At 54.8% G+C, this 71508-nt stretch overlaps 1 long non-coding RNA gene across 1 annotated transcript; it reads right to left on the bottom strand.

The window, feature by feature from the left end:
* Positions 1-20057: 20057 nt before the first annotated feature.
* Positions 20058-25692, bottom strand: LOC113927629. Its single transcript, XR_003521687.2, has 3 exons — positions 25552-25692; positions 20995-21156; positions 20058-20830 (listed from the first exon to the last, which is right to left on the bottom strand). It is a non-coding gene; the product is annotated as an uncharacterized LOC113927629 (long non-coding RNA).
* Between the last annotated feature and the right edge of the window lie 45816 nt (positions 25693-71508).

Here is a 71508-nt window from a genome sequence, read left to right as displayed (position 1 = left end):
TCCCAGCATCATTTCTTATTATAAAACAGACACACCGAAACATTTATCATTTATGTTTCTGTGTGAGTGTGCCTTGCAGTGGCATCAAATGCATTCACAGCATTGTGTGGCCATCACCACTGTCTTTACCTAAAACCATTTCCTCGTCCCCCCAAACACTCTGTCCTCTTTAAACTCTGACCCCTACCCTCTCGTCTATCTTCCGTCTCGGTGATTTGCTGCTCCTGGCACCTCATGCATGCGCGGTCCTTCCGTGTCTGTTTATGCTGGTGAGCGCCATGTTTTCAAGGCCCACCCATGTGGTTCCGTCTCTTCCTTCCTTTTATGGCTGAATACCGTGTTGCGCTGCATGTCGCGGTCATGTTTCGTTCACCTGGTCACCTGTGGATGGACCTGGGTTTTGTCCATCTTTTGGCTCTTGTGAAGAACGCTGTGGTGAACACACGTGTGCGAGCCCCTGTGCGCGTCCTTGTGCTCAGGTGTTCTGGGCGTAACAGGGAAGAGGGATTCCCGGGAAATAGAGTAATTCTGTGTCCAACTTTTTCAGGAGCAACAGGCTGTTTTCTGCAGCACCCACATGGTCTTGCCTCCCTGCCGCGTGAAGCCTCCAATTTCCCCAACACTTGTTTCCTCTTAAAACAGGCACACTGGCCGTCCTGGTGGGCGTGCAGCCGAGTGTCACTGGGGCTTCATCTGCGGTGCCCTGGTGACTAATGATGTGGAACATTTTTTGTGTGCTTGTTGGCCCTTTGTCTTCTTTGGAGAAATGTCTCTTCAAGTCCTTTTCCCATTTTTTGATTTTTTTGTTTGTTTTGTCGAGTTGTAAGGAGCTCTTTTTTTTTTTTTTAAGATTTTATTTATTTATTCGAGAGAGAGAGAATGAGAAATAGCACGAGAGGGAAGAGGGTCAGAGGGAGAGGCAGACTCCCTGCTGAGCAGGGAGCCCGACATGGGACTCGATCCCGGGACTCCAGGATCATGACCTGAGCCGAAGGCAGTCGCTTAACCAACTGAGCCACCCAGGCGCCCTTGTAAGGAGCTCTTTATATATTCTGGATAGTAATCCCTTATCAAATACATGATTTGTAGAAATTTTCTCCCATTTTGTAGGTTGTCTCTTTGCTTTCTTGGTGTCCTTTGATGCCCAGAAGTGATTACTTTTTTTTTTAAGATTTTATTTATTTGACAGAGGGCGAGCGAGAGTACAAGCAGGGGGAGGGGCAGAAGCAGAGGGAGAAGCAGACTCCCTGCTGAGCAGGGAGCCCGATGTCGGACTTGATCCCAGGACCCTGAGATCATGACCTGAGCCGAAGGCAGACGCTTATTTCACAGTCTCTCAGACCTTCCCTACGATTACTTTACTTGGAGAGAACCCGTGTTTGACTCTGCCAACGTTGCCCGCTCTCTTCCCTAGGATTCTCCATGTCACTTGGAACGTTGATGGAGGGCTTATCTGCAATGGGATTTCTCCGTTTCCTGCCTTGGGCGTTGTCAGGCCAGGAAGTTCTGGGGTCCGTGGCTGCCTCCTCCCAGGACCCCCTGCCCCCGGCCTGGCCCCCAGGCACAAGGACATTGGAGATTTCTGTTCTGTGGCCTCCCCACCTTGACTGGAACTAAGGACATTTGTCGCCTGGTTTGTGTGGCTAAGCCAGCCCATGGGGAGCGTCTTCTACCCCCAAGGGCCTCAGCAACAGAGCCTATCCCGTCCAGAGCCTCTCCTTCCCAGTGGTGGCACATTTCCTCTGTGGTTTCTCAGGTGGAAATTTCTGGAAGGGAGAGACTTCCTGGCCTGTCCCTGTCCATCCGTTTCTCTCCTCAGTGGATCTTCGGTCACTCGGGTTATAAAAGCTCTCATTTCCTTAGGAATCTTTCTCCACGCTTCATTTCTTTGCTTCTTGTGGAGCGATTCCATCCTGTGATGTTGTGATTTATAAGAAGTATGTATTTAGTCTCTGTGTTGAGAGTGACAAAGGTGTCTTGTTGTGTTAAGGAGGCGACTTTTGGAAAGCCCCTAAGGGGGGGGGCATGTTGTCAGGGGAACCAATCACATGATCAGAGTACCACCCCCTGACCTTGGGGGGAGGGGAGGGGGCTGGAGGTAGGGTTCAATCGCCAATGGTCAATGAGTTCGTCCATCAGGCCTATGTAATTAAGCCTCCATGAAAATCCACAAATCCGGGGTTTGGAGAGCTTCTGGTCTGCACACATGTGGGGATTTGGTGAGAGTGGTGCCCCTGGAGAGGGTGTGGACGCTCCTTCCTCATACCTGCCCACCGCGTGTCTCCCGTCTGGCTGTTCTGAGTCGTGTTCTTTCATAAGGAACCAGCAGCTTCTCTGAGTTCTGTGAGCCGCTGTAGCAAACTGAACCCAAGAAGAAGGTTGTGAGGACTTCTGATCTATAGTTGATGGGGTCAGAAACACAGGTGGCCCCCGGCACTTGAGATTGGCATCTCCAATGGGGGACAGTCCACGGGGATGGAGACCCTAACCTGTGGGCCTGACTCTATCCAGGTACATGGTGTCAGAACTGAGTTGAGTTGTGGGGCCCCCAGCTAGTGTCTGGGAACTTCCCCCACTCTGGAATGGCATGCAGAACCTAAATACCTAGCTTTCCTGTTGGGGCAGCCATGTGGCGGCTCATGGGGATTCTGAAAATCACTCCTTTTCCTTCTGAGTTTCTCCGTGGGCTGACAACATTCTACCATCATACATTCATTCCTGCAGCCAGCGGTTTATGCATCTGAGGTCATTCTTCAAATGTGGCGAACCCTGAAAGATTGCTCGCCATGCCGCGAGTGCGCCTCTCACGCACACACTTGGGTCCTGTGAGTGCCTCGAGGTAAGGAGCCCGCCGACAGGGCCGGAGGACAGCAGATTTGCTGATCTGGTGGCCACCCGCCGCTCGAGCCTCATCTGAATCAGGATGAGCTGTCTGCACAAAACACACACCAGATTTTGAAGACATATGTGAAAAAAGAGTGAAATATCTCATTAATAATCATTTTATATTGATGGCACGTTGAAATGACAAAATTCTGGATGTACTGGTTTCATGAAGTATACTGCTAAAATTGATTTCCCTGTTTCCCTTTCTTTTCTGCCAGGGCTCTCACTGTGTCTGTTGGAGAGAGCTGGTCTGGAGCGTGAAGCTCCCTGCACAGCGGTTGCGACAGGCTGGGAGACAGAGCTGGACAGAAGGCGTCCCCAAGTCTGCAGGGTCCGAGGGAGTGCTCCAGGAAAACTCAGCTCCCTCGCCGGCTGGCCGTCTGTCCATCCGTCCTCCCAGCAGGCTGTGCCCCTGCTTCTTGAGGAGAGGGCTCGTGTCAGGGTGCTGAGCCGTGTTAGTGGGACACCCGCCGCCGCTGGAGTCTGCTGCCGGTCACAAGCAGCAGGCCTTCTCTCCTCTGCTGTTACTGACTCTGGTCCACATCAGTTGCATGAACACTGCAGATAATTAGACTCTGGTTTTCCTCCTCTCTTTCATGGTGTGCTGGCCACGAGACACGACATTTCCCCCGTTTCCAAGGTAAGGGAGAAGCGTCCTCCCTCCTGGCGACGCCGTGGTCATTAGGGACCCAGGAGAGCATTTCCTGCAGGGCATTAATCCCGGGGCCTCCGGTCCTGTTATGATTTACTCACTGGATAGTTGAAAGGCCCAGATTCAAAGGGGCAGCTCGAACCTTTGCCCCCTGGGAACAAAGGCGGGAGATTAGCTCCGTGTTATCAATCAGCATTGTCAGGGACGGAATAGAAAGCCTTCACCTGTGGAAGCCTTCGTTAGCGCCTCCAAAGGGAATCAAAGGTCACTCCTGGCCACGGTTTTGTCTAAGGCCCCAAATGGGTAGCACTGAATTACCTTCAAAAACGGCCTCAAAGAACCGGAGATGGAGCACGGATTAGTGTCTTAATCTAGCGGCAGAGGCCTGTAGTTAGGGTCTGGGGACGGGTAGGTAGCATTGTCTGGGGCTGCGCCTGGCATGTGGCTGGGGGCTGAGGGTGGGCTTTGTGCCTCTGGACACAGATCCTTTGGCGGCTTTGGGGGCGGTCTCCCAGAGCTTTGCCAGCTGACGTAGTGGGACAATGAGATTTGTCAAGAGGCAAATGAGTGAAATCTGGGGCTCGGACCTCGGGCGCCCCACTCTGGCATTCCCGGAGGGGAGCAACAGGGGTTGAGCACGAGCCTGAGGCCTGGCAAGGACCCTCAGATGTCCGTATGCTCTCTGGTCCATCTGCTCCCCTCCCCATGCTCAGAGCCACCCCAGGGTCTGCTTAGACCAATGGCAGGAGGGGAGGCTGGCCCATCATCGGGGCTCAAGCTCTGGTTTCCATCACACGACCTAGGACAAATCCCTCTGCCTGTGGGGCCTCAATCTGCTTCCCTCAGGCCTCAGGTCGTTCCTAGAATGCCGGTGTGCGCGTGTGCACATGGTGGGCCTGCTGTCACAAATGGCAACTTTCTGGGTGGGATAGGCCTGGAGGGACCCGCGGTGGCTGTTGGCCGCCACCTGCCAAGGTTCTGTCATTTGCCACGTGGAGTGCTTGGGGCTATGTGCAGAGCTCCACCTCGGGAGCATCTCCCGGGCCCTGCGTCCTGCCTGCCCGCATCGCGGAACAGCCTCTCTCGAGCGCCCCGCAGGCGGTGTCCCCGCGGACGTCAGTGGCCACAGCTGCCCCTCCTTAGTCTTTGTTCAGACCCCACCCCATCCCTGCTGGCCTGTCCCGTGCCCTCATTTTCTGTAGCGGCCCCTACCCCTACAGATCCCTGTTCACGTTTTCAGAACAAATACTGTGGCCCTGAGAGCATTGCTGCAATTTTCAATCAAGAATTTTGGAAGCATCTTCACAAACATGAACTCTGAGCAATGCTTTCTTAATCTCCTTCTTAACCCAGTCCATGTGGGGGGGGGGTGGCAGTGGGGCAGCTTCCCTCAATCCTTGGCAAAAGCTACTCTGCAGGCTGACGGCACAATGACTCGCTTTGGAGCCAGCTCCAAATGCAGGAGGGTAGGAGAGGCAGGCTGGCGGTCAGGCGCCACACTGATGCCTTCTGGGAAGACGAGTGGAAAGGGGCTCCCGGGCCTGTGGGCCGTCACCTGGGCACGGCAGCCACCAGCTCCCCTCCGTCTGTCTGTCCGTCTGCAAGGACAGTTGTCACTTAGCACCACTAAGTGCCATCAGGTGCTCCCAGGGGCTGTGCCAGGGGCCATGTGGGCCTGCCCGGAGCCGGGCTGGGATGAAGCAGGGAGGGCTCCCCTAGCTCAGCTGCACCTGCAGAGGCTGGTGGCTCTCTGCCTGCCTGCCCAGAGCTGACACTCGACCATGGAACCGAGGGCTCCATTCTGGGCGTCCTCCCAGCTCTGGGCCTCGGATGCCGCATTCTGAATCCGCGCTCTGTGGCTCATGCCCACGCAGTGCACTCCAGGCTGTGGTCCTGTGCTGCTATGCCCTCCCTGAAGCCAGCGCGGGTGTGTGGTGGTGCAGGGTACGGACCCTGGAGGATCCTGGTCAGCTGACCCTCTGGTGATGCTGTCGCCCACCACGATTACAGCTGAACATGAGAGTGGGGCATGAATTCTGATTGTTTTCACTAATGGCAAAGACTGTGCATCTCTCCGGTTATATGATTTCCCACAGACAGACTCGTCCCCAGGGATATGCCTTCGCAAGCCGGTAATTCAGGATAGAAGTCCAGATTGCATGCTCGGAACAGAGCAAGGCCCCTGACTTTGACTGTCAGCGCCATGCGGGAGCGAAACGCAGAGTCCTGTTCTTCAACGTGAGCTCTATGGGGGCTTTATGTCTAGAAAATGACTGTTAGGGGCCCCATGTCCTGACAGGCACCACAGGCAGCTCCAGGCCTGTCAAGAATGTGGGGTGGTTTCTAGAGCCTGCCTGGCTGGCCGCAGGAGAGCCTGAGGCCTCGCTGGTGACCGGCATCCCCCCTCGCTGGGCTGGAGAATGCGGAGCATGTGCACACATGTGTCCCCGACCTTCTTACTCAGCTATGCAAAGCAAATGTACGAGCGTTTTTGGCCTTTGTTTCTCCAGGAGAGGGACTTCAAATATTGGGGTTCCTCCTTTGAGGAATCTGACTTGCGCATCATCAGCTATTGCTCAGATCAAATAAATCTGTTGTGATTCTGCAGCACACAAGAGTTCTCAGGGACCCGGGAGCCACTGGCCAGCGTGCGGTGGGTTGGACCTGGATTCCTGCACATGCGGCCAATCAGACCCATCACGGAGTGCACAGTCCTTTTTGCACCTGCCACCAGAAGTTGCCAACTAAAGTGTTCTGGCCATTTATATGGCTCCTCATAAGGAACATGAAGCGTGTGAGAAAGCACATTACCTTCGGGGACATAATCAAATAGTAAGATCCTTCCAACCTAAGAATGTCTGAGAACGTGGGCAAATGTGAAAAAGTGTAAGCAGGAGGTTGGAAAACGCTGGTCATAGCCAGTTTTCCCGTGGAGAGTTTATTAGCTAACTTTATGGCTGGCCTCTCTGTGCACTCGCATCGTGTTGTTTATGGGGTGGGCTGGCATGCACATTCTGGGGTTGAAGACGTAGGTTTTTCCCTGAATCTGCACCTGGTTGAGAGGACGTTGGCACCTCCCTTAGGCCCTATTTCTGCTCCAAGAATTAAATGATGAAAGCAGGTCCGACCAGGTCCCTGGGATCCAGGTGGCCCCAGAGCCCAGAACACCTCTAAGGCTGAGCCCACCCCTTCTGAGGAGCAGCCCAGTTCAGCCTTCACGGTTCACAATTAACGGACACGATCAGACGAATCACTGGCGTCCACCTGTTTGCAGCACACATGTGGGCAGGTGGCTTGGGGCACATCAAGAAGCTGATGGGGGCAATGGCACGGGGCCCTTGGCGCTGCTGACGGGCCAAGGCAGAAACTATGTAACTGGAGAAAGTTTCACACTCCGGTCTGGCGCCCCTGGCACGGCCTCTGTCCCGTTAGAACAGTGAGTTGAACACGCACACCAGACAGCACGGGCTCCGGAAGCGGCGCTGGGATGGCATGTGGGCGGGGCCGGGCTGCAGAGCCAGGCAGACAGGTGCCTCCGGGAAAGTGCCCCTGGTGATAAGGTTGCTGGGTTTCTGCTCCTCCTAAGACAGAGCCTCAGTGGCTGAGGGAAGGGAAGAGGGTCTCCCAGTGGACAGCCTTGGGGGGCAGAGCCTGGGAGGGGCTGCGGGATCCCATATAATCAGTCCCCCTACCTTCTTCCCAGGCTCGAGTCAGGCTGTGGTCCTTACACAGCAGCTGCCAGCCCTCTTAGTCGGCCTCCTCCTCTGTTCCCTTCCTAGTTTGCTAGGGAGATTGTCTTCCCACCGGCCCCTCACGTTGTAGCCAGGGGCAATTTAATCCTGGTGCACATCAGAACCACTGGGTGTTCCCAGACCTCTGCATCCAGACCCTGCTTCCAGAAGCTGATTTAAATGACCTGACCCAAAACCATAAGATACCTAGGAATAATCCAAACCAAAGAGGGAAAGAAAACTATAGAACACTCATGAAAGAAATTGAGGAAGACACAAAGAAATGGAAAACCAGTCCATTGTTTGGATTGGAAGAACAAATATTGTCAAAATGTCAATGCTACCTAGAGCAATCTACACATTCAATGCAATCCCCATCAAAATACCATCCACTTTTTTCAAAGAAATGGAACAAATAATCCTAAAATTTGTATGAAACCAGAAAAGACCCCAAATAGCCAGAGGAATGTTGAAAAAGCAAAGCAAAGCTGGTGGCATCACAATTCCGGACTTCCAGCTCTATTACAAAGCTGTCATCATCAAGACAGTATGGTACTGGCACAAAAACAGACACATAGATCAGCGGAATGGAATAGAGAGCCCAGAAATGGACCCTCAACTCTATGGTCAACTCATCTTTGACAAAGAAGGAAAGAATGTCCAATGGCAAAAAGACAGTCTCTTCAACAAATGGTGTTGGGAAAACTGGACAGCCACATGCAGAAGAATGAAACTGGACCATTTCCTTACACCACACACAAAGATAAACTCAAAATGGATGAAACATCTCAATGTGAGACAGGAATCCATCAAAATCTTAGAGGAGAACACAGGCAGCAACCTCTGTAACCCTGTCTGCAGCAACTTCTTGCTAGACACATCTCCAAAGGTAAGGGAAGCAAGGGCAAAAATGAACTATTGAGACTTCAACAAGATAAAAAGCTTTTGCACAGCAAAGGAAACAGTCGACAAGACCAAAAGACAACTGACAGAATGGGAGAAGATATTTGCAAATGACACATCAAATAAAGGGCTAGTATCCAAAATCTATAAAGAACTCATCAAACTCAACATCCAAAAAACAAATGATCCAATCAAGAAATGGGCAGAAGACATGAACAGACATTTTCCCAAAGAAGACATCCAAATGGCCAACAGACACATGAAAAAGTACTCCACATCGCTCGGCTTCAGGGAAATCCAAGTCAAAACCTCAATGAGATACGATCTCACGCCAGTCAGAATGGCTAAAATGAACAAGTCAGGAAACGACAGATGTTGGAGGGGATGTGGAGAACGGGGAGCCCTCCTACACTGTTGGTGGGAATGCAAGTTGGTGCGGCCACTCTGGAAAACAGTATGCAGGTTCCTCAAAAAGTTGAATGTGGAGCTACCCTATGACCCAGCAATTGCACTCCTGGGTATTTACCCCAAAGATAACAGATGTAGTGAAAAGAAGGGGCACTTGCACCCCAATGTTCATAGCAGCAATGTCCGCAAGAGCCAAACTGTGGAAAGAGCCGAGATGCCCTTCAACAGACGAATGGATAAAGAAGATGTGGTCCATATATACGATGGGATATCACTCAGCCATCGGAAAGGATGAATACCCACCATTTGCATCGACATGGATGGGACTGGAGGGGTTATGCCGAGTGAAATAAGTCAGTCAGAGAAAGACAATTATCATGTGGTCTCACTCATGTGTGGAACATAAGGAACAGGGCAGAGGATCATGGGGAAGGGAGGGGAAACTGGGACAAAATCGGAGAGGGAGACAAACCACATGAGACTCTGGACCCTGGGACACGCACCGAGGGTGGCTGGAGGGGGGGTGGGGGATGGGGTAACTGGGGGGTGGGCAGGAAGAAGGGCACGGGACGTGATGAGCACTGGGTGTTCTATGCAGATGATGAATCACTAATAATACACTATATGTCAATTAATTGAATTTAAATTAACAAAATGAAAAAGAAATAAATGACCTGACCTCATCTGAGGCTGTGGCATTGGTGGTCCTTGTTTTGTTTTGACACCAGAGCCTTTAAAAATGTCACCCGTGACTCTCCTGTGAAGCCGCAGTTACAGCTGCTGATGGGCAGGCGTGTGGCCCGTTGGGTCTGGTTCTCAGGACCCACAGGTCTCACAGGTTCAGAACCCAGGTTCTCACAGCTGCGTGAGGCCCGCAGAAGACACCGCCACCCGGGTCCCGAGTTCTCGGCTGAGGAGAAGAGGGCCCACCCCCGTCAGGCCGCATCCCTGTGGTGACTCTGAGTCCAGCCCCTGCTCGGCCGCCTGGACTTGCCCTGGACCCCAGTGCACTTCTGCTTCCTGCTCCCACGCGGCTCCCGCGACAGCATCCAGGACTTTCCTCCCCACCGAACATCTCCTCAGGGGCTTCGTCCTTAGGAAAGAAGGGGGAGCAGCCTCTGTGGGTTTCCTGGGGCCTCATGTGGCCTCTGCACACGAGCTGTGGGTGGGGATCATGGTCAGGAGACCGTGGGCAGGAGAGGGCCACCCAGGGTGAGTGCAGGGAGCAGGCCAGGCCACCAGCGGGGTTTGCACAAGGATCTGGAAATCTGGGTTCCAGTGTGAAATCTCCTGATGTTAACATACACTTTTTTCCAGAGAAACAGAGACCACATAAAACACATCTGCAGCCCAGATTAGGGTCGTGGGTCCAAATCTGCAGCTTGGCCTTACCCGCCTATCCCTGTCTTCTTCACGAACTCAGCACTATGTTTTCACACTCACTGTGCACCAGGCACTGTTGTTGGCTCTCGGAGTAAGTCTGGGGACAAGGTGGCCAAGGGCCCCGCTCCCCCAGCCTCACAATCAATCACAACCTCAGCCCGTTTCAGTGCCGTGAGCACAGTGGAAGGGGAGGCTGACGGTGGCGGGTGGCTGGCCCGCCATGAGAGGGGGCGGCAGGCAGCGGGGCCGACCTGGCCCACTCGCACGAGCCCCCCCACCGCCCGCGGGAACTGGCCAGATGCCTGAGGCGGGGGGTGGACGTGGGCAGCGCCCCGGAAGGCGCCTGAGGAAGCAACTCGCAGGGACAGAGTTGAGAATCACAGGGGACAGGAAGAGTGGCTGACCTGCAGGGCGTGGTGTCTGGAGGCACAGGGGTGACAGGCAGTGACCTGGCCTCGCGTCCTCCCGTGCAGGGCCCGTGTGAGCACTCAGGGCTCTCTCCCTCATGTAATTCAAATACAAACTGTTTTTTGGAGCAAGACACACTTTTAACTGTGACAAAATTAAAAAAAAAATCCTCCTGGGTCTTCTGATTGCAAAATTCTTGGTAAGTTTGTCCAAACCAAACTTTTCTTCATCATTCTATGCTGTTGATTTTCTGATACACCTGCTAAGCTGGTGTCTGAGCGCAAGCCCGGTGTACTCACTGGGCAGTTGGTTTCAGAACTGCTAGGTGGTCCCCTCCACTGGGACGGCGCCTTCCGGGGGGATGGCCTGTTAAAACAAGTATATTCGGCCCCCTGATGCCCCCCTGCCCGGCCCCTCCCCCAAACCACTCATTTGGCCTCTGGCTGCTTCACTCAAGGCTATAAAGTTCCAGGGATTCATCGTCCACCCCAGGCATCTAGACTCCAGCCCCGAGGGCCACCAGCCGGCCCAAGGATGCCAGGACCCCTGCGCCCTTGTTCCCCTGACTGGCTCCACCCAGGACACTGTCCTTTCCAGCTGTAGAGAAGCCCCCTTCTGTCCCAACGAGGCCGCCCTGGTCCCTACTACCTGTGTGTCTGTGGGCATCTGTGTAGTGTTCTGTTTGGTGTTTTTTTTAAAGGAACATATCTATTTATTAGCCATGCATCTTTGATGTTTGCCAAGGAAATTCTTAGGGACTTTAGCCAACCCCCAAACGTAGTGACCTCTGGGATTTCCTCAGAGACGTTGCATGGCCTCCCACCTCTTTGATTGCCCACCCACCACTAGTACTCTGACCGAGCTAAGCTATGCCTATTTATTTATAAGTGGTAACCATAAACAACTGTTCTAACATATCTACATTATATAGAAAAATGTAGAATTTTACATGGGACAAGATACAAAGTAAATACACATAAAGAAAGTCAATATTTTCTCTTACGTGCCGTGGGTTTTCTTGTGAGATCCCTGGAATTTAAACATATTTGGTAGAAATGCCAGGAGGTCACAGGGTGGGTCACAGGTCCTAATCTTGATCCCACCGGTGAAACCAAACCTGACTACACAAAATCTAGACGTTTCCAGGGTCTCCTAAGTCCTGGGACAAGATTCCGTAAATGCTGGGATTTGTGCATGTCAGTTTTTCTCATCCTGAGTTTGGCCCCCTGAGCATAGTTCCTCTAAGCGTGGTTCCCCTGAGTATGGACGCCCCCCAGCATGGTTCTCCCCTTAAGCATGGTCCCCCCATAAGCATGAACCCCCTCAGCATAGATCCCCATAAGCATGGACCCCATGGGCATGAACAGACTCTGAGCACGGACCCCCTGAGCATAGCTCCTCCTTGCCCATAAGCATCGTCCCCTTGAGCATGGACCCCCTTAGCATGGACCCACATGATCATGGATCCACCCTGAACATAGTTCCCCTGAGCATGAACACCCTCTGAGCGCAGATCCCCAGACATGGTCCCTCTCCATAAGCATGGTCCGCTTGAGCATGGACCCCCATAAGCGTGGACTCCCTGAACATGTTACCCCCTGAGCCCAGGCTTTTTGTTCTGCAAAAGAGCCTCTACTCTAGGTAGACAGTGAAAAGTTAAACTTGTAAATTGATTTATTAACTCCAGCAACTACATAGTCACACAAATTTACAAAGTGGCATAGACCAGACTCCAGCAGAAAAATTAACATGGAATAGGAAAAAATATTCTAATAAGGGGCAAATAAAGCAATGAGAAATATAGGGGGCAAACAAAACAAATAATAAAATAGTAAACATATCCAAACATATTAGTAATTAAAATAAATAGAAATAGCTTAAATATATTAATTTAAAAAGATGGATTATCAGATTGGATTTTTAAAAAAGACCCAGCTATCTTGCCTAGAGGAAGCCTCCTTTAAACATAATGATATACATGCAAACATCAACAAAAGGAAAGCTGCAGTGGGCCACACTGATATCAGACAAGTAGACTTCAGAGCGAGGAAACCATCGCTGAAGGAGGAGAGGACATAATGATAAATGGTCAATTTACCAATTTACAATCCTAAATGAGTACACATTTAAGCACATAAGATACATGAAATACAACCTGATAGGTCTTAAAAAAAGCAATGAGGAATCAGTGATTATAGATGGAGACTTTTTTATCAGTAATCGGTAGAACCAGCAAACAGAAGATGAGGGCCAGGAAGAGCAGAACAGCCTCAGCGGCGGCACCTCTCAGACGGGGATATGGTGCTGTACCACACAATAGCAGAGTAGATGTCTACTGTTCTCAGGTGTCCATGAAGTATCCACCAAATAAACCATCTGGGGTTATAAAAAACTGTGATAAATTTAGAAGAGCTGAAATCATACAAAAGATGTTTTTTGACCATAAAAAACTGAAGTGAAAATTAATAACAGAAAGATAGTCAGAGAACCTCTAACTACTTGAAAATGAAATGACACACTTAGATAATCCATAGGGCAAAGAAACCATTGCAAGGAAATTAGAAAATATTTTGAACTGTATGAAAATTGGACACAGGAAAACAATAGAGAAAATGAATAAATTCAAAACAGATTTTTTGAAAATATTAACAAAATCAGTAAACCTGTAGCCAGAATGACAAAGAAAAAAGAGAAAAGACAAATTATAATATCAGGAATAAAGGAGGGTGTGTGGTTACAGACCCACAGACGTTCAGATGACAGCAAGGGGCCCCGTGAACAGCGCCGCACACGTGCATCCGACCATGTAAATGGGACAGACCAATTCCTAAAAAGCCACAAACTGTTCAAACACACTCAAGAAGAAATAGAGAAACTGAATAGTCCTTCTATTGAGGAAACTGATTTTGTAGTTAGAAATCTTCTGAAACATGAGCAGGTGGTTTCATTGGCGAATTCTCTTTTCCGGCACAATGAATGTGTGTGGAGCATGTGCTGCGTGCGAGGCACAGATTTCTCGGACCAGCCGTATAGGGAAATGTGGTCATTCTTGCCAGCCCCTGATAGAGTTTTTTCTTTGCAATTTTAAAAATTTTCACCTTAAAATTTCCTTAGGCTGTGTGATGGAAGAGTAAGTGTCCGCCTATAGATGTTCATGTATTAATCCCCAGATCCTGTGGTTATGTTAATTTGCACAACAGGGGAAAGCTGATGGAGTTAATGTTGTCAATCAGCTGGCCTTAAAATAGGGAGATTATCCTGGACTATCTGGGTGGTGCAAGGCCGTCACGAGGGTCCTCAAATGTGGATGTGGGGCTGGGGCTCTGGGGGCTGGAACGTGAGGAAGGCTCGGCACTGGCTTTGGAGTTGGAGAAGGGGCCCGAGCCAAGCCCCGAGGGCAGCGTCCAGAAGCTGGAGAAGAAACACCGTGACCCACGGTTCTGGAGCCCAAAGCTGCCGGCACCAGATGTGAGCCTAGTGAGGCCCAGTTAGGACTTGTGGCTGCAGAACAAAGACGTGCCATTTGCTTTGTTTTCAGCCACTGAGTAGCTGTCACTTGTCCCAGCAGCAAGGGGATGCTGACACGGCATCTTGTGTTGGCTCGGGTTCTCCAGGTCTGGGCCTTGAGCCCCTTCCTTGGTGTCGCTCAGCTGTGATGAGAAACGCAGGGCCCCAGCCCGGGGCAGACTCGTGGGGTCAGTATTTCGAAGCCCAGGGCCCAGACAGGCAGGGTGGCCTTGCAGCTTCCCAAGGTTTCTGCCCCACCCTGGAGGAGGGGCGCGGCTGGGGGCCCGGGCAAGACCTGGGAGCTTTCCAGGCCAGTGTCTCTGGGCTCTGGAACCAATGACCCACGGCAGTTTTTGGTTCCTGCGAGATGATTAGAAAACCAACCTGGGTCTAGGGCCAGGCCATGGGCCGTGACCATCTCCATTGCTCACCCGCCCGCCTGTGTGAACGTGAGGTGCAGGCCTGCTCATGGGCCGGAGACACAGTCACCACAAAGCTTGTCTGCCTGCAAGAGGACATTCTCCCCTGCCCTGCAGTCACAGCCTGGGTGGGTCCCCTGTGGCAGCTCGCGGAGACGGAGTGCCAGTCACGTCCCAGATGCCCCCGGGTCCCACCTGGGCCCCCTGGCCCCTGCTGCCTTCCCTCTTGTGTGCCTCAGATGCAGGGCTGATGGGGTGCAGAGCCTTGCTGCCAGATGGAGGGACCAATTACCACTCCATCCCCTCGGGGAGAGCCTATCAGATGTATTCTGGGGCTCATAATAAATGAATTGGAAGGAAAAAATTGCACTCTGAACACCATGTTCTGTGTACTCCTGTGAGCAGGTTGTAATTAGTTAATTAAACGCCGGGCTGACAGAATGGCCCTGGTGGGGTTGCTGCAGTGTGGGCAGGCCCCCGAAACTTGAGCAGGGAACCTCTTGGAATCCGTGGGCAGGGGAGTAGTTAACACCTCCCAGCGAAGGGACCGCTCTTCCCTGGAAAGGTCAGTGGGGGCCTGGGGTGGGGGGCCCTGGGAGAGGGCACTTAGTGTCTAAATCCACTGAAATGGAAAGGGAGCACAGAGAGCCAGGTGTGGTGGCCAGACATCTGCGGACGCTGAGGCCGTGACAGGTGTGGGCAGGGACGGGAAGATAAGCACCAGGCAGGGGTCACGTGGCAGGAAGGGACCGAGCAGGGGAGGAGCGGAGGGGCTCGGAAGCTGGCTCTGTGCCCCGAGAGGGAGTGCGCAGCCTTTACAATGGATTTCATGACCCAAGGTTGCTGGAGTGGTGTAAGCTCCCTACGGGCCCGGGGCAGGGGAAGCCGGGGTGCTCGGCCTCCCCAGCCATGGTCAGTTACCCCGTCGGGCCCTCCTGGCTCGGCCCAGCAGAGCTTCCCCTCCACGTCAAGCTTACAGCCCTGGGCCTTACTGTCTCAGAAAGGAGCCGGAACGGAAGATGGAGTGAAAGACGTGAGTCCGTCGTGCTGCCCTCCGGCTTAAAGCGTCCACGGGCCCACGGCCCCTCTCCCTGCCCTGCCCCACCGCTCCTCTGGCTGGTCCCGGAGGAGCCCACCTCACGCCCATCGGAGGGTCTGCACATGTTAATTCACGGGGAGCTCCTCTCCTGCATTTTCTGTCATGATAGGGTTTCACACTAATCTCATCATGTCATCTGCAAAAAATAATCGTCTTCGTCTCTTTCCCGTTTTTGTGCATCATTTCTTTCTTTTGTCTAGGTGCATCAGCTACTTCCTTCAGACTATCACATCTTAGCCAGGGCTGATCGGATTCTGCTTTCTCTGTCGGCGCAGCCTCTGTGTCACACACACCAAGTTCCCTGGGTGACTTCCTGGTCCTCGATGAAAGGCGTTCAGCCTGTCTTATCATCCCAACATCTTCTGGGGTTTTCACGATAATGTGCGTCTCCTGCCGTCCACCTGGCACCTGGTCACTCCGGCGGTGATGGCTGGCTCTCTCAAGTTTACCACCACCATGCGGTACTGTCAGTGCCAAGTGCAAGAATCGGGTAGGATCCATTCAGCTCAGTAACCCCTGCCCTCCCTCCTTTTGGAATACTGTTCCTCCCATGACTGGAATATCAGGGGTCTAAGGATCTGTGTTGTAGCTGGGCATGATTTTGGAGCTGCAGAAAACATAACAGTCTCCTTAAAAATACACCTGCCACTAATTTTGCCTACATATTTTACCCCATGCTTTTTGGACCAAGCGACGCTGCTCACCATGCACGGCTTCTGGCTTCCCACCCAGCACACGTTCCTGCCCTCCCCTTCCTAACGCACGAAGACTCCCTTCTGGGAATATGGCCATCCTCATGGACTGACCCGCTTCAGGGGAAGCAATCCCAGGACCCCTCCCCTGACTGCGGGCATCGGCTTGGGAACGTTTCCTGCTTGTGGTAAATGTGGCGGTATGAGAAGCCAGCCAAGACGTAGGCCCCTGCCCCTCACGCTCTGTCCAGAGCCCCGGTCCCCCGAGTGCAGGAAATGATAAATGAGCACGGTGGCCTAGGAGCAACCAGAGCCCAGCCACCTTGTGGGGGTATCCTGTTCGCATGAGACCCCTGGGGGCCGTCTCCTCTCCTGAGCCAGGACACCTGTTCTTTGGTCTGGGACAGGTAATGCTGTCTGAGCCCGGCGGTTGGTTAGAGGCCAAAAGGTCACAGCACAGTAATTGTGTTTTTTTTAAAGATTTACTTATTTGTCAGAGAGACAGAGAGAGAGAGAGAGAGCACAAGCAGAGGGAATGGCAGGCAGAGGGAGAGGGAGAAGCAGGCTCCCTGCTGAGCAGGGGTCCGATGCGGGCCTCGATTGGATCATGACCTGAGCCGAAGGCAGACATCTAACTGACTGAGCCACCCAGGTGCCCCACACCGCAGTAACTGTATTGTGCATCAAGCCTGGAGTCAGCCCCTGAATCATTTGGGGATATTTCATTTTGCTGCAGGATCTCTTTTTTAAACAATCAACCTAAATTCCTCAGTCTACCAACTTGGCATACACAGAAAACCCTTGGGTGAGTGGCCTTTCCTGGGGATGAATCAGGCCCCTGGATCGCAGACAGCAGTGTTCGAGCGTGAGGATAGGCCCGGAGCTGCTGTCTCCCCGCCCTCATCACCCTCTTGCAGCCTCCACATAAGCCTCACACTATGCAAGTTGTTCCCTTTTATGTGGCCAGTAAAGAACACCAAGAGGCAGCACCCGAACCTAACCGGGGTTTCACTCTGTTGACAGAAAGGCCCTGTGGCCCCAGAGGGAGGAGTTCAGTCCAGCCCTGCAAGTGGAGATCTGAGGCCCAAGTCCTGCCCAGACCCTGGGACTTTTTTATAATGGACCTTTCCTCTCTTCAAGCGCCACACTGCAATTGCAACACCCCCCCCCCCCACCGGAGGGCGCCGCGCCCAATGCAGTATTTACACCTCTGGGGAAGAGAAAGGGCGCATGGCTCTGTGTGCAAATGCCAAGGGCCATTTTGAAGCTTCCATAGCCCACTCTTTGAGCAAACCAGGAATGCGAGGCATCTGGGATCTACCCACCTCCTTCCTGGAAAATGGGAGTATCCCAACTAGGGTGCCATTTTGGTGTGGGTTGCATGTGATTGGGCCGTTTGTCCATGGAATGGAGAATGGCCCAACCAGGTTATCTTCTCTCAAGATATGTGGAGCATGTGGTTGGCCTCTTTATATAATTTATACCCAATAAAGTGATTATTTCAGTAACTATAAGTTAACAGTAATGACTACTTAGCTTCCAACTTCTGAGAACATTTCTTTTAAGTCAAGAAGACTGATGTGGACAAAGTCGAGCTTTTAGCCCAGCGAATTGCCCCACCTGCAGCAGGCAATCAACAGCTATTGAAACAGAAATTATGTCCTCGGGCCTGTTATATGTGACTTCAATTTCTGGTTGCAGAGCTCACATCATTTAGCAAAAGTTTTAATTCCAGCTGCATGATCATGAGACCAGAGAAATGCTTTTTACCATTAATATCATCGTGACTTAGTATGTTAATGAGAGGTTTGAGTTGTGTGACTCGATCATGGGGACGTGCAAATATAACGATTTTTTTTCCTCTGAGAAGAGCTCTCAATCAATATATACTATTTCAGTTGTCTCTCATTTTGCTCAGTGCGTGTTCAGTTCTTAAAAAGTCTAATTATTTAAAATTTGGAGGGAAGCGTAGATAGGAGGAATTCTGACTTGGGCCCCCACATGCATCGTCCCATGCTCTGCTCCCTCCCCATGCACGACCACGACTGTGCATGCTGACTACAGCTGCAGCAGAGAAAACCCAGTGTCGTGAAAAGTGAAATGTTTTGTGGTTTGGTTTTCACTTTCAGCTGATGCTTTCCAACAGGAGGAATGACAGTTTTACCCTTTGAAGATATCAAGCAGGATTAAAATGGCATCTGTATTTGCTACTATGAAGTCAGCTACAAAAAAACAGCAATAGAAGAAAGAGAAGACGCATGTATACGGAATCATGTGTTTTATGGTACCAGTTGGAACTGCATATAAGTTAAATAGAAAAAACGAGAAATATCACATTATGCAGATATGAGTTTTTGGACCTTATTGGAGACAAAGCACAAAGAGAAAATTTTCATATGCACATAAAAACAAGTTTTATAGAAAATATTTGCACATGTGTTTAAAAACCCATAGACAGTGCCAATACACTCTTGCTTGTGCCCCACAAAACCTCACGTACTAATGGGTTTCCTGCTGCTGAGTGGCTGAAATGGGGAGCTAGTCCCCATGGCATGCTTACCATCACTTAGGACTCACTCCCTGTACAGCTCTTCCTTTGTGCAGCGTCAATAAGACATTGCGGCAGATGTGAGCCCTCGAGAGACCAGCTGTCCTGGCAGACAGACACTCACTCCCCCAAGGCAGCGGACTTCCAAGCGGGCAGTCACTGTCAGATCCCGCGAAGGCGTGGCAAGTTCCTTTTTTCCCTTGAATGGATACCCTCGTCTGGCTGGTGGTGTGGCCAAGCTCTAGAGCTGCACGTGTGCCCCAAGGTGGGGGCACCTGCCCTGCTAGAGCTTGGCCATCAAGGGCCACTCAAGGGGCGAACCGTGTCTCTCTTTCGGCCACCCCCTTCCTGAATACCAGTTCTGTCTATTTAGGTCCCACTTTCACTCTGCTGACCATTCCTTTCTTCCCCGTAGTAGGTGGAGAGCTGAAAATGTTTACCCCGTGTTCGATCAGCTCAGAGGGGAATGAGAGCTCTCAGATTGGCCCCGGCAAGGTCATTTAAAGGGTGCAGGAAAGTGTCTGATTTTCTGCAGAAGTTGAAGGCCTATTTGAAACCTCTCCTCCCTTTCTCTGGTTCTTTGGCCCTCCTGAGCCTCACCTTTTGGAGGGTGGCTTTGCTGAGGACATGAAATCGTACCCATCACTGTGGCCCCATAGTTGTTGGGAGCCAGAGAGATCTGGGAGGAAATGAGGGGACAGAGGTCAGATGGTCAGGACTGAAAGTGAAGACAGTGCCTTAGAGATAGCTTTCTAGTGGCTCCAACAAGCCAGACAGGGGCAGGAATTAAGAAAGGGGGCTACCTAGCCAGGCTGATAAAGAGTCCTATAAACTATGGCAACACCAGCCATGACGTGATCACCAGATGGCAACTCATGACATGAGTTGGGTTCGGACAAGCCTGGGCTTGACCCCGCATTGTGCTACTTACTAGCTGGGTGGACTGGAGCAAACCACTCTACCCAGAAAGCCCCGGTTTTTCTCATCCCTTAATGGGGACAGTCAGTCTCCATAGTCACAATCTCCTCATGAGATTCTAGTAAAGGTCACTGACTCGTCCTTGCTAGTTTTACAGAAGGCACGGATGACAGATCATCTCTTCCCTAGGGCAGCATTCCTCAAACTTTGGTGGGCAACGAGTCACCTGGGAATCTGGTTAAAATGAAGATGGCTTCCGTGTGTCTGGAGTGAGGCCCCGGAGTTCCCAAGTGATGCCCTGTGATGGACACTCTCTGAATAGCAAGACTCCAGGACCCACAGGTCGGTCTCGGGTGTGTGCTCGAGGATGGCTAAGCACAATATCTGTATGTCATAGATACCCGTGAAGAACCTGTTTGGAACGAACGAACAACTAGTAAGCCATGTAACCACAATAAAGTAATATTAACATTAGGAAGTGGGCCCAAACAGTATGGTATACAAGCAGTGTGTAATCTGGTGATAACATAGGTTTAAGAACTTGTGGTCACAGAAGATGACAGGTGTTTATGATGACATTAGGGATGTTCAGAAAGTTCCATAAAGATTGTGTAAAGAGAAACATACTCTGCTGTCCCACACGTCTTCCCTGGTTCCACCATCCAGGACAGAACAGAACTTTGGGTGGGATCATTGCTCTGACCAGTCAACGCAGGTAAATGTGTCTTTGTTCAGCAGCTGGCTCTCCACACCACCTCCTGCTCAGCTGAGGGAGTGCCCTGTCATTCAGTGCATGCATAACACATGAGATGGGCTCAACAAATAGAATTTGAATGAAAAACCATGGACAAATTCAGACAGAAATAAAGCAGGAGGGCAGTGATATGTGTTGAGTCAGATTTGAGCAAGGTATTGGAGCACACGGAGGAGACAGGACGGGGCTCACGCTGGGGCTCAGGGCAGCTTGTGGTTTGCTCAGCTGTGCCTTGAGTCCTTCCTAATGAGCTGGCTTGGAACTCACAGAAAACCAGATAGGTTTGCAGCACGTTTTCTCCTTCTCTGGCTCTAGAGCACTCTACCTCTTAGAGGTGGTGCCTGAATGTCAGGCGTCCAGTGAGTGCACACCTCTGTGCACACCCAGCCCAGACATGTGCACTGAGGAGCGTAGTGAATCTGTCTCTGGTGTTGGTGCAGAACTTGTTTTTCTCTCTTCTGTCACTATGTCTGTAGGCTCTGGAACTTGGGCTGCTGACTCCCGTTGTAGAAGACTTGTGACCTGGAAGTAGGAAGGACCGTAGGAAGGACCTGCTACCCCACATTGGCACTCGGGGGGTCGGCTACTGGCTTCAGGATGGGGGTGTGTAGCTGGCGTTGGGCAGACACCCCATTTGGGGAGAAGCAGGAGGTTCTCCAACTCTATCCTAACCTTCCCAATGTTACCTGTAACTCAGAGAAGGCACGTGCTGGGGTTCCAGGTAGTCAACGAGGAGAACCAGTCTGCACCTTGAGCCTTTAGGGGCCGCAAATACTCAGGAGCCCACAGAAGGAAGTGTGGCCGACTCCACTGGAGGGAACGCAGAGACAGAAATCCCACCAGAGAACCTGAGGGAGGAGAGGGCAGGGGGCGAGCCGGCCACGGAGGAGAGCAGGTCAGACAGGGGAAGCGGCTGGGGGGCTCCCGTGTTTCCCTCCCAGGAAGGGGAGAGAAGAGGTGCTGCAGCATCGGGGCGGAGACGTGCTCCGCACGCGTCTCAGAACGAGGCCCCTCAGCTACGCTCTGGAAACCTCAGTCCTGTTCTGAAACGCTGTGGCAGCCTGTCATTGTCAGGACCAGCAGGAGACCCAGACTTAGTGAGGACAGAGAGAAAGGCAAATTGGAAATCCATTTCCAGCACAAGAGACGGGACGGGTGCCGGGAGCACAGCCACGAGGCAGCAGGAAAGGGGACGGAGGACGCCTTGCCAGGTCCTAGCTCTGGAAAGACCCACACTCGGCCAGTTCCCGCCCCTCCCAGGGTTGGCTCTGCCCGGTTTCCTTCCGAGGCGCTCTGTGGGCTTGAGGGAGGGTGTGGCCGAACCGACTGGTGGAGACAGCTTCCGAATTTCCGGTGTCCCCTACTGGCTTTCTCGTGCTGGCCCCTGAGTTTTCAGTGTTGAGTCTGACACGACCTGACCGCTGTGTGCTGACATATGTTAGGACCAGTCCCAAGGGCATTTGGGACATGCTCTGTCACCTGCCGGTGGCATGTGGTCTATTACCTCGTCTCTCTGGAAAATCTCTGCCATCCAATTTCCCCTCTCCCATTTCATCTGGAACGGCTCGTCCCTATACCCACTGCAGGAGCGTCAGATCATTTTCTTGGAACCCCAGGACACTGGGGTGGGCCCAGCAGGCGGGTCAGCTCCCAGCCCGCGAGTGTGGCGGCCACCGACCTGCCACACGTGGATGCAGTGCCCTGTGGCGGGGTGGTGGAGTCCGAGGCGGGAGAAGCCACAGCTCCGGTGGGATCCTCTGTGCTGGGGGCATGTGGTGACCCCGTCTCCCTGGGTGTTTGTCAGGAGAGGCGAGGGTGGTCTGTCCTGCGTCTGCGTCTGCCTGCACCCCCTCCTCATTGTTGGGGGGGTGCCTGAGGTCATGGCCCCCAGGGCAGGTGTTCTCCAGAGAGGCCCCCCTCCAGGAGGAGTGCAGGAACGCAGGGACCATCTCAGTGGTGTCAAACCCAGAATCCACGGAGTGCACACGCCAACTTCAAAATAAAAATAAAAATAATAAAAAAGTGAGTGTTTTCTTGAAGAATGAACCGAGGAGATACACATCTCGCAGGTCACGGACAGTCCTCAGGTTTCCTGGAGAGCTGCTCCTTTGATGACCTGAGGCTCGCAGAGCCCCAGTCTTTGCAGAGCGGACGGCTTCGCTTCTTGCTTCGGCGGCCCCTCCCCGGCGTCCCGGTGCCGTGAGAGCTGAGCTCGGCTGCTCGGTGTCGGCACTTGGGTGTGCTGGTGTTTGGACCCGCACTCGGGACGGCACCGTGGGCTCCTGCTCTGCCCCACGTGCCCTGGCGGGGAGCCTGTCCCTCACCCCTGATGAGGCCTGTGGTCACTTCATCAAGTGGACGAATCTCCTGGACCCACAGCTCGCTTGGGCACCACATTCGACAGCTGTTACCTTTGCTCATCAATAGCCATTCAGACTCTGCCTATTGATCTCGGGCATAAAACGGCAGAGCTGAACTCATTAAACCATATTTGGCATGGAGCCGCGGTTTCCGTCCTGACCTTCCTGCCCTTAGCTTTGTTCCCTCCGACTCTCTTTCCCTGGCACACCTCCTGCAAAACGGCGCTCAGCCTTCTGTAAGTGGGCACCATGAGCAGGGCCCTTGGGCTCACGGGCTCTGGCACAGTCCCAACCGCGGCCCCGGCCTTCGTCACATCCGGCTGCCTGTTGGGTGTGGGAGAAGGGCCGCGCCAAGGGGCAACTGTCTGTGCAGTGGATTTCCTCCCTCCCTCCCTCCCTCCTACTTCCCTTCCTTCCTTCCTTCTTTCCTGGGTCCCGCGGCCCGGGGTGCTGTGTGGGCCCCTGGGGGCTCTGGGGAAACCAGACGGTCATCTACGTGGAGAAGGAGCTCAGAACACGTGGACGCTGAGGTCACACAGAGGTCAGGTGCAGTGGCAAGGGTGAGCCCATTTCGTTCCGAACCCGCTATCTTAAAGCTTTTCAAACACACCCCGAAGTAAAGACATAAGTGTAGTGAACCTTGCCACCAGCTTCTGGAATTAACAATGCTTCCGCTGTGTCCCCAGCAAAGTTTCTGAGGGGCATATTTTAAAACCAATCCCAACATATAATCTCATCCACTTATTTCATATCTCTAACAAACAAGTTCTCTTTACGGCACCCACAATATCACTCCTCATCTGAAACACTTACTCATAACTGCATCTGAGTCGGACCCTGAACACACCCACACCGAGCATGTGGGCCACGGGGCCCTCAGTCTGTGGCAGCTTCCCACCCCGTCAACAATGTTTCTAGTGAAGAAACTCGGTTATTGGGGCGCCTGGGTGGCTCAGTCATCAAGCGTCTGCCTTCGGCTCAGGTCATGGTCCCGGGGTCCTGGGGATCGAGCCCCGCATCGGGCTCCCTGCTCCACGGGGAGCCTGCTTCTCCCTCTCCCACTCCCCCTGCTTGTGTTCCTGCTCTCGCTGTGTCTCTCTCTCTGTCAAATAAATAAATAAAAATCTTTAAAAAAAAAAAAAAGAAACTCGGTTATTTTTCTTGAAGAAGTCTCTCCACTTTGGACTTTGCTGATTGGATTCTCACGTGTTTTCCTCTCTTCTCCGCTTCCTATAAACTGGTAGCTGGATCTATACAAACGTGGTGAAATCCGGACTCTTCTTGGCAGGAGCCCTCAGGGGGTGCCCTCTTGCACCAGGTCGGGATGTTGGGGGGAGAATCCGTGGGAGGTGGTTTCTGAATGTGGCCCACGACGGCCGTCGCGGCTCGCACACTAGGAGGTGGGTTCTAACGTGAGGCACTCCACCCGTGGCCCTCCACGCCGTTCCCACTGGAGCCAGATTTATTTCCCTCCCGTGGCCTGTGGCGTTTCCTCCGCTGTAGACAGAGGCGGGCTCGTGCTTTCTGCTGCAGCTCGGAACTGTGAAGACATAGCCATTCGCTCATTTGCACGTGTTTTAACCGGAGTAGAGTCGAGGTCACGATCACCTCCGCGGAGGCGGGCGGCACAGGTGTGGAGGCTCCTGTGTGTTGAGCAGCCTGTTTCTGCAAGTCCTGCTGTGCCACAGGCAGACCTCATGGCCCAATCCAATGGGGCCAGTGCTGTTTGGTGGCTTTCTCTCTTTGGAAGCCCCCCTTTCTTGGCTTCCGTGGCACTCCTCTCTGTGGCTAAATGCTCTTCTCACGGGTCCTAATGCTGCTGTCGACCCAGATGCTGTCCTTGGCCACCTTCCCTCAGAGATGCACACCCTTCCTGGGTTGTCCCGTCCATTCCTGTAGTTTTAACTAGAAAATATACGCCAGGGGTTCCCAAATGCGAATTCCTGCCCCAGGTCTCTCTCTTGAGGTCTGGATGGCTCCAAGAGCGCTGGACATTGCTGCTCAGATAACACCAGACATCTTGAACTTAACATGCCCATCTCTGAACTCACCAGCTTCCCCCTCGAGCCTGGCCCTTTCCTGGGTCCCACCTCAAATGAGCACACATTGGCATTTCGGTCACGGCTAGCCTTGTAATCCTTGCAAACGTACCACACACAACGTGGCCCAGTAGCTGAGAGCCTGGCCCTGGGCCTGTCCTCCAGGATGTGTGCCCAGGGAGACCGCGTCTAGGCTGGCTTAGGAGAGGGAAGCAGGGGTGTGCACAGGTCCCGAGGACTCGTGCATACTCCAGCTGCCTCCCTGGCCCCGGGGTGCCATGCCGAGGAGGAAATGTCGGAGAGAACAGTGTGCCGCAGACCCAAATCCCCTCCCCATTTGCAAAAGACAAGATGCTATGGACCAAGACAGGGGAAGTGTGTGAAAGTCTGACTCCCCAGTGGTTTTGGAACCCGAGTTTGCCGCATGCGGGGTGCGAGTAAGTCAAGCCACACCGCTCCGCTGTGCCCCTCTGGGAGTTAGGCACACGATACCGCTGAACTTTGTTGGACCACCTTTCTGTGGTGAAGAACTGGGACTTTGTGAAAATAGAGGTTTGTCTCTCGGATGAAACACTGAGACTGAAAAATGCTCAACGAACGGACTCTTTCCTGAGTCTGTGAGTCATGTTTCTGTAAACCTTCATGACAGGAGCATTTGTAGTTGGAAAAATATGAAACCTTATGGAGGAAGTCGGGTTGGTGTCTAAGATTAAATGTGGCCCATGAAAGTCCTTACAGCTTTTTAAAATCTTTCTTTTTCTTACTATTCGGTGAAATAAATCAGTAAGGTGTCTGATGTAATACATAATCACACACTTAGTGGGTTAATACAGCACAGACTTACTCTAACAGCTCCGGAGCTCAGAAGTCCAAAGTCCATCTCAGGCGTCGGCAGGGCTGGATCCTTCTGGAAGCTCTAGGGGGGAATCTGCGTCCTTGCCTTTGCAGCGTCCGGAGGCACCTGTGTTCTCTGGCTTGTGGCCCCTCCTCCACCCTCCAAGTGCAGCCCCGCCTCTGCTTCCACCGGCGCTCCGCCCTCTCTGACTGGACACTCCTGCCTGGTTTCTATGGGGACCCTTGTGATGACACTGGGTCCGCTGGAGAACCGAGCATCACCTCCCGATCACAAGACCCTTCACTTAATGCCCTCTGCCATGTATGTTCACATAGTCATAGGTTCGGGGAATTAGGACTCAGACAGACTTGGGGCGGGGGCTATCATTCAACCCACCACAGTTATCAAATGGAATAAAGACAAGCTTTACACATCTTAAATAATAATGGGTCCTTAATATGATTGGTTTCCACCTGCTCTGGACACCTTGTATTTTCCCTTGCTGGCAGACTCACTGTTTTCCCTTGGTCGCCCATCTGGTTTCGGGCATCTTCTTCTGCTTGTGTTCCTGGGTCCCCAAGGAGCTGGTCTGCAGACAGCAGTTGCAGAAAGAGTTTGGGGTCTTTGTCCAAATGCTCAGCACCCCCATGGCCAAGGAGGCAGTTCTTGGTGCCCCCGGGGCTCTGCCGCGGCTCCCCATGGCCTCTGCTGGGCACGCCTGGCGGGCTCTCCCTTCCCGGCACAGGTGGGTGGGGTGGCTCTCTTATCTCTCTTGCACGGCTTCGCAGAGCCCTCCAGCTTCTCCTACTTCATGTGGCCGCAGCTCCCCTTTCCTTCTGGGTACTCCTCGAAGGTCACTTTAATTCCTCGGCAGACATTGCAGTTGAGGAGCAGAAATGCTGGAGTAAACCTGTGTGCCCTCACAGCTCCCAGTGCAGCCTGTGCAGGAATGAGGCCACAGCCTGGTGATTCCTACTGTCCCCTGGCGCCCAGCACAGGGCCACCACCCTCGCCTCTGAGTCTCTGGAAGAGCACTTGTCTTTGGACTCAGCTACTGCTCAGGCTCGCTGCCCCAGCCCCGGGTCCCAGGAGGTGTGGAGACTTCCTAACTGGTAGTGATGCTCTCACGCTTCACAGGACTGACCCCTTGACCATCTTCCAAAACAGGAGGCTTCTCAGGTAGGGGCACCCCATAGGAGGTTTGCAGGTTTTACAGAAATGGCTCTTGCAGTCATGTGTGCGTGCCTGTGTATGCTTGTGGATGTGTGCATGCGTTTGTGCAGGTTGTGAGTGTACACAGGTGCGTGTGTATACACGCATGTTTGCATGCACACTTGGGTCTGCGTGTGTGTGCACACACGTGCATGCTCTGGAGTGCATGTCTCCCAGGGGCAGGTGTGGGGCGGTCACAGAATGCTCCAGACTTCTTGGCACCGTTGCCGTCATCTGACCAAGCGGGAAGCGTCCCTCCTGCTTCCAGGTTCCTTCACCCCGTTTTGAATTCTGTTCTCATCATTCTCCTGGGTCGTGTGTCTGAATACTAACTATGGAATGGCAGGCAGCTTCCCCAAGGGAGCCCCTCTGTTCCCGTGGAAATCAGGGTCTGAACACAGAATAATTGGAGGTGTGTGGGGAGCGTGGACTGCCACCGACCCTCATGTAAATGGAAGGCACACTCCCTGCAGCACCGTTTGTCAGTGTGCTCTGTGCTGGCGGCCGACCCCGAGGGCTCGTTTGGGCAGTCCGAATGACTGGAGCAGGTCTTCCTCACACCTGCTCTGATGGGCTAAAAGCAAATGAACAAATGCACTGAACAAAAACCACATAATTCAACAACACTGCTTTTAGGATAGGTACGTCCATTCTCTACCTTTACCATAGGAATAGGAGGTGATGTTGAAGACATTGATGAATTTAGGGCCTGGCGTGGCCTGGATACTGGCCATGCTGCATGGAGGCCAGGCCAGTGCCCGGCACACTGTCCAGCCTTGCGCACTGAGCTGCTTCTGTCTGTGGTGGGGGTAGTCAGGGCACCATCCTCAGAGCACTCTCCTTGCTGGGAAAATAACTCAACATAAACCCTAACAACACTGGAAACAGGATCTTTGGAAGCAGGTGTTGTGTAAGGTGAGATGGTGACGGGGCAGTGTACCCAGCTGTCCAGGAGTGTGCTCTCAGTGGTTCTTTCCAGCTCTCAGTGTGGGAGATGCCATACGTGGCCAGCGTGGCCCCTGTTATACCTGCTCTGAGCATCGTCCGGGCAAGAAGGGCATCAGGTGTGCCTTCACCGTGTCTCCACGTGGCCTCTCCTAGGGTCTTGGGCTGTGTGGCATTTTGGAAACCCAAACTGTTGGATGGCCAGCTGACCCACCGAATCAGTCAGAGAAATAGGCCAACAAGCCACGTGGTGCAGGAATTACCTTGAGGAACAGGCACACGTGACCGCAGGGCTGGCCGGACGGAAGCTCAGTAGGATCTCCGGGTGACACATTAGTGGCAGAATTCCTTCCTCCCAGGAAACCTGATTTTACTCCTGACGCCTTTGGCGATTGGAGGACACCCCACAGCACCGAGGGCCGTCTGCTTTACTCAAAGTCAACCGAGTATACATGTCGATCACATCCGTAAACCCCTTCACAGCAACATCCAGACCAGTGTTGACCTAACAATGGGGCACCATGGCCTGGCTGAGCGGACCCATAAAATAACCATGACGCTCTCTCATGGAGGTTTTTTAACGGTTGACAGGGGTGGAGATGGGGTCCGATGAGTGCCACGTGTCCACCTTCCCTTGGAAGGACGGACCTCACAGCTAGCTGCCCACATGTGCTGTGGATTTTCTGTGTCCACTTGGCTAGGCCACAGCACCAAGAGACTTGATGACACTTTATTGTCGATGTTGCTTTGAAGGTGCTTTAGGATGAGACTCACATTTCAATCAGTTGTGACCAAGTCGCATAGATTATCGTCCGTACGTGGGTGGGCCTCACCCAATCAGTTGAAGATGCCCAGAGAGAAGTCCGAGGCCCGGCGTGGAGGGGATTGTGCTGATGGCCTCCCTGGAGCAGCTGCTGGCCGCCCTGCAGATTTCAGGGGAGCCAGCCCCTTAGCTCTCCCTCCCTCCCTCCACGTACACACCCCCTGTTGCGCCATCTTTCTGGAGAACCCTGGAAGTGGGCATGCATTCACCCCCAACCCCCACCCCAGCCTGGGTACAGCTGCCCCCATGGGCACTGGCCACATGGGAAGGTGTCACGCAGGCTTCTCCACATCCCTCCAGCACCCGGGGATCAGGGGCCCGGCGCTGTCACCTTACAGGTGAGACAGCTGAGGGAGACAGCAGCTTCCCCAGATGACGGGTCTGGGTGCAGAGTCCCTGCTGACCGTGCTGTAGGTCTAGCGGCTTGGTGTGCAAACCATGAGTCTGTCTCTGTGCGGGGCCGGATGCGGGGCCTGCTTTGGCTGGTGGTGTCTGGAAGCTAAGGGTGGAGCCTCTGTGCCCCTCCCTCCCCAGGCCACCGCTTCCTCCACAGCTCGTCTTCCTCGCACGACCCGCGGCTGACTGAAGGGGTTTTTACACGGTGCTTCTGGAGGCCCGGAGCCTCCTTGTCTGCGCGGAGTGCGAGTGTGCACCCTCCCAGGGCAGGGCTTCCGCGCACGTGCCTGCCTGGCGCTGCGTGTTTCTTGTCTGTGCGTGCTGGTCCAAGGGGACCTTTCTGGTGACCCATGGCTTCCAGACCCACCACCCTCCCCAGAGCTCCTGTGGCGGATGGGTTCTTCTTCCCACCATCCTGTGCAGGCCCAGGGGTCCCGGGCATCAGCTCCTGAGCCCGCGAGACCCCCAGAGCACAGACCACACCTCTTGGGCCAATGCAGGGTGGCTGCCACAGAGAGGGTCCCCTGGCCGTCCACACCCACACTCGGGCTCTGGTGCCCCCAAAGCCCCGTCCCCATTATCACAACCCACCTGCACGTCTCCTGTGGGCTAGGCTGCAGCGGGAGATCCAACCATCCCCACCTGCCCCCTGTCCCGCGGCCCCAGGCCACTCCCTCCTCACTACATGGGCTCTGGAACCTCCTTGGCTTGGTGCTTGTCCCCTCCCTGCATCCCAAACCCACACAGGGCCGTCTGCTGCATGTCTCACGCTTGAATCCCAGCAGCCTGAGTTCCTCATTCAGCTCTGGAGCGTCGGGGTAGAGAGACCTGGCTCCTCTGCGGGCAGCAAGAATCAGGGGTCGTGTGGACCGGGTGTGTGGCACCGGCTGGTGGACGGATGTGGTGGACGTAGTGAGGCGTGTGTGAGCGCGGGGCCTGGCGGGGACAAGTGAGAGTCACGGTGGTCGTCCGTGCCGGCCGATGCCGTGTGGCCAGCCGCGCATCGCTCACACTCTCCTGGGCAGGCGGTGTGGCCAGGCCACGGCCCACTGATGAACCCTGACTGAGAGCAGCGGAGTCGCATCTACAGTGGGTGTAGGGAAGCCAGTGAGTCTGCTCCACTTTCTCTCTCCTTCGGCTGTGACCTCGGTGACCTCCCACGGGAGCGCAGGGGCCGGTGCACGGAAGGGCCTGGAAGACACAGACACTCCTTTTGGACATGATGGTCCAGAAGCAGGCTTCCGTTGTGCCCGGCCGTGGGGGCTGGGCTGGGGTGCTGGATGGCGGTCCCTATGGCTGAAGCCGAGGCTGAACGGCCCTCCCTTCTGAGGTTCTTGCTGGGATGCGGGAGCCGAGGGGAGCGAAGCTCCCTGCCCCTGCGGTCAGGCCCCCGTTCAGGACACCCGGGGATGGATTTCCCACATAGCCATGTGCTGTGTGGCCTCGCCCCGGAGACAGGAAGACTGGTTTACTTAAACTGGATCCTTTAGCTCCTTTTTCTGGGTAATGTGAAGAGGGACCCCTGAGATTAAGTTAAAAACTCTCTCTCTCCACTCACACTGGACATCCAATCTGCAAGCTTGGTTTTTCTCAGGCCCGGCTCTAGATTTGATCTCTGCGGGATGCCTAAAAATGCATACTAAAGATTAATATTGTATATCAAGATATACATAATGACATAATAATAATTGATGTATTTTAAAACATAAACTAGTGTTTAAGTTTCTTGGTAAAGGAACAATTCCAGGGACAGTCTGTGGTTTCGTCGGCATCTCTAAAGGACCTATAGCATCAGATGCTGAGGAACTTGGCTTGACGTGTGTGTCCTGACATTTGGTTCTTCCCGGGCTAACGGTGATCAAACCAGTGAGGACACAGGTCACGTGAGTTTGAGTGATGCCAGGTGTCCAGCGTGGCACATGGCTGTCTGCTCCCGTGGCCAGGCAGCCTCCCTGGGGCCTGTGGGGAGAGCAGGTGCTTGCTGCCCACCACCCTCTGCCACAGGTAGGAGACTCCAAGCCCAAGGAAGACAGCAATTGGTTCCCGAGCATCCTGTTCACAGGAGGCTGTGGGTCCTGTGTTGTGTGTGAGCAGCTAGACGAGCCATCCGTCCACACAGAGCCGTGAAAGACCCGCCGGTCAGTAGGGTTAGACCGATCGCCAGGTCACAGCCTGAGGAGGCACCCGAAAGAGCTTTCCAGGGGTTCCTGGCCCATGGGTTCATAGAGCTCCTGAACCCAACACTGCCTTCAACAGAACAGCTGGGTTCTCAGCTGTTCAAACGGGCAGGATCCGCCCAGCTGGAAGGGTGTATTTCCTCACCATGTGAGCGTGTTATGTCAGCCGCAGGGGACTAAGGTTGCCGAGTGGGGACACAACGGAGTGTGCTGACGGCTGGGCTCACCTGCCTGTTCCGGAGGTGGGCACCGCTGGTGATGACCCGAGGAGGGAGAGGTGACAAGGGAGTGCTCAGGCAGACTCCTCATTGACAGAGACCGCACACACCGTGCGATGCTCTGCTTTATCTTCAGTGTGGGCAGGTAACTTACTCCTTTTGGATCGAGGGCCTTTCTGGTTTTGACGTGCTGCGTGGTGTAGCCAGCAATGGACTGCTAAAGCTTCCTTCAGCCATCTCCTGTACCCGTGGGGGAACGCTAATCTAGTGTCACTCCATACGTTAACATACGACTGCACCATTTCGTGCAGACACGTCTACGTGGACACATGGAGGTCGGCTCCATCTGTCTCATCTCTGTGTTTTAAATATTTAACACAAAGAGTGCAATGTTATGGGAAAAGTGACTTAAAATCTAGACACTTTGGTCTGAAGAAATAGTTTTGTCTGTTTATGTTTAACTTCTCTTATTTTTAGCAAAATGATAAAAGCACACATGCCCAGCTCTGCAACCCCCTCTGCTGTTCTCCTCTCTGTGTGACACAGCGTCATGGACAACCCTTGGGTTGTCTGTCCCTGCAGCGCTAGTTTCTCAGTGATGAGGGGAAATCGAGTTACTCGCTCGTGTGCCTGTGTGTGCGTGAGTGTGCACATGGGTATATGTGAGAATACGTGTGTGAATGCGTGCCTGTGAATGTTGTGTGCACATGTGCATGTGTGAATATTGTGCATGTGTGAGCATGCATCAGTGTGTGTGAATGTGCATCTGTGTGCATGTGTGTCAGTGTGTGTGAATGTTGTGTGCACATATGGGTCCGTGTGCATGCATGAAGGAGCATCACTGTATGTGAATGTGCGTGTGCGTGTGTGTGCATGTGTGTGTGTGTGAGGTGGGAATGTGCTGAGGTGAGGCCACGCCAGCCACAGACACATGATCCAGAAATGGAAGCAGCCTCCTGAAGCCATGGGAGAGTCAGTCCTCAGCACGAGTCCTGCACAGGGATCACGTGCCTGTTGCGAGTCCCAGCACCGGCACCTCCGTGGTGTTTTATCTTGTTCTTGCAGGAATGCCTGCAGGTGGTGCATCCTACCCTTCCAGCGCACGAGGGACAGCTGGCGGTGGTGCAGCCTGAGGACCCAGCAGCCCGCGGAGGACCCAGCCCACAGTCTTAGCGGCACATGTCCTCCACCTGCAGGCTGGGCTACCTGGGGCCGGGCCCTCCCACCTGTTCCTGAGCCTTCTTCAGGCCGGAAGCAATCCTGCCTTTGCCCTGACTCCTGGGCCCCACCCCGTGCTTGCCTCCCCTGTGCCTAGAACCTGTCTGTGCTTCAGCACAGCTGGCCCTGGCTGCCACACATGGGATCCCAAAGCTGCTAGGGCATTTGGGTCATTTCCTTAGCCACCCAGCTGGCTGCAGGTCTCCCGTCACCTGGCTTCCCTTTCTTTTCTCTAAATTGGCTCTGGGCAACATCCGTCTGCACAGGCACATCACACACACACCCACACACCCATGCACACACACGGACAGGTGCACACAGAACACGTGCATCACATGTGCACATGCACACACTCATGCATACCCATGAACACGTGCACACAGAAGGACACATGCATCACACATGCACACGCACACACCCATGAATACCCATGAACACGTGCACACAGGACACATGCATCACACGCGCATACACATGAACACATGCACACAGAAGGACACAAGCATCACGTTGCACATGCACACACCCATTCACACACATGAACACGTGCCTATAGAAGAACACATGCATCACACATGCCAAAGCACACACTCACATACACTCACACACAACACTCAGAACACACCTGTAAATGCTCAAATGCATACACATGCACACTCAGATCCACAGACTGACGTGGAGTGGCAGGACATGCACCTGCTGTGTTGTGCGCCCCTCAGGGCACCTGGGCTTCACAGAGACTCTGCAGATGTAATGCCCGACAGGCCTCCAGGCACCTGGAGCTGATTCTTGCTCCAACTGTCCTGCAGCCGGGGGGAGGCAGCTCTGGTGCAGAGACCTGCAGAGGCAAACAGAAGTGCCCACTTGGCTCGGGATGCCTGGACTAGTTCACCAGTGAGCAGAAGGAACAAGAAGCACCCTGGCACGGGAGGGCTGGCCAGGGATCTGATCCAGGGTCTCCAGGATCCCAGACTGCCTTTTGAGGGGGAGATGGCTCCACTGAAGGGGGGTGGTGACACCAGCGGAGCCCCAGGAGAGGGAAGGCAGATGTATGGGCTGTGTCAGACAGCGTGTGGGGTCTTGCCTTTTAGAGCTTGAAAACCAGATGGTGAAAGGTAGCATGTAAATGGAATCCTGTACAATCATTCCAGGTCCAACACCGGATGAGGAACGAGGATGAGGTCAAGCCAGATGTGGTCCCCCCCCATGTCCTGCGAGAACTGAAGCCCTGGGGATTCGAGGCGGGGGTGCCGCTCACTTGTTCCCTGGTGAGTGTGCACAGAAGAGCACCCGATACCTTACTGCTTCACGCATTCTACTGGACACCTGCCATGGGCTGGGCACCACGCCAGACGAGGGGCACGCAGTGGCCAGCACACCAGGACCCCGGTGCTCCCGGTGGTCAGGCCTGCGGAGGGAGGCTCAGCTGTGGTCTAGGCCTTAGGCATGAGGTTCAGGAGAGGTGGGGATCCTGCCCAGCTGTGGCCGGTCCCCTCGCAGGGGACGCTCAAGGTCCTGCATTTGGTAACTTGTCTGTTTCTTTTTCCTTTCTCCTTAGAGGACGAGCGGGAGATGACGAGACTATGGGACAAAACCAGGCCACTGTGGAGACAATCGAGTTCACCAAGAGAAGGTTGTGCTGAACCGCTACGTGGCTCCCCAGGCCACTGACCTGTCAGCTGCTCCACGAAAGACCCAGAGCTGCCACTTAGTCCTGCCGCCATGTGATTCCTAATGAGGATTTTATTTCACGGTAGCTGGCGAGAGAACCAGGTTGAATCCTCTCAGCTCCTTGGCAGCATTAGTGGAGGTTTGCCGCTGTGCTACCTCAGAGCTGGGTTTACAGACGAGGCCCAACATCACCTTGCCCGCTTCCGTGTGGCCAGGCAGAAACTGGCAACGTGACTACCTTTCAGTAAACTTCCCACACAGTCCTTGCCAATCGAGGCAGTCAGAGGAGAGTACCTGCTGGATGCCACAGGCGGGGCCTCCACCTTCGACATGGCCTCCCTCCTGGTGTGTTGTGTGTCCCCCACACACTCCCTAGTGAATGAGTGAAGGGGGGCCACCTTCTGCTGCACGTAGAGCGAGGATCCATGGTGGAGAAAGGGCTTCCTAAAGATGAGCGTCATGCTGAGTTCTGACGAGAGACCCTGAGCCCGCCAGAATCGGGCCCAACCTGCTGTTCTAGAAGTCAACGACTGTTAGTTGGCTCAGGCAGGAATTTGGCACCCTCTGGGTTATTGGGACATAAAGATGAGGAACCCCAGAGAACCGGAGTGAGGACTGGTTGCTCTGCAGACCAGACTCACTCTCTACAGCAGCAGCTCGGCTTTCTCAGGGGGCCTGAGGACGGGAGACTTTGTCAGCCACAGTGGAGCCACCCTCTTCCCCCGGGTCAGTGCTCTCCCTCTCTCCAGGGGCCTCCGGATGTTTCCAGGGTGCCAGCCAGAACTTATCCATTCCTCCAGCTGTCCACCGACGGGGGGCCCACCACACACAGCAGCACACTGCACCGCACCACACCGCACCACACCGCAGCACCCCTCACAATACCATACAACACCTCCCTAACCCTCAAACGACATACCACAACTCACCACAACTCACCATACCTCACCGCACAGCACCACATAACACAACACCACACAACACCTCGTAACACATCTCCACACAATACCTTACCACACCTCACAACACCTCACAGTACCACACCTTACCACAACTCACCACATAACACATCAGCACACAACACGTTGTAACACATCACCATACCTCACCGCACCGCACCGCACCACAGCACACTCACAGTACCACAGCACACCACACCACACATCAGCCCCCACCCTGTACCTCTTCCAACCCCAGCCCAGCGGTGCACTACCTGTGAGTCCATGCTGGGACCACCAGGGTTCCCCAGGAGGGGGTGATGGCAATCCACCCAGCTGGAGGAAGAAACAAATGTTTGTTTGGACAATTTGCATCCGCTCCTTCATACTACTTCTTCAAACTGGATAAAAGAGAACTCTGTATAATATACACAGAAACTCCTGTTACTGGCGCAATCTTAAATATTTATACTGCGTACAAACAATGCCAAGGAATTCCCTCCAAGCCATATATTGACTTAATAAACATGGGGCCATTAGGTAGTGTTTGTCTTAGTTATACATGACAAGTTATTGATTATAGTAGAGTGAAATCTGAAGGCCAGGATTTTGCAAGATCAAGATTTTTATATACAACATGCTGTTGGATGTGGCGGCCATGATCAGCTGGGAGGCTGATGCACTGCACTGTTAATCTCAGAGGCCACAGATGTGCAGACTTCAGGAACCTGGGGCCTCCCTCTGCAGCTGGACATGGAGCAGCCCAGCCTCGTGTGTGTGATGGGTGCCTCCTGTCCTGCGGCAGGATTCACCTCGCACACTGGGGCTGCTGAGGGACCCTGAAGCACCACCTCCCACGTGTCCCCCATCAGTGACTTTCTGGATTCTTCACAGAAAGAATGGGGACAGAACAGCTCCTCTGCTCTGCACGCCCCACCCCCGGCCAACTGCACCCTCAGTACCATTTCCCCTGCAAATTCCCGTATCTTTAAGAATAAAAAGAAAGCAAGCACAGCTTAGCTTCTTCCCACAAAAACGTTCAGATATTTCTGAAGTACATGTTTCATTTTAATATTATTTATCTCTGGGAATAAAGAATAGCCCCCAACAAGCCAAGAGAAAAAACAAACGCCTTCTCACTCTCCAGTCCCACTTATAAAGTGGTCTCCCAGACGCCTCATGCCACCTCCAGGTTCTTAGGTGCTGGGTGACAGGGCTCGCAGGCTGTTGATTTTCGAAGTAGGTTCACACGGCCCTACTGCACGGTAGGTTCTGGAGAAATGTGAACGGATGACGGCAAAGCGTCTCAGTGAGGAACACAGGGGCAGGAAGAAATAAATGCACGTAGGTGAAAGTGCCTGGATTAAAACAATCTGTGACAACCGGCCTCTTCTGATCTTGCTCACCGAACGTGAGGACTTTGGCTTGCAGCTGGGGGAGACGTGTGTGCATGCGCGATCGAACACGACCACACCCTAGCACCCCAGGAGCCCTGGGGGCTGTCCTGTCCTGCGGGCTTTGGGGGCAGCCACGAAGTCTGCTCCTCACGGAGCATGTCCGTGCCTCCGCCCGTCACCATCTGACCCAATGGGTGTTGCGCCTGCTCGCCAAGGCCCCGCTGTGCGCGTCCCGGAACTGGCTGTGATGGGATCACTTCCACCTCGGAAAGTGACAAATGTTTTAAATCAAGGCTCTGTCTCCCTTTCAGACAGCAGGCTGTTGAACACTTACTAGCTCCTCACTGCATCTGACTGCTTGTCTTCCCAACCATGGAGTCATTTTCCTCTGCAACCATCCATTTAATCCAACCGTTACGGTAAGGCGGATCTGCTTGAAAATGATCAGGGGAAGCCGGGGAACTGGGCAGAGCAGGAACTGACTGACACGGGACCCAGGCAGAGGGCTCCGAGGGCAGAATCCCACCGGAGTTTTATGATTTTTCCTTCTCCATTTATTTATAGCTGCTCGTCCACACCTAATTGACGTGAGTTTTCAGTGAATTTTCCCCTTGCGGTCTTTTCAAAGCGTTCATCTTAGGTTTTTGTGGACAGAATAACTCTATTTTAGTGCACGTATTGGATCAGAATGAAGCTTACCTAATTAAATTATGCAGTTATACCAGCAAGCCTGACTGCAACAAATCTCGGTGCTCTCGCTGCGCACATAGCGAGGCTGGTGGGACAGAGTGTGCGTCCCCTTGGGCGAGGAAGGCCTGCTGGGCTCCGGCGACCGGGACACGAAAGCCTCTGTGGCCGCGTTAGGGCCTGCGACCTGCTCCAGGCTCTCCTCTGCTTTCTTGGGATCCCTTGGGCACTTTCTTAGCTCTGGGAGAACCTCCCTCCACGGAGCCGCAGTCTGCCAAGCCTCACACTCTCCTACAAAGCTCGTGAGTTGCTGGGAGGGAGGTGCGTGAGTGTGAGCTGCTGAGAGCACCTGGGGCCAGGTGCCTGCGCGCCCCAGCTTCAGAAACAGTTTGCGGCCCACAGAGGAGCCCCGCCTTCCCCAGCGAAGGGAGGGGGCCCACACTGGGCCGGCTGGAAAGGCTCCCCGGACTCTTAAAGTTGAATGATACCAGGAAAGAGAAATTAAGTCTTGGGTGGATTTACTCTAATGTCAAGGGGGCCCAAAGTAAGTACAAAAGGAGGCGCGTGCAGTATACACCTTAATCCTGGAAGGTTACAAACTGAGTCCACAAGCTGTTAAATAAAATATTCCTGTCTTTCTACATTGAGAACTAGAAATTCACAGAGAATATTAAAGATGTGTAAAACTGTGGTTATTATTTGATAAAAACTGGCAAAATATCAAAGACAACTGAATTCAATTATTATTGTGTATGTTTGGGTAATCTGTTGATGGGTTGTTAATGTTTCAATTATATAAAACTAAAGGCATACAAAATTCATGAGGTCATATAGTTTGTCAAAACGATGTTGTTAAAAATCGAGATTTTCCTATTTATATTCTATTGCCATTAAAGATCTAATCTATGATCAAAAAGTGTACTTCCATTTATAATGTCCAAAATTGAGTACATAAACACCAAAAAAGAAATTAAATATAAAGAAACAAAAAATTTTAAGTTCTTCTGAATATGCAAAATTATACTGTAAAAATAGAGGCAATGCAAATTAATCATAATTAATATCAAAATTTAGATTCAAATTTATTTAACTAAAGCTACATTTTAATTTAATTTTTAAAAATTTCAATTAGATCTTATTAAATGTTTTGGAAAATAAAACTTCATAATTAGCCATCCAGAATTGCCCATCTAGTGGCCAAAGTGTTGGTATCATGCTTCATTCATGTGGCCCTAGAACTACGGATTTGAGTACCAAATTGTTTATCTTGCCTCCTGATCCTTGGCTGTCCCGTGAATTGTAGTAAACACGGAACCAATTCCTGAGTAGGTCATTCCGGAACCAAAAACAGAACCCAGAAGAACAAGGAGATGGATTCTTGGTGCTACCGACAAATAACATTCTGCTACGTAGGGATCTACTGTTTTCGGCGATATCCAAGTGGACAGACCTAACACCTTCATTTTTCTTTTCTTTCACCCGACTTTTTCTGCAGCTTCAATCAGTACTTCCCCAACCACCTGGGGTGAAGACTAGAGTTTTCAAAATCTTATTTTCTATTTGTTGTTCGCTTTTGAAAAGTACAATAAAATGAGTTCCTAGGAAAATGAAATAAAAAAGAAATGCAAGCTCCCGTTATTTGTCGGCTTTGATAGACATAAAAGTGCCTTCTCAAGTGTCCGAAGCCATTCCCCAGGGTCTGCTCTCAGTATCCGTGGTTCTCTGCCATGGTCCAGTGGGCAGTGTCCACCCTGTGGTGGGACGCAGCCGCCTTCATGCGGGCCACGGGGTGGCTGCTCCGGGCCTTCAGCCTGTTCGCGAGGGAGCGGGTTTCTAGGGTTTGGGTTGTGTTGGTCTCGACCCTCAGTGACACAGGCGGCCACGTTCTTCCACACACATATGTCCGGTCCCGAGTTCGTGACCTGTGGAACCCCCACCCAAGTCGCAGGCTCCTGCCCATGCCGGCACCCCATATATCTGTGGGGTCTCCCTGCCCCTCTCTAGCCTTTGGCCACTGGCTTCCCTGTGTCCCTCGGAAGCTGCCTTTGTGTTGAAAGCTCTGGCACATGGGACTGCACCCCACGTGACCCTACACGGACAGGGGGGTGGGGCGGGGATGTGACATGCCGCTCGTTCACAGCTGGGCGGCCCTGCGCCAGGCAGGCCTCATGTTCTCAAGCAGGAGAGATGCCCACTCTGAGCCACCTTCCCTGGCTGTCCATGCCTTCCTGGGAAGTGTGGCCCGTGTCCCCACCCAGGGCGGGGTCCTCCGGGTCACTCCAAGCTGGCATTTTCATTTCACTTCTGCCGATGAATCTCACTAGAAAGATGCTCTCCTCCTGCACAGTGGTTCAGAGTGAGAAAGCCCAGAGGTGCAGTCACTTTTTGTAAACCACACTTCCATCTACAAGAGTGAGTACACGTTTGCCTGCGCCTTTTAGGGAATGGGCGCTCTCGTTTCCAGGGCATAGACAGCACGAAACCACCAGGAGTGCCCGCGCCATGGATGGGTTTGGAATGTAGAGCGTCTGCGGCCCGGCGTGGAGAACACCCACTTCCTCTTTGGAGTCAACGCTGCTCCGAGTGGTGTCTGGGGTCCAGCTTGCTGAAAACCCAGCAGAGGTAACGGTTTCATCGGCATGTACTTGAAGACAAGGTGCCTGGCTGAGCCACTGGGTGTGGCAGATTTCTGCAGGCACGCATTGTCTCTGGCTGACGGGGAGGGGCAGACAGTGAGGAAGGGACCGTCTTATTCCGGCACCAGCTCCCTCCACCTACGCTGTGAATCCGAGGCCACCTGAGCGTCCTGCCGCCTGTGCTCTTCGGCCCCCACTCAGGATCCATGCCAGCATCCTGCCCTCATGTGACCCGAGGAATTCCTGCCCCTCCTCCTGACAAGGGGCGGCCATGAAGGACAGAGAAATGGTGTCTCTACATTGGCATCTTTTTGTATATGCTAGTGGAAAAATGTAGCTTGTATTTAAAATAAAAGAAGCATGTTTTCTCAGAACTGGGAAAAAAATCCCCAGATGGCATTGCCCAGATGCACAAATACCCGTTATGTGTTTTAAGCCTGTTCCCTGGTATGCTTCCTAGAAATGAAGCTTGGGCTCTGGCGCCGAGCAGACCTGGTCGGAAGCCTACAGTGTTCCCAGGCTGGTGCTATGATCTTGGGGACCACTCATTTCGAGTCCTTGGTCCTGGGGTGGGCTGTGTCTGCACTGGCCGCGCAGCGGGTGGGGGTGACGGGGCCTTGCACTCAGGTCTCTGCCCCGACTGATGAGCTAAGGGACAGCAGGCTGGACGCTTCACTCTGGGTTTTCCTTTGCTGAATGGGGTCACTCCATTGCAGAGTATTTGGGAGGATTCTACACAGAAATGTGTGCAGAATGGGACCTCAACACAGGGTCGAGGCCCTGATGGAGACGGGGAGGGAAGACCTGAGGGTCTCTTTATGGTGATAGGGAAGCTCAAGCACATAGCGCTCACTAAGTCCTTCTCCCCTTTCTCTCCACCTGGTTAAACGCCCAGTTTACGGGCAGGGGTCCCCAGGCCTGACGCTCTCAAGACTAACCACCAATTATTTATAACCTACAAATACCTCCTGGATTTCCCATGCTCAAATGCACGTGGAAAGTCATTCTTAATTGTTTTAATAAATGTTTATTGCATGCCTGGTGTGCGCTAGGACCTGGGGGTATGAAGACAAATAAAAACCGGCTTGTGCACAAATGTCTGACTCCCATGGCGAGTGCTGGTCAGATGCTGTGGGAGAGAGAGGCCCCCAGGAGCTTGCCACTGGCCCACGCCAGTCACTCTGCCCCTGGCCTCTCTCCAGCGGGAACGGTCCTCTCGCGGGGACCCTCGGGGTGACAGTGCCACCAGGAGCATGGGACTGTGAGCAGCGTGACCAGGGTAATAGCCAAGGGATGAAGCCAGAAGCTGCCCCCTTACAGGGGCTCCACGGGCCGAAATATGAACGGTTCCGGAAGCTTTATGCTCCCTGGTGTTTTTTATGAGTTCATAAAGTGAATCTTCTTTCAAAAAAGGATGTGTTTAGGAAGCTAAACTGTTCGCTTTTTTGAAATGAATGATCTATTTTACAGAGCTTAAAAGTATGTCCAGCCCGCCTGCAGTAAATCCTTCCCTGGTCGTAATGGATAATGTAAGCAACGTGGCTGCCACTTAAATGGGGCTGGGGGGCTGGTGGGGGCACAGCCAGCACCGTTTGAAACGCCTCTGTCATTCTAAACAGAAACAGATGTCTGAGCGTAGAAGTCATTCTTCAAACAGTAGATTAAAACATCTGTCAGGAGGGCCTGGAGGGGCCCGGCCAGCAGCAGCCGCCACAGCTGGGCCTGCCAATCACACGCTTCCAGGGGGCGGTGGGTGCACAGAGGGGGCCGGGAGGAAGCTGCATGCCCTGTCCCCTTTCAGTTGCTCTCGATCTCACTGTCAGGATTCAGAGTGTCCTGCTGGCCGGCCCCTTTCCACCGCCCCGCCCCTGTCCACTCCCCCCACCCCTGTATACCTCCCGGCCCCTATCTACCCCCCCAGCCCCTGTCCACCCCCAGCCCCCGTCCACCCCCAGCCCCCGTCCACCCTCAGCCCCCGTCCACCCCCAGCCCCCGTCCACCCCCAGCCCCTGTCCACCCCCAGCCCCTGTCCACCCCCAGCCCCTGTCCACCCCCAACCCTGTCCGGCCCCAGCCCCCCGTCCACCCCCAACCCTGTCCACCCCCAGCCCCCGTCCACCCCCAGCCCCCGTCCACCCCCAGCCCCCGTCCACCCCCAGCCCCCGTCCACCCTCAGCCCCTGTCCACCCCCAGCCCCTGTCCACCCCCAACCCTGTCCACCCCCAACCCTGTCCGGCCCCAGCGCCTGTCCACCCCCAGCCCCCGTCCACCCTCAGCCCCTGTGCCACTGGCCTCCATGACCCTGCCGGCTTCTCTTGGGTCTTTGTGCTCTTTCTTGGTACTCAGGGCCCCCTGTTGCTGAGGCCCTGAACAGACTGCGCTCCTAGTGGGTCTCTGTGTCCCTGGCCTTGTGTGGGGTCCCTGGGGGCTCAGTCCTGAGCACGGTGACCTTCTGGGACAGGGGCCTGGCTTCATCACGTCATGTGCCAGTGTCTTAGAACCACAGGAAAAGACAGCAGGCCCCGCCTGTGGCCCAGCACGAAGGCCAAGATTCAGGGGGTCAGGGCAGGGGTCAGGAAAGACGTGTGTGGGGGTTGCTTGGACCAAAGATGCCCTCCTTTCCCTGTCTCCGGCCCCTCCCCCAACACAGCCCCTCACCGGCCAGTGTGCCCTCGGGCCACGGCGGGAGGTCGGCGGAGGGGCCCTCTGGCCTGAGGGGGACCCTGCAGTCACCGTCTGGGAGGGCGCCTGTGGGCAGGTGGCCTCGAGCGTCAGCACCACGCAGCCTGAGCTGGCCCCGCCCTTACCGGTTTGTGGGAAGTGGTTTCAGGATGTCTCATGGCATCAGAACATTCTGGTTTTATTTTTGTCATATTGTGAACGTCTATTTGTGTAGGAAAAGATACAGGCTTTCTTTTCAGTTTATGATTTCTTCTTTGCTCTTCAAATAATCAGCTGCTGTGCTGCCTTCAGGCCTCTGGACTTGGAGGCCTCAGGCTGATGGGCGGGAGGACGCAGGAGATGTGCCCGGGAGCAGGCCACACCCTGCCCCACACAGACACGCGCAGTGCCGCGTTCAGGGACGAGCCAGCGCGCGGTGTGCGGCCCTGCAGGGGCTGTGGCGGCCCGGTGTCCAGACTCAGGCCCCCCGCGCCCCGACTCGGCCCCCCCCGCGCCCCGACTCGGCCTCCCCCCGCGCCCCGACACGGCCTCCCCCCGCGCCCCGACACGGCCTCCCCCCGCGCCCCGACTCGGCCCCCCGCGCCCCGACACGGCCCCCCGCGCCCCGACTCGGCCCCCCCCGCGCCCCGACACGGCCCCCCGCGCCCCGACTCGGCCTCGGTGCCCCGACTCGGCCTCGGTGCCCCGACTCGGCCTCCCCCCGCGCCCCGACTCGGCCTCCCCCCGCGCCCCGACTCGGCCTCCCCCCGCGCCCCGACACGGCCCCCCGCGCCCCGACTCGGCCCCCCCGCGCCCCGACTCGGCCTCGGTGCCCTGACTCGGCCCTCCCCGTGCCCCGACACAGTCCCCTGTGCCCCTACTCGGCCCCCGTGCCCCCACTCAGGGCCCACACTCCGCTGGGGCTGTTGTACCTGCTGGTCTCGGGCCCCTCCCCAAGCACAGCGGGGTTTACTAGGCTCTGATTTACACCGACGTCCTGGGCCAGCGCTCCTCGGCAGCTCCTTGTCCCCACGGGCCGGGGGCCCCCAGGCGTCTAACACTTTCTTCAGCAGGAGCTGGGTGGTCACTCGGAGGGTCACCCCACCCTGGCTCCTGCGAACCCTCTGTGGTTAAGACTGAAAATCGTGCCCTGACACGCGAAGAGGCCAACATGCTGGTGAGACAGAGAACCAAAGACTCGGGGCTGTGGAGAGAATGTGCCCCCGACGCCTGCCCTCGTTCCCTCCACATGTCCTCTGCTGCTGGCTTCCCCGAGTGGGCTGGAAATGAAACCCAGAGGAGCAGTGGGGTCAGTCTACAACAGCCCCCAGCCCTGGGGAATGTGTTAGGCCATCTTGACAAATGCATAGGGTCCCAAAGAAAGGAGGTGAGAGACCCATTTTACTCCGCACTCAGGCAACTCCTGGAGCATTGTGCTCGGCTGTGGTCAGTACAGAAGGAGGACACGGTCAGTTCCCTGGAGACTGGACTACGTCCTTCTCGTACATCTCAGACACTAGGTCTCCCACACCTAGTGTAGCGTTGGCAAAGGGGTACTCAAACCCTCACTCTTTCATTGATGAAATGTATCCAAAATATGTTTTTGATCATCAGCTATGTGTGGGGCCAAGTTACACGTCCTGAGATACAATCATGGGTAAAAGATTGACGGTGATCCGCTGAGTGAACAATAGGAGCATGTTCAGAGACAGACAGACAGAAACTTACCTTAAGGAATTGGCTCATAAAATTGTCGAGTCTAGCAGGTCTGAAATTTACAGGGCGGGCCAGGAGGCTGGAGACTCAGGAACAGTAGATGCTCGAGTAAGACCTGCAGGAGAGTCCCTTCTTCCTCCCGAGACCTCGGATTTTTGTCTTTTGTCTTCAGCTGCTTGTGTGTGGCCCACTACATGATGGAGGGTCATCTGCTTTGCTCCAAGTTGACTGATTTAAATATTAATCTCACCTGAAAATACCCTCACAGGGGCATCTAGATGGGTATTTGACCAAACCCTGGCTGCTGCCATCCAGCCAAGTGGAAACATGAACCGGCCACCCCAGGGGTGTAAGAGCTATGGGTAAGTTCACAATAGCTTACGTAGAAAGAACCAGACTCATTCCGTGTGAGTCCAGGAGGTAAACTGGGACCAGGAGTGGAAACCGTGTGCTTCGGGGAGCTCCAAATGTCTGAGAGCAGCTGGTGATGGGGCCTGCAGGGTCTGGGAGTGGCTGTGTATGATCTGTAAAAAGCTCCGCTGGGTTTTGGAGCAGAGGCCATAGACACACCCCGGCCGGCAAAGGCCGCTCAGTCCATGAGAACCAGGCTGTCTGGGGCCGGCATGGCCTGGGGTCCAGAGGAAGAGGAGGAGGGATGGGGCCACGGTGGGGGGTAGGGGCCCCCAGTCTCCCTCCTGATGCCTGCACAGAAGACGGAATCGTGTCTCACGACAACCGCAGAGGGACTCAGTAGGAAAGGGAGCCCCCGAGAAATCCAGGGCAACAGTTCGGGGCACCCCACCTCCACCACCTCCCCCCTAGTCCTTGTCTCCCTCGTGGGCAAGGGGCAGCGCCCGCATAGCACGGTCACCTGTCACTGTGGGCTGCAGGCCGCTTTCCACGCCCGCCTTCTCGGGGTGCGTGGATCCCACCGTCAGTCACTGCCAAGGTGTGGACAGAGCAGCCAGAGCAGGGGTCTGGAGGCGTCGTGGCCGAGTCAGACGCATTCATTCTACCCGGGGCAGCTGTGCCGGGCCTAGAGCCTCCTGGAGGAGCTCGTGGAGGGGAGGGAGGGCGCTGTCCGAGGCTCCTCAAAGAGCAGGGCAGTCTAGCCCGAATACCTAGCAGGGGGCCTCCAGGCCTGGGGCCCTGACCGGGCATGGCTGGGTCTGGGAGCCTCCAGGCATGAGCTCGAGCTTGAGGGTTCTGTGGAACAGCTTCAGCCTGAGCATCCTCTGGGGCCACAGCTCTACTCCTGTTCTGGGCGAACGCCTGCCCAGCTCTGAGCTCTGGCCTGGGTCCTGCGGTTGGCTGTGCTGACCATGCGGATGGGGGACTGCACAGGCCGGCCCCTTGTGCCCCCAGGTGGCCAGTGTGGCGGCCACAACCTCAGGCCCCAGGCACAGGCCCTTGCTGTAGACAGCAGCCCCACTCCATCCTGTGAGCCCCCACACCAGCGTCGCTGGGCACCACCCCAGCCCCTGCCTCCTGTGCACCCCCAGTCCTGGGACCCTGCTCCAGCAGGACCGCCCCCTCACACTGGCGGTCTCAGCTCTGTCCAACCCTGTGCACTCCGGCACTCAGGGCTGCTACCTGAGCACAGGACCAAACAGAAGGCTTTCCTCCCATCTCACGTGTCCTACCTCTTTCTTGCCTTTGCAGAAAACAAAATGCAACACCCAAGCTGTGGCCCCCACTTCCCTGGGATTCTCTCCTCCACATGCAGCTATGGGATCCTTCTGTGCCGTCCACCAAAACCACTCTGGGTAAACCACCACGGTTCCTTATTGCCAACCCTGTGGCTCCTTTCTCACTCCCCAGCAGCAAACGCCTTCCCTGTGTGGCCATCAGGACAACAGAAGCCACCTTGGATGTTTGGAGATTCCTTTTGTAGGGAATTACTTACAGAAGTCCTAGCAAAGCTGGGAGCCGGTGCAGAAGGCAGAGGGCCCAGGGACGGGCAACAATGGGGAGCCCTGGTGCCCTTGGTGGGTGTCCCAGAGCCAGGGGCCCACTGCAGGGACCCAACCCCAGGGGCTTACCACCCCCAGCGACCCATCTACAGGGACCCACCACCCCCAGGGGCCCACCCCCAGAGACCCACCACCCCTGGGTGCCCACTCTAGGAGCCCACCCTCAGGGACCCAACCCCAGGGGCTTACCACCCCCCAGAGGTCCACTCTAGGAGCCCACCCCCAAGGGTCTACCCCCAGAGGCCCACCGGAGACTGGTAACGCCACCAGCAGCTTACAGCCCCACTGATGCCCCCGAGTGGGCTTGCATGCTGCACGCTGTCCACTTTCTGACCTTTGTGGTGTCTGCCCTGGCTTGCTGCCAGGCAGGGGCCCGGTGAAAGGCACTTCCAGGATCAGACCCTGTGACCGGGGCTTAGAGTGGAGGGTATGTGACCGCAGCGGCAGCAGACAAGTCCCCTCCTTCCCCGGGCACACGCACAGCCCCCCGACAGGGGTTCTGGGGTTAGGGTCCCCTCCTCATCCCTTCATGGCAAGCGTGTGTTTGCAGTCTCTGACCCGACTCTGGCCAGGCCACACATTTCAGGCCAATATAATCAAAGTTCCTTCTCTCTGGGACTGTACCTTCTCTGAGTGCGCTGCACCCTGCTGCCCGTCAGGAACGAGGGCCCCATCCCTCCTTCTGGCTTCTCTGCTCCCCTCCTCACCTGCACAATCCTGAAACCCACTAGCCCCCAGCTCTCCCCAGCCTCCCCCCCGCTGATGCAGGCCACCCTGCCCTCCTGGTCTGTCCTGATGCCTCCCATGTCTGCTCTGTGGCCAGCCATGCACCCAATGCCATCACACCACTCCTTCGCTCAGAACGCCTCCGTGGGCCACGTTCTGGTTCTCAAGGTAAACGCTAACACACAGGCGGTGGCCCTGCTGCGTCTGCCGTGTCTCCTCGCCCAAGGGCCTCTTTAGTCTACACCCCAGCCACACTGAGCACCTCCTAGTTCCTCGAACCAGCTGTGCTGCCTCCAGCCCCAGCATCTTCTCCGGATGGCCCTTGCCAATCCCTGGTCTCGGTCTGGCTAACTAATTCTCCTCATCTGTCCACGCCCAGAAATCCCTTCCTGCAAGAACCTTCTGGGCCCCCAGCTCTGCGCATGTCCTTCTGTGGGAATTCACGGCTCCGAGGGACCCGCGTCCCTAAACAGCTGAGCACCCCGCCACACCAGCACGCCGTGGGCAGCCTCTGGGCATCTCTTAGCTCCTGAGGCCCTGCACCTGCACCCAGCACTGGCGTGGGGCAGGTGGTCAGCCAGTCGTTTTGAATTTTAAACTAGTAAATGAATGTTGAGGAGAATTTAGTCCACGTTACCTGGAGGAATAAAGGATTTTAGTCTTGTCTTGCTCTGTTTTGAGAAGAGCTCACTAAGGGGTCCAGCATGGGTACCGCCTCCTCCACAGGCTTTCCTTAACTCCTGGACTCGCCTCCCTCCCCAGGCTTCCAGGCACCCCTCACACAAGCCCCAGGATGCGGCCCAAGTTGTCTGGAAGATAGGAATCTATCAGGGCTCCATGTCTGTCTGTCTGCTGTCCGTCTATCATCTATGTGTCTACCTATCATCTGTCTGTCTGTCTACCATCATTAGTCTTATTTTTGCTGTTACAATCATCAATCTATCTAAAACCTGCTCTTCTCCGAGAGTCCTTGGAACGAAGGGAGGGTGTGTTGCTCATTCCGAACCGCCAGTGTCTCACAAAAGCAGGTAATCATGTGTGTTTGCGATGTTCAGCAAACACACGGTTGATCCTGAACCCTTAGGGGCTGCCGGGTCCGAGGCGTTGTATTTGATGCACATCCTCCCAGGAGGCTTGACCACACCTGCAGGTGGGACTCGGGAGCTATCTGGCTGTCAGCAGGCCCCAGAAAGAGAACGATCTTCAGAGTGGGCATCCTGCCAGGACCGCGGGGCCCTGGCGGACACAGTCCGGAATGTGACGGACGAATGACCCAGGTGACAGTGAAACGCCCTCCAAAATGGAGATTGCATGATTCCCTCTCACCGGAAAGAGAGGGAGTGTGTCCCGCCGCACCAGGGGCGGCACGACCTTGGCCACTGCTGCCAGTCCCTCCTGGCCTCCCACCCCCAGGCCACACACCCGTCCGGGGCCTCCAGGCGTGCTGCAGCGTGGTGCAGGGCTGTGGGGCCGAGTGCCACAGCCGTGGCCGACACCGCACTTCACGGTTTGTGTGGGCCTCCCCGTTGCCCTGCGCCGGAGGACGCACAGGACACTTGGCACAATTTCCCGCTGAGGCAACAAGCTCAGAAAGGCGTCGGCTGCCGGAAGAGCGCGGGCCGGTGCGGGGGGAGGCATCGGGGCGGCCCCCGTGCCCTCCCCCTGCGCCTCGTGCCCTGGCCTGACCTTTCCAGACCAGGAGGATGCAGCATCCGTCAGGTCAGGGTGGTGACAAGCTGTGGCTGTGTTCGGGGCCCTCGCCGAGAGGCGGGTTTCTGAGAGCCGGCTTCCTGTCTTCAGACACTCGGCCCAGCCTGGGGGGCACAGCTGTGGTTGTTCAGCCGGCGATAAAAAGGGCAAACAATGGGGGGAAGTGCCCATTGACCTGCTTTTTTTCTTAGTTATCACTGAAAAAATACCCTCCGAGCCCGCGGGGAATGCCCGGGGAGGCTGGGGCCTGGAGTGGGCTGGGGACGCCAGCGCACTCCAGGCCTGCTCACGGAGCCCGCTCTGTGCTCGGAGCCTCCACACAGGCCCAGGCGGGAGGGATGTGTGCGGAACAAGCCGGCTTCGAGCCGGGGACCACTCTGGTTTTATCTCTGTGACCCTCTGTGGAAACACTTTTTCTCCGGGAAGGCCTTACTTTGGTTCTCCCATCCAGGCAGCTTCCCAGAGCCCCACTTAATGTGCCCCAGACCCCAGGATTGGGTGGTCCTGTCCGCTGTCGATATCCTGGGGGCCACACGTACGAAGGACACGCCTCTCCTCCCTCCCTCCGACCACCGCAGGTCATCCCGCGAGGGTTTCCAGGGGCAGCCCGCATCCCGCACCCAGAGCCTGCCCCCACCCCAGGCAGACCAGCTCTTCTGTCTCTCTGGTGCTGCCTGGGGTATTGGGGGCCCAGAGCTGCTGCTTGGGGGCTGGCACACCACCCAGCCTTGGGCCCGGGTCCGCTAGGTGCTGGGTTCCCAGGGGCCCTGCGCTTACCCCTTTACTGATGTGGATGCCCAGGGCGAGCTGCAGCAGGTGCTACGGGGTGTGTGCGGGTGACAGTGATGACGAGTGGAAGCTGGAGGGGTCGTGGCTCAAGGGCTCCTCTCTCTCCTGGGCAGAAAGGGCAGCTTGGGTTTCACTGTATTTAGGATAAAATCGGGCTCCTTCCAGGCCTGCAAAGCCCCAAGGCCACCCCAGCTTCACTGCTGGCCGAGGCTACAGACGCTCGGCCTTGTCTGTGGCAGGACTCTGAGCTCGTCCCACCCGGGGACTTGGCGGAAGCCACCCCTGCCCGGCTGCTCTGGATGCACTGTTCACACAGCGGCTCGAGCCTCATCAAGGTCCCGGGCCTCACGCCACTTCGTCATTGGCCCACCCAGGCCTCTCTGTCCTCGTGCCCACCGGAGTCAGACTCTGCAGAGGAGGGGCTGCCGAGCCCTCCTGTCCGGCTCTGTCCCCGCACCCCGAGCCCCGCTGTGGTGTGCATCTCACAAGAGGTGCTCAGAAATCAGCCAGTGATTCGGGGGGTGTTCGCAGGTCTGGAGTTTTGGGGCCAGGGTCGTGGGAGGAGGACGGAGGGATGACCCCTGACCTCCCTCTGCCACGGGAAGCCCTGGTGCCCCCCTGTTCAGGCGGCGGCGGGGTTGGGTCTGGGAGCTGGGAGCAGGGTGGTGAGGCCCACATCGCTGCCCTGAGCTTGCATCGCAGCACACGCTGCCTCACGTCCCCGGTGAATGTGAGGGCCACGGCCCCAGGCAGTGCGACCTCCTCTGGGACAGCGAGGGCTGTCGTGAACCGCGGCTCCATGACCCTGGAGCAGGCCTGGCCTGGAGCAGACTGTCGGCGAGTGGCTGCTGAGTGAAGGAGGACCAGACAGAGCAACAGAGCCTCTCACAGAAGAGCAGACTCACGGTCGCAGCCGAGGGAGCGGGTGCCCAGAGCACGCCCTGCACATCCTTGCTCCTTCTGGTCTGGTTCCGGGAAGGCGATAGGTGCATGTCCCAGATGGCTGCGGGGCCCCGGGCATGTGAGCTCACGAGGTGCTCCCCGGAGGGCGTGGGGACACAGCTCTGGGGCCCCGCAGCCGCGGCCCCCTCCTCCTCCGGTCACCCGGACACCAGCGCAGGTGCAGCTCGAAGGGTCCCAGGCAGCTGACCCGAAACAAGGAGGTCCACCGGGCGGCCTGGCCCTCTGGGAGCAGCGTCTTCCCAGGCGGGTCGCTGCCGAGGAGTCCGTGACCCTTCTGCTAACGTCTGCTCTGTGGACGGCTGAGCTAGGAGCTTCAAGCCGCGGCCCTGGAAGCTGAGGGCCATCCCCATGGAGATCAGGAGCAGAGGGGGAGCCCTAGCCCCACGCCCCAGGGCGGGGAGTCCCGCCAACACGCAGGAGCAGCATGGTTTCAGCCCGGGGAGAACCTGGTGTGGAACCACGCTGCGTGGAGGACAGGCTGCTGTCCTGCAGGCCCCTGCGACCACGGTGCCGGCCCTAGTGGCCTGGGGCAGACGCAGGGCCCCAGGGTGGCTCTGCTCCCCGCTCTTTCCCCCGGGTTCTGGGGATGAGAGGGCAAGTCTGACACTGCCCAGGGTGCGCTGAGCTCCAGCAGGTGCCGGGGGTGCTGTGAACCCCGCAGGAAGTGGCCACACGCCCTGCCCTTTGGTTGTTCCATCAGCAACTTGCTGAATAAGGACCGGATGGGGTGGTGAGCCCTGAGCCCACTGCACACTCTTCACCAGGAACCACTGAAAACGTGCGTGTTTGTGAGCAGCTTCAGCCAGTTTGCAATTTATCTTGGTTTTAACCCAAACAGGCTGCAGACCAAGACAAACACTCTTTGATGTAATCAACGTGTGACTCAGGCCCTTTGCAGGATGGTTCCTGTGCTGAGGGAACAAAAAAAAAAGGCCTTGAAAAGTTGCCAGTGGAAAAGCGTGTGTCACAGCCTAAGGTCTCCACACCCTGCCCTGGGCAGCCTGCAGTGTGGACGTCCGTGTCCTCCCGGGGGGCAGCCTGCAGTGTGGACGTCCGTGTCCTTCTGGGGCTGCAGGGAAGACATCTGTGTCGGTCACTCTGTGATCAGGAAGTGGTCTGCACGATGTGTCACCTGAAGCAAACGCATTCAGGGTCTCGTAAGGCAGGTTGGAGCCAGGCGGGAGCTCCTTCGGACGTGAGTCCGGAGCCTCCAGGTGGTGTGGCCTCACACGCCCGCTCGTCCCGGTGTCCTTCAGGAGACTTATTCCCCGTGGCTCCAGTTCTGCTGTCCTCAATCCTGAGATCATTCTCATGGACTTTTTTCTTCTAGTGACCAGACGTTCCTTTCTTTCCTGCACAGACTGAGCAATTTGAAACCCCCAAAGGTTTGTGGAGCCTTGGGCCTGGCCGAGTCGTTTCTCCTCTAGGGTGGACCCCACTGCATGGGGCGCCAAAATCTTTGGAGGACTCCTCCCCGAGGCTGCGTGTGCACCTCCCTCTGGGCAGTTGTGCTCTGAGGCTGGTGGAGCCTCAAGGGAGGAAAGGGTCTGTTCCCACCACACACCCCTGAGCCTGTTCCCTTGGAAGCCCAGCCCAGGAAGACAGTCCCCAGGGCCACCGGTGGCTGTCCGATTCTCACTTCAGCTGCAGATCCAGACTTGCCTTTCCAGCACTTTCCGAGTGCCAGGACCTTTCACAGGCATTGGACATGTCATGGTCGACAAGCAGCGCCTTTCCTCCTGGAGCAAAGTGTCCAGTTAAAGAGACAGATGTGAACCCCACAGACACAAAGGTCATCTATGTGTTGGCTGGGACAGGTGCAGGTGTGCAGCTTGGGCCCTTGATTAGTGTCCGTCTCACGTAACAAAGAGAACGAGCTGCAGAGAAGGTGCCTCACCGGCACCTTCAAAGCCCAGAGGCCGAGGGCCAGGCTGGAGTGGACCTCTGGGAATAGGGGGGCTGTGCCGTGAGGGTCCCAGGGCGGACGGTCCATCTTTTAACCAGAGTGCTGTGGTTTCCAGACAGAATAACTTGCCTGAGCTTGGACCGTTGGAAGAATCTAGGCCTGCTGGTCAAACTGCCTCACGGAAAGGATTTTGCCTCAGAAATGGGTTTGCCCACCCCCCTATCCTGAGGGTATCGTCATTGTGTCCTGACCAGACAACAGTGACCCTGAGCTCCGGGCATCGCCCGCTGCATGGTCCCAAACCGTGGCCAGGACGAAGGCAGGTGAGGCTCAGGCCGCAATCTGTGTGGAGAGAAGCCTTTGCGGGTGGAATCTGCAGGAGGGGCAGATGGCGTCCCTGCCCCCAGCCCAGAGCCAACATTGTTGGGAGCGCAGCCAGAACCCGGCAGGCCCCACTGGTTCCCCCGGCCCTGCTCCAGGCTGAGTCCCTGAGGCCCCCTCACGGCCAGACCGCTGGCTCTCCCTGGAAGGGGCAGGGCCCCCCGCCCCCGTGCTGGTGCTGTAGGCGTGCGGAAGGGGGAAGGCCCTGGAGGGGCTCTCCCGGTGTGGGTGGGAGCCAGGCCAATCCTCCTCGGCCTCCCCCGTCCTGAAGTCTCAGGCGACCAGGGGGCAGGAGAGCCCCGGGGCTCACAGAAAGTCGGCCTTGCGTGGAGAGAGGTGGAGGGGTGCACATTTCTCTCGTGCAGGAGATTGACAATCGGTAGGGATTGACACCTCCTTGAGGAGTCAAAGACCGTCTCAGAGCCCCTTCCAGGTTTATAGTGAGAACAGGTCTCCTGAGACCCCCAGCTTGGAGCCCTAGCCCCCAAGTGGCTGGTGGGCTGCCAGCCTTGTGCCTTGGTGGACACTGGGGCCAGACAAGCTTGTTTCCCCCAGGCCAGCCTCGCCCAGCGCTGGCAGCACACAGACCTCCGAATTGAAGCTGCCAGCCGTCCCTGCCCAGCTGTGCTCCGGGGCGCAGGCGTGGGAAACCCCCTGCAGATGGCGGTCAGAGTCGAACCCCTGGCTGGCTTGAGTTCAGTGGTCAGTGGTCCAGGGTGGGGCCTAGACACCACAGTGTGCACACTCATGGTTTGGTGCTGGGTCTGGAGGCTCCCTGGAGAAGCCACCTCAAGGGCAGGCTCAGGTTCTGGACTCTTTCTGGTTGTCAGAACCTCATGCCATGGGGGCAGCAATGTGTGAGCTGCTATTCCTTGGCCCTGAGGAATTCCTCTGTCCCCCCAGGCCACCTCACTTGGGAGCTGGGACCTGGGCCCGGGACAGAGCCCTCACCCTTGTCCTGGGGGTACACCCAGCTGCTGGACCCTCCCGTGCCCCTGGCCTGGCCCTGGCGGAGCAGAACATATCCCTACTGTGCCACCTGCGTGGGACACGGTGACCAGGTCTCTGCTGCAGAATGGGGCCAGTGGGTGTGAATTCTGAAGTGCTTTCTCTGAGGAGCAAATTCAGGCCACGACGTGGAGTCTCATCAGGTCCTCATAAAGAAGGTGCTGTTCACATGGGGCCAAGGGCCATCCTGCACGGTGACCACATGTGATGGACAGCTGCATGAACTCAGGCTTCTTGTCCCCTGGAAGGCGATGTCCCCTCCTCGTACCTGGGAAGCTGGCCATCGGATCAGCTCTTAAGGGAAGCAGACCACACCCACATGTGCACACGCCACACACGTGCACAGTGCTTGTACACAGGGCACACGCATCACAGGGCACACACGTGCGCACATGCACACCCGTGTATATGGCATATATCACACAGGCACACGGACACACATACATCTCATGTGCACACACACACGGGGCACACACACACACACCCTCAAACCAAGAGAAACTTCCTAGTTTCATCCTCAGTGATGCTCGTGTGGTCTGGTGAGTTTGGAGGCCACGTGGAAGGAAGATGTGGGAAAGACGTCTGTCTGGAGGACAGGGAGCCCCGTTTTGGGGAGGAGCTTGGAGGGGTGGGCTGGGGGGCACTGGTGGGCTCTGGGAGACTAGGTTAAGCAGCGTGGACCCTGCCCCTGCGGTGAGGGGGCCTTCAAGTCTGCCAGGCGTGGTGGGGAAAAATTTGGCCTGAGGAGGATGGCTGGGGTCTAGATTCTGGGCTGAGCCCCTGGGTGGCTGTCCCTTCTCCTTAGTCCCCATGAGGAAGGTGAGACCAAAATCCAGGCCCTGCCTGGCCATGAGGACGGGTGGCCTTGTCTCCTCCTGGAAGGGGCAGTGAGGTGGATCTTCCGGTACCTGGGTTAGGAGGAGCAGGGCAGCCCTGGACGGGGCTTGGGGGCATGTGTGCAGATGGAGCTTCATGTCAGAGGTCAGAGAAGAAACAGAGCTGGGGGCTGGTGGCTCAATAGGCAGGCAGGGGATGCAAGGCACAGGGACATCGTCACAGACGTCTCCTCTGGCCCAGCTCTTGAGCAAAACAGGTGTTTGTAGAGATCAGCTGACTATTTCACTAAAACTCGGTTTTCTTCTCTGAAAACATGGGCAGTTAAACTCCACGTGTGCTTGTACACGTGATTGTCAGCCTGTGTGAGCTCGGTGCACCTGCCTGTCCAGGGTCTTGCTGGCCATGAAGTCACAGTCTCGTGAAAATCTCCGTGGAATTCAGAGCCATCCTGCCAATGTGGCAGCTCCTAAACCAGACGGCAGCCTGGCTTCTGCAGGGCGGCCTGACCCACCAGCAAGGGAGAAGCTGCCCAGAGAGCTGGGGAGCCGGCTGCTCCCACAGCCCCAACCTCAGGGCTCCAGCAGGATCCACCCGCAGCGTGGCTCTCAGTGGCCGCGAGGAAAAGCAGGCACAACACAGCAGTGGGACGGGGCGGCCCTCTGAGACTCACCAGCCCTCGAACTGCAGGCCCGAGAGAAGGTTCTGTGACAACGACTGGACTTTTCCCTTTGTTTCGACAGGAAGACTAAAATTTCTTTCTTTTTTTACCTTTTAAAAAGTTAATATTTATGATTTTTAAGTAACACATGTGCATAGTTTTTGAACAGGTTTTTGAGGTAGAATTGTTATACTGAGAACTGCGTGTATCTTTGTACAGTTGATGAGTGTGGATTATGCACCGTGCACCACCCCCCATCACGGGCATGTACACGCCCGATGCCGATGCCTCCCAGGCATCCCTGTGTTACATTAGTTGCTCTTATTTATTTTTTTGCAGTAAGAACACTTGACATGAGATCTACCCTCTCAACAAAGTCTGAAAGGCACAGTACTATGCTGTTACCATAGGCACTTTGTTGGACAACAGATCCCTGGAACTTATTCATCCATATAGTTGATCTGTTTTTAAGAAAATTCTACCTGGTTTAATTTTAAGGAAGATTCTAGGATTTTATGCATTATCAAAAATTATTTTTTCTGTTTATTCAAACAAAACATTCGACACAAATGAATGTAGATAGCATCCCTGTAGTTGCACATTATGATAACATGGTGAACCCCAAGGGCCTTGCTGCCCTGAACCAGTACGGGACCCCACTTGGGTCTGCCTGTGCGATCCCTGCCTCGTCCTGCTCACAAGGGATCCATCCCCAAACCTGCTGTCATGATCTCATTGCTTTAAAACGTCTCATCCCATCCATGTGTGTGCGTCTGAACGACGTGTGGCATTTGAAGGATGGTGTCACCCTACATGTTCTCTTCCAGAGGTCGGTGGGATAAAGCGAAGGTCTCTCAGGAAGAGTCCAGAGGGATGGAAGTTTCCTACATGCCAGCCTTCAATATAGCGGTGAGAGGGTGAATGCGAGCGCACAGCCATTTTAGGAGAGTATGTGAGGGCCATCTGCACACCCAGCGATGGGCAACGTTGGGCAACGTTGGCGCAGACGTCAAGCCAGGGGCTGGAAAGCTGAGTTGTTAGGTGACAAAATACGTCCCAGGAAAGAGGTGCCACAACCAAGGCCAACCGATGAATATATTTGCCAAGTTGGGAGAGAAGAGGGTAACATCCATGATCTATGGAGAGATTTAGCAAATTGATTAGCTAAACACAAACCCCCCAAAGGAAGAGAAGGACGGAGGCTGGAACGGCTCTTGACAGGCGGCTCCAATGACACCGCGAAGACTCAGAACAGATAATTAAAGCAGCCTGAGACATCAGCCCACAGCCATCAGTTGGAACCAAGACGGGGCCTCGTGGCAAGGACAGCCCCATGCAGGCAGAGCCTGGACAAACCAGGAGACCCGCCGCACCTCTCGTCGGGGCGCGTCTGCCTCGGGGAAGCGGAAGGCAGGCTGGTGGTTGGGCTGTGTCGGCGTCAGCGGCCAGTGTGTGGCCATCACTCCAGTGACGAGATCAGTACCAGCTGACCGGAGCACGTTAAGTGAGGAAAACAAAGACACTGCAAAAATTATCCAATGCGATTCTCTTAGACCAGGTACAAACACCCCCTACACGCCATCGCCTACACACATGTACATGTGCACATGAGTATCATTGCACGTGACTCAGGGAGACAAGGGAAAGCCTGGAGGTCACAGCCGAGGCCATGCTGATGATCTTGGGTGCAGGTGGGGGTGTGGGAGAAGGACCAGAAGCCGAACATAGGCTTTCTGGGAGAATACTGCCACTGTGATGAAGTCTTCATGTGTGACGCTATCCTGTTTACAGAACAGTGTGTGTGTGCGTGTGCACCAATGCATAAATGATGGTCATCGACCTGCTTGCCATAGGGTTACGGGTTTCTGGTGACTTTCCTTTCTTATACCTTAAAGCTTTGTTAAAATTTTTATACAAAAAAAATTTTTAATTAGCCACCAGAACAGAACAATAAAGCCGTTTTACTGTGGGGGAGAAACAGCTGTACAGGGGGTGAGGTTTGTAAGGTGCTGACTCTTGCCTGCCATGGAAAGGCAGTAATGTGTGCGTGGTCACGGGCTCAGCTGCATGGACATGGGCTCAGCTGCATGGTCACAGGCTCAGCTGTGTGGACAGGCGTGGACACAGGCTTAGCTGCGTGGTCATGGGCTCAGCTGCATGGTCACAAGCTCAGCTGTGTAGATGGGCGTGGACACGGGCTCAGCTGCAGGGACATGGGCTCAGCTGTGTGGTCACAGGCTCAGCTGTGTAGATGGGCGTGGACATGGGCTCAGCTGCAGGGACACGGACTCAGCTGCATGGTCACAGGATCAGCTGCATGGACAGGGGCTCAGCTGCATGGTCACAGGTTCAGCTATGTGGACATAGGCTCAGCTGTGTGGACGGGCATGGAAGGTGCTGCCTGCAGCCTGGCTTCCTGTCCTCAGGGAAAAGACCACGTCTCAGGAAGCTCATCCCGTGTCATGCCAGAGCAGCATGTGCTGGGTAAGCCCAGGACCATGGCCCTGTGTATGGCAACCCCGATCTGATGGCATGTCACCCACCTGGTTTAGGATGGGCAGAGCACCCTGAGGCCTTCCCATCCTCCTGGCCCTTGAGAGTGTTTCCCTTCATGTGACCATGGCCAGGGGCCCTTCAGATGACTGTTGCGCTTTCCCACGAACACTTACAGAAAGGACAAGCAGCTGCTACATCTTATTGGGTCTTTCTGGGTGTTGTCAATTTTTAAAATCCCATTTTTCTATATGTTATTAACTTATTAGTATTGAAAACAACCAGGGAACACTACAAAATGGAGGATTATTTAATCCAGATGCTACATGGGCAAGTTTTCTTCCTTTAATTAGCAGTGAGCTCCATGGAGTAAGGAGATACTTTGGTCTGTTGAAGGCCTTACTGTGCAATATTCCCTCCTAGGATGGGGCTACGCTGCCGCCGCTGTCACACACATACAGCATCAGATTGATGCCTGAGGCGTGCCTGGAGTGGAGGGTCTCTTCCCTCAGCAGGGAGACCCCGCGGCCTTGCTGGCAAGCAGGTGGCATGCATCGGGCTGCATAGAGAGGCCAGATGGAGTGTCTAAAGATGCACAGCGAGGGAGGGTTAGAGCGGGACCAGGTTGCCACTCTTCTAAGCAAATGTCCAGTATCATCTGCAAGAGTAGACTGCTCTTCACTTAACCAGAAAGCTTTGGTTTGAGCTCATTTCAACCTTCCTTCGAGGCCCTTCCATTCTTTCCCTCCGTGGTCAAACACTGTTAACTGCCACTACATCTTGTTCCCCCGACACCAGCTATCTTAGCCTCGTCTCGTGGACATGGCCACACAGCCACGTTTCAGCCAGTGAGTGGCAGCATTCTTCGATGTGTCCACGGAGCTTTCTGGTCAACCTGGCTCTGTAGGTGGAGGTCGATATGGTCCCACCCGTCATGACGTCCTGGCACGGCCATGTTCTCCTCCCGGCCTTATGTGTGAGTATTTGTGCCGAGTTTGGAACGCAGCCATGGTTGACTCCAGCAGGAGTCAGCCAGGTCAGTCTCTGTGAAGTCCAGATAAAGCCGCAAGCCTTGTACAAAGCAAGGACTGCAGATAAATAGCAATCTGGAAGATAATGGGTTTGCCTGACATTGTTGGGCCTGTGAATCATAACAAGACTTTACAAGATGCAGGAAGTCCAGGAATTGGCAGCTTCCCCCTGGTTCATGATCCCTTTTTAAAGCTCAGGGTGTAGATACTGCTTGAAATTATAATAAGCACTAGTTCTTAACTCATGACAATCACCTCCTTTTCACTACTTTTCAGAATGAACAGGAAAGAAAAATTTTCAAAAACTATAAAACCAGAAGGCACAAAACCTAAGAGTCACAGTACATCTCCATTGACAGACAGCAATGAATGAGTGACCAGCGTCTGTTGCCCGTGAGACAGGCCACGTTTCGTGGGCTGGTCACAAGGTGGGGTTCCCCCTACCCTGCCTCAATATGACATACACTGCATCTTAACAAGCCACGTCATGTTATCTGGAAGGGCTATGGGCCGTGAGACAGGCCACGTTTCGTGGGCTGGTCACAAGGTGGGGTTCCCCCTACCCTGCCTCAATATGACATACACTGCATCTTAACAAGCCGCGTCATGTTATCTGGAAGGGCTATGGGCCGTGAGACAGGCCACGTTTCGTGGGCTGGTCACAAGGTGGGATTCCCCCTACCCTGCCTCAATATGACATACACTGCATCTTAACAAGCCGCGTCATGTTATCTGGAAGGGCTATGGGCCGTGAGACAGGCCACGTTTCGTGGGCTGGTCACAAGGTGGGGTTCCCCCTGCCCTGCCTCAATATGACATACACTGCATCTTAACAAGCCGCGTCATGTTATCTGGAAGGGCTATGGGCCGTGAGACAGGCCACGTTTCGTGGGCTGGTCACAAGGTGGGGTTCCCCCTACCCTGCCTCAATATGACATACACTGCATCTTAACAAGCCGCGTCATGTTATCTGGAAGGGCTATGGGCCGTGAGACAGGCCACGTTTCGTGGGCTGGTCACAAGGTGGGGTTCCCCCTACCCTGCCTCAATATGACATACACTGCATCTTAACAAGCCGCGTCATGTTATCTGGAAGGGCTATGGGCCGTGAGACAGGCCACGTTTCGTGGGCTGGTCACAAGGTGGGGTTCCCCCTACCCTGCCTCAATATGACATACACTGCATCTTAACAAGCCGCGTCATGTTATCTGGAAGGGCTATGGGCCGTGAGACAGGCCACGTTTCGTGGGCTGGTCACAAGGTGGGGTTCCCCCTACCCTGCCTCAATATGACATACACTGCATCTTAACAAGCCACGTCATGTTATCTGGAAGGGCTATGGGCCGTGAGACAGGCCACGTTTCGTGGGCTGGTCACAAGGTGGGGTTCCCCCTACCCTGCCTCAATATGACATACACTGCATCTTAACAAGCCGCGTCATGTTATCTGGAAGGGCTATGGGCCGTGAGACAGGCCACGTTTCGTGGGCTGGTCACAAGGTGGGGTTCCCCCTACCCTGCCTCAATATGACATACACTGCATCTTAACAAGCCACGTCATGTTATCTGGAAGGGCTATGGGCCGTGAGACAGGCCACGTTTCGTGGGCTGGTCACAAGGTGGGGTTCCCCCTACCCTGCCTCAATATGACATACACTGCATCTTAACAAGCCACGTCATGTTATCTGGAAGGGCTATGGGCCGTGAGACAGGCCACGTTTCGTGGGCTGGTCACAAGGTGGGGTTCCCCCTACCCTGCCTCAATATGACATACACTGCATCTTAACAAGCCACGTCATGTTATCTGGAAGGGCTATGGGCAAGATCAGTGGTGAAAACATCAGCATAATCCTTGAGACAAGATAGAAGGGCAAAAAAGCTACAACCAATATGGAGCCAGAGGGATGGAGAGAGAACCTCGCGTGAGCATGTGTGTGCATGCACGTGTGTGCACATGTGTGTGGGCACGTGTTCGCACACCCTGAGATGCCGAGTCCCTGCAAACCTCTCCTGCCTCGGACAGCAGGGGTGGTCCTGGCTCACGGGCGGGGTTGTGGCCGACAGGTACTAGTGGCTGGCAAGGCTGAACGCACCCCCACCATGTGCTAGCACAGACGGAGTCCTGGGGCTCACTCCGCTACGCCGAGCTGGGACTCAGGCTGGTACGGAAACAGTGCAGTGTGGAAATAAAACCCGAACAATCAGCTAGGGCAGAATACGCGTTCCGTGCCTTGTAATAACTGATGAGCTGGCATTTGCTCACAATTTGCCGTGTGTGAGATAAGTCCACAAGCGTCTCCTCCATCCCCTCAAGCACGCAAGGCAGATGGGACCTCAGGAGGCTTGGTTGTTCGGTGGGGGCAGGACTATCACAGCACAGATATCCTGGCTTCTGAGGGAAACCAACGGGCATGTGACCTCTGTATGACTAAACTCGCTGGTCCCATGGCATGGCGTCTCCCTGACCAGGCAGTGCAGAGGGTTCTGGAAGATTCTGTGGTCAGAGTCCGGCCCTTGATGATTGCTAGCCCGTCACTGGCCAGACATGCACATCTGTGTTCCCTGGATGCTAAATCGGAACAAGCACTAAGACAGGCGCCATGAGCTCAGTGGACACAGGCGTGTCCTGGAAGGAGGGACAGAGAGGAAGACATGGTCACAGAGTGTGTCGTGGTGATGACACGCTGCACCAGGAGCCATCGGAGGCAGATGGGGGTCTAGCGCCACACGGGCATCCCAGAGATCACGCTCGCTCTGAGACCTATGGAAAAGCGGTCTCGACAGCTGGAGAAATGTCGAGGGCTGGAGAAGGTTCTGGACGCCAACGGGTGTGGGCGTGAAGACTGGAGCCTGAGAGGTCAGAGCACATGGCAACCGATGAAGGCACGTGGGCGTGGGCGCAGGCATGTGAGGAGCTGTGTTCTGTAGGTAGGTTCTCCTGCAGCTGGAGCACTGTGCCACCTAGGAAGCAAACCGCCAAAGGACACAGGCTACCTCCATTCTTCTCTCTAGTGCTTGGCGCATCATGGATGTTGAATACATGTTTCCTGTGCATGATGTGCATGTTCAGAGAACATGTATTTACTGGTAATATGGAGTCCTAAGCAGTAGCGGCTAAAAGTACTTATTATTTTCCTCAACACATGTTGTCTCATTCACTCTGCCTTTGGAAGGGCACAAAAGGCCAGGGAGACAGACCCGTGGCCGTGGTCTCTCCTCTACACAACATCACGTGGCTGTTTTCTCGCGCCTGTCATAGCCCGCCAGTGTGGGGGTGTGTCTGTGGGCATGCATCCCCCCATAGCAGCAGCACCTAGAAGGCAGGGTGAGCTCAGTATTTATCATTTTGAACTGAATTGCATCATTTCCTGGGTTAGGAAGAGAATGAACTTGAGATTTTTAAAATTGTAAGTTTGGCTTTGGGAATTAAACACTGAATGCAAGGTAAACATTTTTGTTCTTACTGTTGGAATTCCCCCACTTACTAAGATGAGATCAGTGCCAACAAAATACTTTGAAACATCATTTACATCTTTATTTGTCCATAAGATCCAGAATAGGAACCATTTTGACATGAAGTCAAGGAAGAATGTTGCAACATGTGGGCAGACCTGAAAATAGATCCTTCCTGGAAAAACTTAACCGAACATGAATTGAATGAGATTTCTCTACTTGTTTCCATCAGTCACTCTGTTTCCAGATTTTGTTCTCAGAGTAGCTAGCTGTCATCAAACACCTTCGCTCCAGTCTGCAGGAGGCCACCTCTGTGGATGGACATGGAAATGCTCTCCCGCACGCTCGTTTGAACCCTGACAGCGAATGCCATGCTCAAAGGTTTGCTGCCATGCGTGTGCCTTTGACAGCTGAGCTCTGTGTGGTGTTGGGCAGCCAGCTCTTCCCAGCCTTCTGAGAAGGATCATGTCCCGCTGCTTCAAGAGGAAATCTGTTCAGCGTTATGAACCACACTTTGTGGTAAGTGTGGGTTGGGTGCTTGCAGTTCACAGGGATCTTTGGATCACAAGCAGTTGCTGGACAGAGACCATCTCTTCCTCATCCCCAAGTGCCCACTGCCAACTGCCTCACACATAGAGCTGCCAAGGGAGGCCATCAATGGATCAATACATGAACGTGTGTGTTTCGGGGATTATGACTGCTCTTGTCATAGGAGCACTGATGTCTTCCATGAATGTGGGGATTTAACGAGCATGTGTTCAGAGCATGAGTGTGCACAGACACCCACTCTGGGCCTGCCCTCACACACACACTTTACAGATGTGGGGCATGATGTCCTGAGTTATGAGTGTCCCATGCAGGGTAAGTGTCAGGTGGGAAATTGAAGGGACAAGCCTGGCCTCTACAGCCTACATTTCCTCCAGACCCTGGGAAGAGGATCCCACTGCAAAGTCAGGGGACAGAGCCCTCAGAGGAGAGCATCTAATTTCATGGATCATGGGTCCTCCACCCAGGTCTTTCTACTGCAATGTCAAAGTTACAGACCCGTGACAGACTCCCTGTCCTGGGAACGCTCCCTCCACATCAAAGGAAGGAGGGAGCAAATGAGCCGTTCCCACCCGGGAAGCGGGGTCCCAGAAGTTATTAACAGCAATGCTGACGTACAGTCTGTTGAGTGATGCCTTGGATGGACTTCGTCTCCCCAGAGTCAAACCCCTCCTAAATGAAGGGAGCCCACCAAAATGGACCAGTGGACCGCTATGACCAGTGGGGAATTCGTCACAGCTCAAAGATGGGGCATTCCTGGTAACTGGACTTAATGTGGTGATCATTTCTCAATATACACAAATATAGAGTCATTATACTACACAGCTGAAATTAATATGCTGTATGTCAATTATACCTCAATTAAAAACAAGCAAACACAAAAACAAACAAATTAATCCAAAAGATGGGACATTTGTCACCTCCTGTTTCATCTGGTGATGGCTGTGACTCCAGCTGGGGCCAAACCCCAAATCTGCCACTTACTGGTCTTGGTCAAAACACATATTGTTCCCTCTAAGGCCTGGACTGAGAGTTGAACTGGGAAATCCATAGGAAGTACTTAGCAGGCCCTGGTGGCCCCCGAGCTCAGGGGCCAGAACAGACTCCGTGGGCTTCCCAGCAGCTCTGGAGTATAGGGAGCCGCAGCTCTGGGGACCCCAAAGCCCATTCTGTGTGAGCCACTGAAACACGGTGCGGCCAAGCCCTGCACGGTGAGTGGGGGCAGGGACAGCGGGCTCCTGGCACCAAGGCTTCATGCCCGGCCCCTCTGGGCTACGTCCCAGCACCACTCAGGCAAGCCCTGCAAGGGGGGGGGGGCACTCGTCCCACCTAGGAGGTAGGACAGGCAGGTCTGGGGAGGTGATGGAGCCCCGGGGCCCCCACAGGCCGCCGCACAAGCCCTGTAGGGCCATGCACAAGGAGCTATGGCAAGCCGGCTTCCTGGAGCCCATGCTGGGTGAGTGGGCCCATCATAGGTGGTGGTGGGGGTGGGGGTGCCACGGGGTCGGGAGGAAGAGGCGAGGGAGGGGAGGCTCAGTCCGAGCCCAGGAAGTTTGTTTTACGGCTAGCTTTTACACATTTGTTTAATCTGTTACCAAGGGTCACCGGTCAGGCAGCCGCTCCTCTCTTGCAGCGCCTGTTCCCAGAAACGGCCTCCTGGGAAGGAGGAAGAAAGTACTTTCCAGAGACTCAGCAAAGGGGAAGTGCCCTGGACACGTGGCTTGAAGGCGCTCCCAGGACACGGGCATTCACCCAGCAGTGTTGGGGTCAGGAAATTGCTCTCGCCCTTGTGGCGGTTCTGCTCAGTGTCCGCGTCACTGCGCTCGGGCCCCAGAAAGCGCCCCAGAAGCAGCCCCCGGGGACGTCCCGGCCACCTGTGGCGGCCACTTCCTTGGCTGGGATTTGATTCTGGTCAGTTAACATGGGGGAGGAAGCTGCTTATCCATCACGATGAGGGGTCTTGGGTTGTCCTGTTGCCTGAATGAGCTTGTTTAAGTTTACACATCATGTAACACTTTCTCTGAAAACATACTTATTTTCAAAGTTTTCAAGACAGGGTCAGTACTCTTTCTGTTGTTACTGGAGCCTCACATCATTTTCCACAGTAGTAACACCTCGGCTAGGACTCCAGCTTCACTTTTTTAGTGTGTTGAGGACATAGGACACTTGTGGAACAGCCTGAGCCCAGGCCCACTGCTTATGGGTGTCCCTCCTGCATCTGATTTGGCATTTTTGACACACATACTTTTAAAAGGTCATTTTAAATACATCCATATTAGCTCTCATATAAACAAGTCTTTTTTCTTTCTACGCTCATATAGCAATGTTTTGTGTAACTTGTTAACTAAAAAAAATCTAATGCCTCCTGTGTGTCACACAAAATAAGAAACTTACACAGTTCTCACAGGCATACTTGGGGGGCAGTACCCAGGGGCACTAGAGGGATGCCCAAAAGATGTGAGGGTTCTAGAGTGCTACCAGTACTGGGTTCTGGGAAGAATAGAGGAGCTGGAGAGAGCATGTATGAAAGGAGCTGCCAAGGAGACTAATTAAAAGTTTATGTTGAAAAAATAATAAAATATAAAAGAGTTTATGCTGTCATCATCACCATCACCATCATTATCACCATCATCATCACCATCACTATCACCAACACTACCATCGCCATCACCACCATCATTGTCACCATCATCACCACCAACATCATCACCATTATCACCACCACCATCACCATCACCCTCATCACTACCATCACCATCATCATCACCATCACCAACATCATCACAATCATCACCATCACCATTATCACCACCATCATCACCATCACCATCATCACCACCATCACCATCACCTTCATCACCATCATCACCATCAACATCACCAACATCACCAACATCACCATCATCACCACCATCATCATCATCATCATCACCATCATCATCACCATCACCACCGCCATCATCATCATCACCATCATTATCACTATCACCATCATCACCATCATCACATCACCATCTTCACATCACCATCACCACCATCACCAAATCATCACCATCACCACCATCATCACCATCGCCATCATCACCACCATCACCATCACCCTCATCACCCTCATCACCATCATCACCATCATCACCACCATCACCACCATCATCATCATCACCATAATCATCACCATCATCACCATCATTACCATCACCACCAGCATCAGCACATCATTACCATCATAAATGCTAAGAGTTTTGAGCGTTTAAATTAGGTTCCATGTTAAGAACATCACAGGCACTATGTCATCCAATCCTCCTGCAACTCTATGGCAAAGATTTTGTATATTGTTTCCATTTTAGATATTGGCACTTGAATTCAGATAAGCCAAGTGACTTACCCAAAAGTGTATAGCTAGTAGGTGAGGAGTGTAATTGAAGCCAAGCTGTTCTGTGTGATACTGTCTCTGTCAAAGTGATGTTGCAACAATCCTACCGTTTGAGGAACTGAATCACAGATAAATCAGGCACCTTGCTGGCTGGTTACACAGCTATGAAGTGAGGGAGCTGGGATCAGAGAGCAGCTTGGTCTGACCATAGCACCAACAGTCTTTCTGCCTGGCCTCCTGTTTCATGCAGCTGTTCCATGTTAGAAGGAGCTCCCTGAAGTACCTGTCTTGCCTCTAAGAGGCCCTATGAACTCTACCCCTCCCTGGCTCACACAGCACAAAGAGCACCAAAGCCTGAACTGGCCTGAGGTGGAAATGCCTGGGACGGTACCAGGGCTCTGGGAAAGGGCTATAGGGATCATGCTGGGGCCAGCAGCCATCAGAGTTAACTGTGAGTCTGGCTCTGTATAAGGATAGTTATGCGTATTACCCACCAAACCATCCATTCCTTTGGGGTAGATTTTAATTTCATATACGAGAAAGCAGAAGGAAAAGCCATCCTATAGCAGAGCTGGGATGCAAACCCAGATCTCTCTGGTTTCAATGCCTGTGCTCCTAACTGCTGGTTCTGCATTTTTAACTCATTGGCAAGGGCCACTGTTGGTCCTCTACAGCCCAGGCCTCCTTCTTGGGAGCAGCGTCATGGGAGGGGGGGAAGCAGGACTGCATCTTGTTAGTTTCCCAGTGGGGGGTCAAGGATAAACCTCATGTTTCCTTGTGACATCTGAGTCGGGTATTTCTTGTGTCCACCATGTTGGCTCAGTCTTTTGGTTCCTCTTTGTCCAACCAAAAATCTGAGATTTGAAGTGAAGGTTGAGTCCAGCCCGGACTCCAAGATCCTTATCATGAACTGATATGCTGCCTGCTCCCCCGAATCTGGACCCTGCTCCCTGTACCCTACAGCTGCTTTTGTCTTGCATTGGGCAAGGAGACAACAGGCCACTCAGAGCTTTGCTGTCACGGCCCTCCAGACATGGACTACTTCCCACTAATTGCCTCTCCTACTGTCCTCCTGTGGTCTACACGAAACTCTCCCCACAGCCTGATAGAACCGTGCCTGACCTGGCTACAGGGAGCCCTTCAATGCACACCCCTCATACCCAATCCCACCTGTTCTGGCTTCTTCCTCCTCCACACACTCACACACGCTCACAAGCATGTATCACCTATCACACACATGCACACTCACAATCACACACATTCAAACACATGTATAATCACTCATGCTCATCAACACACACACACACACAATGACACTCATCCACACACATGCAATCATACCCACTCACCACATTCACACAGATTCACAGATGTGCACACACACCTGTGCACACTCACAATCACACACATTCAAACACATGTATAATCACTCATGCTCATCCACACACTCACATACACACTGACACTCATTCACACACATGTAATCACACCCACTCACCACATGCACACAGATACACAGGTGTGCACACACGCACACCTGTGCACACTTCTCTAGAACATGCAGCCCTATCACATATCACAGGTGCTCAGTAAGTCAGCTGTTTGGCCCAATGATGGCTAAACCACTTTTGGAATTCACAAAGGGCACAATCACTATCCACCCTGGGCTAGCTATCCATGGCTGCATAAGAATATCACAAACTTGGGCTTAAAAAGCACATGTCCTTGTCTTGTAGGGTCTGTGGGTCAGGAATTTGGTCGCAGGTCAGCTGGGCCATCTGTGAGGCTATCACCAAGGACTGGGCTCTCCTCTGGCAGCTCATGGGGTTCTCAGCAGGATTCGGGTGCTTGGGGGATATCAGACAAAGGCCTCAAGCTCTTGCTGGCTGTTGGTCACAGCCTGCCTTCAGTTCCTGGCTAAGCAGACCTCCCCATCTTGGCTGCTTTGGTTAAAATCAGCACGGAGGTGAATATCTCAGCAGGATAGACATGACAATTGTACATAACACAGTCACAGAAATGATAGCCTCTTCCCTTGGCCAAATTCTACTGGTTGGAAACAAGTCACAGGGAGTGCTACATTCAAGGAGATTCTGCTCAAGAGAGCCAGAGTGGTTGACCTTTGACCCTTCACCCTACACAGCCTGGTCCCTGGAAGGACTTCGGGAATACAGCCAGATCTGCTTCTGTGAGCTGTGAACACTGACAGTGTGAATTATTAAATAAGTTCTGACCTACTGTGGGTGAACCAGTAGCCCCTCAAAACCTAAAACCATGACAGTGATTTCCAGTATGTCTGAACAACACAAGCCACATCATAAGGGCAATTTTCCCTTCGTTTCTGAGACACAGGGGGTATGAGTACAAACATGTCCACAGCCCCCTGCACGCAACCTACAGGAGTGTCGAGCGTGCACGGTACCACGCGGGAGGGGTGCCGAGGCACGTGGAGGTGCAGGCAGCGGGGTGTGAGGGCAGAGGGCACTCCAGCTTCAGCGGGCAGGCTCTGAGCTGTGGACACCATCCATCTTCCCTTGCTGAGTTGGGTGTTTTGTTGCCTCGGGTAAAGCCCCCATACATCGGCCAGAAGGCCGTCTGACCCTGTGCAAGTGGGAAAAGGGGGAGGTGTGCCCCATGGCTTGGACGCCCAGAGTCGGCCACCGTCCCGCCAGGCTGGGAGGCCCCATGGGCACCTCCTCGGGCCAGCCCTCCTGCTTAGCAGATGCGTTTACTGGGCAGGAAGGGAGGACAGGATGTGAGACTTCCCGCCAGCCAACGACCAGCCCCGGGACTGGCCGGGCCAGGCCCAGGCTCCAGGAAACTGACTGAGTGGACTGCAACAGGAGTGCCCAAGCACAGGGTGGAGGCCGACACGCCCCGGCTGACCCTGACTCTGGTTTGCTCGCTGGCTTTCCGTGTAAATACTGATCTAGCAAATCATTGGAGGGGCAGGGTGAACGTTTGAAAACGTCTGGTGAGAGATGTCAACACCGTGCAGACTCTGCCCCTTGGGGAGTATCTCAGGAGAGTGGAGCATGTTTCTCAGGCTACCCCCGCCCCTATGTCCTGCCCCTGCTCATTCTGTCCCTTCCCCAACCTCAGAGCAGGAGGAGGACGGGCCAGTGGATGTCTGACAATGACCCAGTGGGCAGAGATGTGGTGGGAATCGAGGCAGCGCGGCTGCAGGACCCTGCAGGGCTGAGTGGGGGGTGTCTGCAGGAATATACCACGACGTTCCCTGGAGATCCAGGGACCCACCTCACCGGAAGCTGGGCTAAGACCACACCCAGAACAGGAGGACAGGTGCAGGAGGGATGAGCGGGGCCTATAATGCACAAGATAAAGAATGAAGATAAATAGGTAGATGTTCTGGACCCAGGAAGCTGGAGCCGATTTCCTCCATGAGCAGCACTTTGAATGACTGACCAATGAAGAGGTGCTGGTCTGCCCGCTTGGCGGCCCATCCGCACTGGCACGGACCAGCCGCGGTTGGTGCACAAAGGGCAGGGAGCAGAGAGGAAGAAGGAAGCCGGGCCTCTGGCATGAACACCAAACCCAGTTCTGGTCCAGAAAGAGGAGAAGAGCCGGGCAGTAAGGTCCTTCTGGGCTCAGAGGTCCAGGACCCCCGGGCAGACCTTGGGGCTCTTTGCACAGACTTCTGTCACCATCTACAACTGCCCTCATTTGTGTTCCATTCATCAAATGCCAGCACTGTTGGAGGTCTCTCCCTCCCATGGGGCCCCCTTCCCAGCAGAGCTGACCACTGCTCTCTCCGCCATGGGCCCTGGGCTGTGGGATGGGCTGGGAGGAGTGGCCGTCCAGGTGAGGGGCCACACTGTCCACAGCACAGGCCCTGCCATCTGGAGTACAGACTCCACTCGCTGAGACTGGCCTTCCCCCACTCCCATCGTGAAGATCTTGCCTTATTTAAAATTCCACGGGACCTGATACAACGTCCACCGGGAGCAGCCGCTGAGAAATCTCAGGGATTCTCACACGGAGAGGCCCCGTCAAGTGTCTGCCCCCTCGGGTGCTGCTTGGCCTGCACGGTGCTGACGCGGTGCACAGCCGCGGGCCCTGGGGCGGGACGGATGCTGGGGCTCTGCGGCCTGGACGAGCTTACCTGGCGGGCCCAGACTCTGTCCCCATTCACTGTCCACGTGATGTGGATGGGGAGCCTGAGGTAGGAGCAGCTTCCCCAGGTCACGAAGCCACGACTCACACTGCAGTGTGGCCACCAGCTCCTGGCTCCTTGCTCACAAGGCTGCCAAGTGTGGAGGCTCTCTCTGGTGACCCGGCTCCGCTGCTCAGTCACAGGCCCTCTGGGAAGAGCTGACTTCCATGGGACATAATGACAGGAGCTCGTCATTATGTCCCAGAGCAGAGGGTCTCCACAGGGTTGTAGGTGCCCAGTGGGACCCACCGAGGCTCGGTGCTTCACAGGGCCATAGGTAGACCGCATGCACCTGTTTGGCAGAGGGGAAAATGGAGGTGTGGGGGTGGGCAGTGCGCGGTGAAGGGCATGAGGTGGGCACGTGAGGCCGGGCCTAAGGGACCCACGCTGGGTGGGCTCAGCTCTCCAACCAACCCAGACTTGAGAGTGAGCCTCTTTGGGAAACGTCCTCCCCGGGAGGGTCCTTCCAGATGTAGCTGGGCGGGTGCTGTGCGCTGGGGCAGGTAAGCGGAGTAGGTGAGAGGTTGAGATCGCCCCAGGGCGCCTGCCAGTTTGTCCCCCTGGTCTCCCACCCCTGAGGGGCAGAGGCCTCTCCTCCAGGGTCTCCAGGCACAGGTCCATGGTGCATGGAGCTGGAGGCTTTCCTGAGCACCCATCCAGCCCCCAGGCCCCCATGGCTTGACTCCTCACTCCTCCCTGTGGGCGTTGGGGAGCAAGCGCGACCTCAAGTAAAGCAGGAAGTGAAGTTGTAACAAGTTTGGGTGCAGCCTCTTCCCGTGCTGGCCACTGCCCTGGGCCTGTTTTCCTATTGTTCTGCAGAAGCTGCCCCTCGGCCCTCAGGCGTGGGCCTTCCTTTCTGCCCTAAGTCCCTGTGACCTCCTGCCCCCTCACCAGTCCCGGGTCCTACGTGGGTCTGGGGTCTCGGAGCACCAGCTCTGGCTTGGCCTCCCTGACCCCCTCTCCTGAGTGCTCCTCCACCTAATGCTTGTGTTGTGGAGACCGAGGGCCCCAGTCCTCCAGTGAATGAATGGTCTCATTATTCTGCTCTTGCCAAGCGCTGGGCCCCTGGTGGGAGGAAGCACCCAGCTTCCGCCAGGAGACACCAGGCTGAGGGCACTGGGCGGGGCAGCAGGGGCCATGGGGTCTGGAGTTCCATGTGGCTTTTCGATCTTAGTGGGTCTGTGTCCCGTCCGCGGCAGGGGCCGGGAGCAGTGGACCTAATCAAGTATGCTGGAGCAGCATCCCAGGGCCA

This window comes from Zalophus californianus, chromosome 7 (genome assembly GCF_009762305.2).
Source record: "Zalophus californianus isolate mZalCal1 chromosome 7, mZalCal1.pri.v2, whole genome shotgun sequence".
NCBI lineage: Eukaryota > Metazoa > Chordata > Mammalia > Carnivora > Otariidae > Zalophus > Zalophus californianus.
Note: the sequence above shows the minus strand (reverse complement) of the source record. Positions and strands in the feature narration are given on the sequence as shown.